This window comes from Lepus europaeus, chromosome 8 (assembly GCF_033115175.1).
Source record: "Lepus europaeus isolate LE1 chromosome 8, mLepTim1.pri, whole genome shotgun sequence".
Classification (NCBI taxonomy): Eukaryota; Metazoa; Chordata; class Mammalia; order Lagomorpha; family Leporidae; genus Lepus; species Lepus europaeus.
In genome coordinates this window covers 102303285-102375373 of record NC_084834.1, presented here as the reverse complement: position 1 = coordinate 102375373, position 72089 = coordinate 102303285, and the positions used below count along the sequence as shown (strand labels likewise).

Below are 72089 nucleotides of genomic sequence, written 5' to 3'. Positions count from 1 at the left end.
GGAAAAATCTTCCATGTTCCTGGATTGGAAGGATCAATATCATCAAAACCTCCATTCTTCCAAAAGCAATTTACAGATTCAATACCAAACCAATCAAAATACCAAAGACATTCTTCTCAATATAGAAAAAAATGATGTTGAAATTAATGTGGAAACACAGGAGACCCCAAATAGCGAAAGCAACCCTATACAACAAAAACAAAGCTGATGGCATCGCAATACCAGATTTCAAAACATACTACAGGGGCCAGCGCTGTGGCACAGCAGTTTAATGCCCTGACCTGAAGTGCCGGCATCCCATATGGGCACCAGTTCGAGACCAGGCTGTTCCACTTCCAATCCAGCTCTCTGCTATGGCCTGGGAAAGCAGTAGAGGATGGCCCAAGTCCTTGGGCCCCTGCACCCACATGGGAGACCTGGAAGAAGCTCCTGGCTCCTGGCTTCAGATCAGCACAGCTCTGGCCATTGCGGCCATCTGGGGAGTGAACCGGCGGATGGAAGACCTCTCTCTCTCTTTGCCTCTCCTCTCTCTATGTAACTCTTTCAAATAAATAAATAAATCTAAAAAAATATATACTACATGGCAATTATATTCAAAACAGCCTTGTACTGGCACAAAAAGAGATGGATAGGCCAATGGAACAGAACAGAAAAGCGAGAAATCATTCCATACATCTACAAACAACTTATATTTGACCAAGGAGCTAAAACCAATCCCTGAAGCAAGGACAGTCTCTTCAACAAATGGTGCTGGGAAAACTGGATTTCCACAAGCAGAAGTAGGAAGTGAGACCCCTATTGTACACCTTACACAAAAACCCACGCAACATGGATTAAAGACCTAAATCTATGACCTGACGCCATCGAATTATTAGAGAAAGTTGGGGAAACCCTGTAAGACATTGGCACAGGCAAAAAATTCTTAGAAAAGACCCCAAGGGCCTAGGTAATCAAAGCCAAAATTAACAAATGGGATTACAGCAAATTGAGAAGCTTTTATACTGCAAAAGAAGCACTCAGGAAAGTCAAGAGGCAATCAACACAATGGAAGAAATTACTTGCAAACTCTGCAACTGATAAAGGATTAATAACCAGAATATATAAAGAGATCAAGAAACTCAACAATGAAACAAACAACCCAGTTAAGAAATGGGCAGGGGCAGGTTATTCCTAGGCCTGTGGTGCCAGCATCCATATGAACGCTGGTTCGAGTCTCGACTGGTCCTCCCCTGATCAAGCATTCTGTGATGGCTTGGGAAAAGCAGTAGAAGACAGCACAAATGCTTGGGTCCCTGCACCCCCATGAGAGAATTGAAAGAAGCTTCTGGCTCCTGGCTTTGGATAGGCCCACCCCCAGCCGTTGCAGCCATTTGGGGAGTGAACCAGCATCTGGAAGACCTCTCTCTACCTCTGCCTCTACCTCTCTATAACTCTGCCTTTCAAAAGGAGAGGGGAGGGGAGGGGAGGGGAGGGGAGGGGAGGGGAGAGGCAAACGACATAATCAGAAATTTTTCAACAGAGAAAATCCAAATAGCCAACAGACACATTAAAAAAATGCTCAGGATCAGTAGCCGTCAGGGAAATGCACATCAAATCCATAATGAGGTTTCACTTCACCCCTGTTAGAATGGCCTTCATACAGAAATTAACAAACAACAAATGCCAGCAAGGATGTGGGGGAAAAGGTACCCTAATCCACTGTTGGTACGAATGTAAACTGTTAAAGATACTATGGAAGACAGTATGGAGATACCTCAGAAATCTGAATAAATGACTCAACCATCCCACTTCTTGGTATTTATCAAAGGGAAATGAAATCAGCAAATGAAAAAGTTATTTGCTCCCCCATATTTACTACAGCTCAATTCACAATAGCTAAGATATGGAATCAACCCAGATGTCTGTCAACTAAAGACTGGATAAATTATCAGATATGTATCAGATATGTACTATATGGAATACTACACAGTGCTTAAATATATATACATATACATATACATACATACATACATATATATATGTGTATGTGTATGTATGTGTATGTGTATATATATATATATATAAATGAAATCCGGGGGCCAGCACTGTGGCGTAGCAGTTAAAGTTACCGCCTGTGGTGCCGTCATCCCATATGGGTGCCAGTTCATGTCCTGGCTGCTCCACTTCCAATCCAGCTCTCTGCTATGGCCTGGGAAAGCTGTGGAAGACGGCCCAAGTCCTTGGGCCCCTGCGCGTGTGTGGAAGACCCGGAGGAAGCTCCTGGCTTCAGGTTGGCACAGCTCCAGCCGTTGTGGCCACCTGGGGAGTGAACCAGCAGATGGAAGACCTCTCTCTCTGTCTCTGTCTAACTCTCCTTCTCTGTGTAACTCTGACTTTCAAGTAAATAAATTTATAAATAATTAAAAAAAATCTGGTCATTAGCAAGAAAATGGATACATCTGGAAAACACCATACTTAAGCATGATGAAATAACCCAGTCCTAAAGGGACAAATACCATATGTTCTCCCTGGTCTGTGATAACAGAGCACCAAAAAAGCAGTCTGTAGAAGTGAAACTGACACTTTTAGGAGCAATGACTTGAATAGCCATTTCTCTTTACTGTTGAGGCACTTTTTTTTTATACTATTTGTTGAACTCTTAACACAGAGTTAATCATATGTGTATAAAGTCAATTGAAAATAGATCTTAATAAGAATAAGAGTAGGAATAAGAGAGGGAGGAAGAAGGGGTTGGGGAATATGGGGAGAGGGTGGACACGGTGGGAAGAATCACCATGTTCCTAAAGTTGTAATTACAAAGTGTATTAAGTTTATAACTGTAAGGCTGCATAGTTCTGCATTAAAAAAAAAAAAATCCCATCAAAGATCAGATAGTTTTAATTAAGAATTAGTCACTAATAATTAACTAATAATCAGTTAAAGAGATAATACCAATTCTTCTCAAAGGTTTTCAAAAAATTGAAGAGGAGAGACTACTTCCAAACTCCTTTTACAATGCCAGCATTACTGTGATACCAAAGCCAGGTAGGGACAATAACAAAAAAGAAAATGAAAGGCCAATAACACTGATAAATTTACAAGGGGTTTCAAAGAAATCCATAGAAAATGAATACTATAAAAAACCTATCCATTGGATAGGTGTGGCACAGCAGGTTAAGCTGCCACTTGGGATGCCTGCATCCCATATCTGAGTGTTGATTCAAGTGGAGAATATTTGTTCAAGTACTTAAGTTCCTGCCCAAGTGGGAGATCCTAGATGGAGTTCTTGGTCCCTGTCTTCAGCTTGTAGCAGGTCTGGCTGCTATAGACATTTGAGAGAGTGGATGAAAGATTTTTTTCCCACAGCTCTCTCTCCCTTTCTTATAAATAATTTTTTTTAATGCATGGATTTCAAAATATCTCACATCAAAATAAACTCAATTGATTTACCACAAGCTTTTAACAATGCCCTAATACATGCAAAAATCCTCAACAAAATACTAGCAAACTGAATTAAACAACACAGTAAACTGATTGTTCATCATGATCAAGTGGAGTCTATCCCTGGAATGCAAGGATGGTTCAACAAATGAAAATGAATAAATATGATACAATACATTAACAGAATGAAGGACAAAAACCATATGATCATCTCAATAGAGACAGAAAAAGCATGGAATGGGGTGGGTTTTTGTCAAAGCAGTTACAATGCTGCTTAGAAAACCCACAACCCAAAATGGAGTGCCTGGGTTCTAGTCCCTGCTCAGCTTCTGATCCACCTTCTTGCTAATGTGCATTCTGCAAAGCAGTAGGTGATGTTTGAGTACTTGCATCTCTGCCACCGACATGGGAGATCTAGATGGAGTTTCAGGCTCCTGGCTTTGTCTTGGCCCAGCTCTAGCTGTTATGGGTATTTGGGGAGTGAACCAATGGATGAGAGAGAATCAATCATTCAGTCAATTTCTCTCCCCCCCACTTCAAATAAATAAGAATAGACATTATAAAACTGAAAGAAAAAAAAAAAGCATTTGACAAAATCAACATCCAATCATGATTTAAAAAAAAAAAAAACTCCACAAATTGGGCATAGAAGGAATGTACCTCATAGATGAACAGCCCACAGTTAACATTATATTCAATGATAAAAAGTTGAAAGCTTTTCCTCAAAGATCAGGAACAAGATAATAATGCCCATTCTCCCCACTTCTATTCAACACAATATAGAAGTTCTAGCCAAAGCAACTAGAGAAGAAACATAAATAAATGGTATCCAAATAGGAATGAAGAAATGCAATTGTCCCTTTATGCTAATGACATATTATAAACTCATATTTAGAAAGCACCAATAGAACTGACAAATGAATTCAGTAAAGTTCCAGGATACAAACTTTACACCAAAAAAAAATCTGTAGCATTTCATTACATTAATAACTATCAGGAAAAAATATTAAATCAATCCCATTCATAACAGCATCAAAAATATATTAGGCGTATAATTAACAAGAGGTGAAAGATTTGTATAATGATGAATGAAACAGTCAACACAAATAGATAGGAAAATATCTCATGTTTATAAATTCTAAGAAAGCTGTTAAAATTTCCATACTACCCAAAGCAATCTACAATTTCAGTGTGGTCCATATTAAATACCAAAAACACAGAACTATAAAAGACAATCCTAAAATTCTTATGGAAATATAAAAGATCCAGAATCATCAACACAACATCGAGAAAAATGAACCAAGCTGGGAGGTACCATACTACATGACCCAAAATCTATTACAAAGCGCTAATACTCAAAACAAAATGGTACTGGCATAAAAACAGACATCTTGATCAATGCAATTGTAAAGTGAGCCATGAGATGATTCCATACACCTGTACTCAATTAATTTACTTTTTAAAGATTTATTTATTGGGGCCGGTGCTGTGGCATAGTGGGTAAAGCCACCACCATCAGTGGCGGCATCCCCTATGGGCGCTGGTCGAGTCCCAGATGCTCCACTTCTGATCCAGCTCTCTCCCTGGCCTGGGAAAGCAGTACAAGATGCCCCGAGTCCTTGGGCCTCTGTACCCATGTGGGAGACCCGGAAGAAGCTCCTGGCTCCTTGCTCCTGATTGGTCCAGCTCTAGCCATTTCAGCCAACTGGGGAGTGAACCAGCAGACGGAAGACCTCTCTCTGCCTCTCCTTCTCTCTGTGTAACTCTTTCAAATAAATAAATCTTTAAAAAAAAAAATTTATTTGAAAGGCAGAACTATATAGAGAGAAAAAAACAGAAAAAAAATCTTCCAATTCCTGGTCCTCTCCTGGTCAATCACCAAATGGTCCCAAAAACCAGGTCTGGACCAGCTGGAAGCCAGGAGCCAGGAACTCCATCCTGGTGTTCCACATGGGTGGCAGGGACCAAAGTACTTGGACCATATTCTGCTGCCTTTTCAGGTGCATTTTCAGACAGCTACATCAGAACTGGTGCTCCAATGTACAATGTTGGGAATGCAAGTGGCAGTTTAACCCAGTGCACAACACCAACCCCAATTTCAAAAAAAAGATTGCCAAGAATACACAATGGGGAAGGAATAGTCTCATCAATAATGCTGTTGAGAAAACTAGATACTCAAATGCAAAAGAATGAAACTGGAGTCTTATCTCAAACCTATATAAAAATCAACGTGGATAGGAAACTTAAACATAAGACTTCAAACTCTAAAACTTCCAGAAGAAAGCACAGGGGAAATGCTCCACCATGTAAGTCTCAGCAGATTTCTTGCATAAGGCAGCTCGTGCGCTGGCAATCAAAAATAAATGAATGGGATCACATCAAACTGCAAAGTTTCTGCACAGCAAAGACAACAATTAAAACTGAAGAGATAAGCCACAGTTGGGAGAAAAAAATATCTGCAAACAATGCACTTCATAAAGGGCTGATATTGAAAATATATAAGGAAAAAATATATATATATAAGAAATTCAAACTCAACAGCAAGAACTGTATTAGAAAATGGGTTAAAGATATAAGCCTTTCTAAATCTAAATCTTTCTCAACAGAGGATAAAGAAATGGCCAAAAGATGTATCAAAAATTGTTCAACGTTATTAATCATCAGGAAAATGCAAATCAAAACGAGATCTTACCTCACACCTGTTAGACACTGGCTATTATCAAAAGATGAAAGATTGGGGCGAGTGTTGTGCCACAGCAAGTTAAGCCACTGCTGCTGACAACCAACATCCCATATGGGAAGCTGGTTCAAGTCATGGCTGCTCCACTTCTGATCCAGCTCCCAGCTGGTGCACCTGGGAAGGCAGCAGCAGATGGGCCAAGTGCTTGGGCCCCTGTCACTTGTGAAAGATGCAGGTGGAGTTCCAGGATCCTGGTTTCAGCCTGCCCCAGCCCTGGCCATTGTGATTATTTGGGGAGTAAACCAGCAGATGGAAGATATATCTCTCTCTCCAACTTTACCTCTCTCTGTAACTCTTTCAAATAAATAAATTAACAAAAAAAAAAAAAAAAGAAAGAAATAAAGAAGAAGAAGAAGAAAAATTAAGTGCTGGCAAGGATGTGGAGAAAAGGGAACGCGTCACTGCAGATGGGATAAGGTAATACCATCATTATGGAAAACAGTATGGAGGTTCTTCAGAAAGCTAAGAATTACCATATAATTCAGCAACCTCACTTCTGGGTATACACCCAATAGAATTAAAATCAGTATTTAAAAAAATAGTTTTAATTCAAAGATAAGAAACTTAAACATGTATACAATATGAAGATAGGTTTTGGTGCAACAATAAACACTGAGCTTGATTTTAAAACCTGTGACACTGCAATTATTTTAGTACTTCAAAAATAAGCCAAAGTTAGTATCAAACTGAGCTCCATGTGCTGGTTAAGAAGACTAAAAGGATTTTTTAAAAATTGAGCAACTTGATATAAACTTCTTTAATGATAAAAGAAGCCAATGAGCTGCTATCCACTAGTAATTCATAAACATATTTGTTCCTGGCTTTTAAAATAATAGAACTACAGATTCAAATACTGCGGCAGGACAACCCGACTTAGCAACCACAATTTTACCCTATTTCAAGAACAGACAAGTCTACTGTACTTAAAATTAGGATAAGTGTTTAATATTCCTTTAAGTTCTTTAAATTTCTATAAACAGGAAAAAAAATAGTGACATTATCAGCTAAACTGTTCATAGTTTTCTCTGGAAAATAGTTTTTGTTTTTGTTTTTTTTAACCTTCTTTCCTAACCTCTTTCCTTTAATAGAGATATTTTTGAAATCAGAAAAAAACCAAGTTTAAGATTATATATCTTAGGGGCCAGTGCTGTGGTATAGCAGATAGAGCCGTTGCCTGCAGTGCTGGCATCCCATATAGACACTGGTTCAAGTCCTAGCTGCTCCACTTCCAGTCCAGCTTTCTGCTATGGCCTGGGAAAGCAATAGAAGATGGCCCAAGTCCTTGGGACCCTGCACCCACATGAGACCCAGAAAAAGATCCTGGCTCATGGCTTAGAGTCACCCCAGCTGCAGCTGTTGCTGCCATTTGGGGAGTGAACCAGCGGATGGAAGACTTTCTCTCTGCCTCTGCCTCTCAACTCTGCCTTTTAAATAAGTAAATATTAAAAAAAAAAAAATTATGGATAGACCAATGGAACAGAATAGAAATACCAGAAATCAATCCAAACATCTATAACCAACTTATATTTGATCAAAGATCCAAAACCAATCCCTGGAATAAGGATAGTCTATTCAATAAATGGTGCTGGGAAAATTGGATTTCCACATGCAGAAGCATGAAGCAAGACCCCTACCTTTCACCTTACACAAAAATTCACTCAACATGGATTAAAGACTTAAATCTACAACCCGAAACCATCAAATTATTAGAGAGCATTGGAGAAACCCTGCAAGATATAGGTACAGGCAAAGACTTCTTGGAAAAGAACCCAGAAGCACAGGCAGTCAAAACCAAAATTAACATTTGGGATTGCATCAAATTGAGAAGTTTCTGTACTTCAAAAGAAACAGTCAAGAAAGTGAATAGGCAACCGACAGAATGGGAAAAAATATCTGCAATCTATGCTACAGATAAAGGGTTGATAACTAGAATCTACAAAGAAATCAAGAAACTCCACAGCAACAAAACAAACAACCCACTTAAGAGATGGGCCAAGGACCTCAATAGACATTTTTCGAAAGAGGAAATCCAAATGGCCAACAGACACATGAAAAAATGTTCAAGATCACTAGCAATCAGAGAAATGCAAATCAAAACCACAATGAGGTTTCACCTCACCTCAGTGAGAATGGCTCACATTCAGAAATCTACCAACAATAGATACTGGAGAGGATGTGGGGAAAAAGGGACACTAACCCACTGTTGGTGGGAATGCAAACTGGTTAAGCCACTATGGAAGTCAGTGTGGAGATTCCTCAGAAACCTGAATATAACCTACCATACAACCCAGCCATCCCACTCCTTGGAATTTACCCAAAGGAAATTAAATTGGCAAACAAAAAAGCCGTCTGCACATTAATGTTTATTGCAGCTCAATTCACAGTAGCTAAGACCTGGAACCAACCCAAATGCCCATCAACAGTAGACTGGATAAAGAAATTATGGGACATTTACTCTATAGAATACTATACAGCAGTCAAAAACAATGAAATCCGGTCATTTGCAACAAGATGGAGGAATCTGGAAAACATCATGCTGAGTGAATTAAGCCAGTCCCAAAGAGACAAATATCATTTGTTTTCCCTGATCGGCGACAACTAACTGAGCACCAAAGGGGAAACCTGTTGAAGTGAAATGGACACTATGAGAAACAGTGACTTGATCAGCTCTTGTCCTGTTGATGTACAATGTAAATCTTTATCCATTTTAGTATTTTTTTTGTTCTAGTAGTAGTGGTTGAACTCTGTAATCAACACACAATTATTCTTAGGTGTTTAAATTTTAACTGAAAAGTGATCCCTGTTAAATATAAGAGTGGGAAAGAGAGAGGGAGGATATGTAAAATTTGGGGCATGCTCAATCGGACTTGCCCCAAATGTTGGAGTTAGAAACGTGCCAGGGGATTCCAATACAATCCCATCAAGGTGGTATGTACCAATGCCATCTCACTAGTCCAAGTGATCATCTTCAGTTCACAACTGATCACACTGATATGTCTAAAAGTCAAAGGGATCACACAAAGAAGACTAGTGTCTGCTAATACTAACTGATAGAACCAAAAAGGGAGAGAACGATCCAACATGGGAAGTGGGAGACACAGCAGACTCATAGAATGGCAGATGTCCTAAATAACACTCTAGCCTCAGAATCAGCCCTTAAGGCATTCAGATCTGGCTGAAGAGCCTATGAGAGTATTTTAGGCATGGAAAGCCAAGACACTCTGGAAAAAAAAGAAGACCTAAATGAAAGATCTCTGCGAGTGAGATCCCAGTGGAAAGAACAGGGCCATCAAAGAAGGAGGTACCTTTCTCTGAAGGGAGGAGAGAACTTCCACTTTGACTATGACCTTGTCTAAATAAGATCAGAGTGGCGAACTCAAAAGGCTTCCACAGCCTTGGCAACTCATGACTAGAGCCTAGGGAGATTACTGATGCCATAAACAAGAGTGTCAAATTGTTAAATCAACAGGAGTCATTGTGTACTTACTTCTCATGTGGGATCTGTCCTTAATGTGCTGTCCAATGTGAAGTAATGCTATAACTAGTACTGAAACAGTATTTTTACCCTTTGTGTCTTTGTGGGTGCAAACTGATGAAATCTTTACTTAGTATATACTGAATCGATCTTCTGTATATAAAGATAATTGAAAACGAAAAAAAAAAACTTGGTGTTAAATTGGAAATTGCATAGAAAATTAATCAATTCTTAAAAAAATATCATGTAGGATCTCTGTCCTTAATGTGCTGTACATTGTGACTTAATGCTATAACTAGTACTCCAACAGTATTTTTCACTTGGTGTTGTTATGTGAGGGCAAACTGTTGAAATCTTTACTTAATATATACTAAACTGATCTTCTGTATATAAAGAGAATTGAAAATTAATCTCGATGTGAATGGAAGGGGAGAGGGAGCGGGAAAGGGGAGGGTTGCAGGTGGAAGGGAAGTTATGGGGGGGGGGGGGAGCCATTATAATCCATAAGCTGTACTTTGGAAATTTATATTCATTAAATAAAAGTTTAAAAAAGATTATATATTTTAAGTACTGCACACAAATAGTAGTGGATTTAGATTTTATTCTGATTGTGAATGAGACCTGCCAAAAGATTTTAAGAACTGACATATAATGGACAATCTTTAAGGCCACCTTGGTACAAAGGCTTATAGACTTTGAGGACATCTGCAAACTGCTTCAAGTACATGAGTGGATATCACAAATCAGTGATTGCATATTTCATTATTTTGCACATATTTGGATCCTGAATTGGAGATATAATTGAATTTTGAAAACAAGACATTTCTAACAACTAGAGTCATCTAAAAATGGGAGATCAAACTCATATGAGTTCCTCAATGACAGATGATTGGTTATCAGGGGGTATTTTAGCAAAATGGCAGTTTGGGTCAAAAGCAATGTGATAAAATGGGCTTGGAGTCCTAGACCTGTATCTGATTCCTAACTCCAACACTGAGCAGTTTTTATTTACTCAAGCATGGCAAGTTAATCTCTAAACTTTCATAATATAATATGAAAACTACACCTACACTGCAGAATTATCACAATGATTACTGCTAATGTATGATTCTGGCACATACTAGATGAAAACACAAGAGCTTTGTTACTGTTTTATACTCCTATGTGAAGATCCTATGGTTCTATGACTAAAAGCAGTAACATGATATAAATAAGTTTAGCAGGGTGAGCTAACAAAAACAAGAAATATTACAATCTAGAGAACTAGTCTTTCCTTACTGTATACTGACTGGTCATAACTGGCAACACATCCCATTTCTACCCCAAATCAAGATCAGCCTTGCTGACATCCACATGCAGAAGAATAAAACTAGACACCTGTCTCTCACCATATGCAAAAATCAAGTCACAGTGGATTAAAGACTTAAATATAAGACCTGAAATTGTGCGGCTACTACAAGAAATCAGGGGAAACACTTTACTACATTGGAACAGGCATGGATTTTTTGGCTAAGATGCTACAAGCACAGAAAACAAAAGCAAAAATCCATAAATGAGATTATATCAATCAAAAAATCTCTCACCCAGCAAAGGAAACAATCAACAGAATGAGGACAAAACCTGAGAGAAAATATCTGAAAACTATACATCTGATAAAGAGTATAAGGAACTCAAAAGCCATAAAACAACCCAATTTAAGAATAGGCAATATACCTAAACAGATATTTCTCAAAAAAAGAAATGTCTACATACAAGTAGATAGCAGACACACAAATAAATTCTCAACAAAATAATCATCAGGGAAATGCAAGTGAAAACCACCGAAGTATCACCTCACTCCCCTTAGAATGGCTATCGTCAAAAAGACAGCAGATAGCAAGTACAGACAAGGATGCGGAGAAAACAGACTCTTACACAGTGTTGGTGGGAATGAAATTAGGATAGCCATTGTGGAAAACAGTATGAGGACTCCTTTAAAAACTAAAAACAGAACTACCATACCATCTAGCAATCTCATTCCTGCACATATATCCAAAGGAAAGGAAATCAGCATGTCAGAGACACCTGCGTCCCCGTGTTTATTTACACATTTGTCACAATAGCCAAGAAATGGAATCAACCTAGGTGTCTATCAACTGATCGATAAAGAAAATGTGCTATGTACACACACTGACAATAGAATACTACTCAGTAATGTAAAAGGATAAAATCCTGTCATTGGCAACGACACAGATGGAACTGGAGGATATTTTGTGAAGTAAAATAAGCCAGGCACAGAAACAAAACACCACATTATCACATTATCTTACTCATAAATGGAATCTACCAAAGTTAATCTCCTTACAGTCGAGAGTTAAATAGTGCTTCCAAGAGGCTAGGGAGGACGAGGGTGCAGGAGGGACAGGGACGGTTGGTAAAAAGGTAGTAAGTAAGAGAAATGTAGGTGTTCTATTGCATAGTAGTGAAGACGATAAACAAAGACTGTAAATATTACTTCAAAACACCTAGAGGAATTTTAAATATTTTCACAAATGACATTTGAGAACAGATATGCTTACTCTGATTTGACTAACATACAGCACAGACATATACTTAAATCACACGGCACCCCATAAATATGTACAATTTTTATATGTCAATTTTTTAATTAAATTTTTTAAATTTTATTTTTTATTTGAGAGACAAAGAACTCCCTTCCCCTGGTTTACTCCCCAAATGACAACAACTGGGGTACAGGGCCAAGCTGAAGCTGAGAGCCAGAAACTCAATCAAGCTCTCCCCTACACAGGTGGCAGGGACTAAACCACTTCATCATCTGCTACCTCTCAGGGTGAGAATTAGCACAAAGCTGAAATTGGGAGTGGAGCCAGGATCTGCATCTTAACCCTAAGATAACTGTCCAAAAATAAATTTTTTAAAATATCAGCACTGCTGCTCTGCCCAGGCCAAGGAAACACTAAAAGGAGAGAACACAGTAACAGAAGACAGACAGGTAAGAGAGAATTAAGATCTGAGTCAATATTGGTACTATTGCTCTGGTAAAGATCTCCAACAAAAGAAGAATTAAATGTATCAGAACTGTTAGGATTTCTAGTTTATATGACTGTCTTCTTTATTCAACTAGCTCAAAGTTGGAAATATAATCACTGCTTAATAAGCACTAGTCAATTAATAAGTAACTTCCTAACCTAATGCTTAGCTGAATGTTGAAATACTACCGTGAAAGTTGGCTGGAACATCAAGCATGTTTGCTAACTTTGTTCCTGAATTAAGAAGAGTATTTAATACTTATTATTAAATTAGAATATTTAATATTTATTTACATGAGCCCAAAATGTACTGTGAAGAAAGAGCTCTTGCCAGGAATAGCCCATACCCCTCCCGCTCATCTATCCCCTACATTCAAGTAGTTAGGAAAGAAACAGTCCATTCATTCACAATGAACACATCACTGCTTACATGAGGAAAAACAAGTAAAACGCTGATCAAACACACAGAACACTGGAATATAGTGCCACAAGGCAGCGACTTTCATCTTTATTGCTCACTGTTATCTCCACACCACCTAGAACTTTGCCTGGCACATAGTAGCTGCTCAAGAAATACTGGCTGCATGAATCATTCCTTAAAGAAATAATTTAGGGCAACTTAAAATCATTTTCAACATTGATATTTTTCTTAAAGCTCTGGAAGAATCCTTTTATACAACATTTTCCCCAACTATTCTTACCAAAGAATACCAAAGAGAGAAAGAATGGAGAAATTCACATTATAAAACTGACTATATTACTCTGAGCCAAAAATAGACAACCTTGGAAAAAAGCTTTCTATAAATGTTTAATATAATTTTATTAGCAGTTATTACATCAAAATTCATTTATAGACTTCAAAGGACTGTCTTAGAAAATTCTAAAACATATATAATTAAGACTTTAATATGGTAGAACTTATTATAACATAGCCTCTAAAGTCAAGAATACTACTGAAAATTAAGTGCGGTTCTAGAAACAACTAGAAATGAACTTTGTGCACATAGTACCACTTAAAATCCCATTAAAATAGAACATATTTCCATGAATGTGATTATCAGTGGCAAACCTCGATTTCCACAACTGACATTAAAAGAATTTCCAATCAAAACACAAGGACAAGGCTTTTATCCAAGACATAGCTATGATAATTCTATAGAGACCCTGAATTCTTAAAAGTACTTGGATATGATTGTATGCTGTGACTCTAGTACAAAGCACATCAACTCTAATGCATAGATTACGACACATGATGACAACAGAATACTAAGGAATGTCGTTTTTGTATCAGAAAATGCTGGGTTTTGCAGTGAAGCGTAAGTGGGTCACTGGTGATCCAGTGAAATTCTACGTCCTCCAGCTTGAGCAGTATTGTAGGAGTCACAAATCTTACACTTCATGCCTAAAATATGGAACTGGACTGTGGATCGTCCATTACAGTCATTGCAGAGAATCTGAAAAGAGATTAATTAAAATTAAGGAGTTTTTTTTTTACTTTTCAAAATTTAAATAAAAGAAACAAATTTTATGTATTTTACATACAGTGTGAAGAACATGATATGTACTACCCTACCCCTCCCTCCCTCGGTCCATCCTCCCTTCTTATTTTTCTTTTAATTTTTATAATGATATACTTTGTTTTCTTTATAATCACAAGTTTAACCCCAAATTAAATATTTTAAACCATATAGACATAGTGGCACTGTCTAATCACACAATCTCTTGAAATTACTTTAAAGATGTCTATATATATATTTATATATAGTCTAAACAGCTCCATAAATAGAAATACATTTTTTCAATAAAAACTCTAAGAAGTTATTAAGGTAGCTCTGAATTTCAAAAATGAAAATAAATATTTGAGCAATGAAAACTTATTTTAAAATTGTTCCCAAATAACATAAATAACACGAGCAAGAAAATTAACCCAGGCATAATCAGATCACCACCAGCTACAACTCAAAATTATTTCATTATTTTTAAGATTTATTTATTTATTTGAAAGGCAGACTTACAGAGAGAGAGAGAAGGAGAGACAGAGAGAAAGAGATGATCTATCCGCTGGTTCACTCCTCAAATGGCCACAACTACTAGGGTTGGGTCTGGCCAAAGCCAGGAGCCAGGAGCCAGGAGCCAGGAGCCAGGAGCTTCATCAAAGTCTCTCACAAAAGTGCAGGGGCTCAAGCACTTGAGCCATCTCCTGATGCTTTCCCAAGCACATTCACAGGAAGCTGGACTGGAAATCGAGCAGCCAGGACTTGAACCAGCACCCAAATGGGACACTGGCACTGTGGGCCAAGGCTTAACCGCTATGCCACAGTGCCAGCCCCAATTTCATTATTTTTCAATGACACTTAAAATTTATCTTAGTTAGTAAAACAAAAGCTTTTACAATTATATAATATTTTTGCTCATTTTTTAGGTTTAGTATATGAAGTTCCTAGTCTCCTATGCCTCAAGAATGAATTAAGGATGAAAAGGAGTAGTTCCTAAAATTGAGGAGACAGAGACAGAGATACTTGGATCATCCTTAAAATGATATTAAGATGCTATTTAGGAATTAATCTCTTCTAGTACTAAGTGAGATCTTGAAAAATGTAAAGCACATTAACCTGAAAACAGATCAATACATTAGCAACTGAACAAAGAATAAGCTTTACAATAGTCATACCAGGATAAGAAAAAAAATGTCCAAATTTGCTCTAAATTATAATTGAGAAAACAAATCTTTTAACAATATAATCTAAATGCAGAAAGTAGACTGGTGGCTGTCTAGGCCTGGGGAACTGGGGGATGATTGCTAATGGGTATGGGATTTTTTTGGGGGGATAATGAAAATATTCTATGAATATATAAAAGGCAATATACTATGAATATATAAGAAGCACTAAATTGTATACTTTAAAGGAATGAGCTAGATGGTATGTGAATCACATCTTAACAAAGCTATAATTTCAAAAAATTATTCACATGGATCTTAGCTCACTTCAGCCTCCAGTGAAAAATCACAAGATTATTGGTTTGTATTCCAAAGTGATCTTTCACTGACCTTACTAACAATTCAGTTATCCACGTGAATTATGAGATACCCAACAATGCAATTACCCACATAAATTATGAGATACTCCAGTGTGACTAAAACAAAAAATATTTTTTAAATAAAGATTTATTTATTTATTTGAATGGCAGAGATACAGAGAGAGAAGAGGGGAGGGGGTGAGAGAGAGAAAGAAAGAGAGGAAGAGAGGGGGAGAAGGAGAGAGGGAAAGAGAGATCTTCCATCCGCTGGTTCATTCCCCAAATGGCTGCAACAGCCGGGACTGGGTCAGGGTGAAGCCAAGAGCCAGGAGCCTCTTCCAGGTCTCCCACATGCAGGAGCCCAAGCACTTGAGCTGTTTTTCTGCTTGTCCCAGGAGCATTAGCAAGGAGCTGGATCTGAAGTGGAACAACTGGGACTCAAACTGGCGTCCATATGGGATGCTGGCACTGAAGGCGGCAGCTTAACCCTCTAATAAGCCACAGCACTGGCTCCATTTCTTTTAATAAAAATGTATTTATTTACTTGAAAGGTAGATGTACAGAGAGAGAAGGAGAGAAGGAAAAGTTTTACTGCCTTTGCTATGTGGTTTCTATCCTTGTGTACAGAAGTAGTTGAGGATCTTCAGAAATTTGTACATTCAAAAATTACTGAAGAATCAGAAAGCTATCTAGCTTTCTCATTCTGATCTATACTTGTTACTACGCTGAAACCACACAGCAGCACATCTCAATTAATGAAAAAAGATGATCATTCTCCAAAAGGCAAAAGACACAGAAACACTTTTTACACTTTAGGTTGTAAGCTAATTAAGACCAAATAAAGTCTAAGATAGAATAAAAATGATAGTAAACATTAAAAACCTAAAAGTAAACTACAATCAGCAAACATGTTCTCCTGAAACAGAATTCAAGATAATAAAAGTAAAGCATCAGACCAGTGATCTACCTCTAGCCAGTGACTAACTGACAAATAATGTGTAAATAATTCAGAATGAAGATTCTGTCTGCCATCTAGTGTTGGGAAAAAAACCGCACTGACTTTCTTTCTGGTCTGAGCGCAGTTAAAATTTAAAGATCCCTGTGTTGTTCCCATTAATCATCACATTGACATCTAGTATTTTTTAGACAAATTTGAGCGAAGGGGCAAAAGTAAACAATGTCAACAAGGAATCCGCCAAGTTTTCGCCATTTACTCCACTCACATCCACAGTCATGTTCTGATACTCAGAGGGCATTGGAGTCTGTGCCACCTCATCATCCAGCTGCCTCCAGTACCTGGTCATATCTAAAGCAGAGTGCATACACAATGGGCATCGGTAGCCTCTAGAAGAGAGAAAGGTTATTTTCCAGACATCAGATGGAGAGTACCTCACCTCAAGATGATGCAAATAAGCCACCCAAAACAAGGCATTATTCTACACTGCAAGATAATCTCTTAGGAACTTTCGCATTATGAGAGCTTTAAATTAAATTCCTTTTCTTGTGGTTTTTTTTTTTTTTTTTTTTTTTTTTGACAGGCAGAGTGGACAGTGAGAGAGAGAGAGACAGAGAGAAAGGTCTTCCTTTGCCGTTGGTTCACTCTCCAATGGCCGCCGCGGCTGGTGCGCTGCAGCCGGCGCACCGCGCTGATCCAATGGCAGGAGCCAGGTGCTTCTCCTGGTCTCCCATGGGGTGCAGGGCCCAAGCACTTGGGCCATCCTCCACTGCACTCCCTGGCCACAGCAGAGAGCTGGCCTGGAAGAGGGGCAACCGGGACAGAATCCGGCGCCCCGAGTGGGACTAGAACCCTAGTGAGCCGTGGCGCCGGCCTCTTGTGGTATTTTTTAAACCTAGTCTTTTTACGCAGGTCTCTAAAATGGAGAGAAATTAGTCCATATTCTTTATAGATCATACCACAAAAAGACTACTCCTTAGCTAAACAACCTCAATTTCTTAATACATTCTTCTAAAGAAGATCCTTAAAAATTATTCAGATATCATATCCTTTCTAAAAATTTTTGAAAAAGCTCCCCTCTATCTTACATTGAAATTTCTGCTCATCAATTTGCAGGCCTAAATTAACTGACACAGTCGCCTCTTTCCTAACTACTAGCCTCAGTTTTAAATAACCTCTTTAGTAACCTTTTCTGCAGTTCATTGTAACAGACCAATATAACGACCTAACAAAATTCTGAGCAACATTCCCCAGCATTTTTCCAATGTCATGACTGGCACAGACTGTGCTCCTTGGTGAGGACTGCCAGAAAACAGGTACCGATCTCAAATTGCAGAATATAAGGTATAATAGAAACACAAGAACAAAGGTATACTCAATACCCCCTAGACAAGATGCTTTGTCGAGTTTAACACTACTTATCTACCCTACCAATCTGAACGCAAACCCAACACAGCATAAGTAACAGCAATGTTTGCCCACCTCTTCACCCCTACCAAAAAAAAGATACACTATTACAATTTTTAAAAATTCCATCAAATACTCACTCTTTCAACATTTCTTCATAACACGTTCTGAAAGAAAATATAACATTATTTTAGTAAGACAAAAACTATATCCACTATTCTCAAATTTTTTTGAGAGGAAAAAAGTTATTTTACCTATGTAAGAGATGTCCACACGGCAAGACGTGAGCCACAACACGGGACGTGTGAATGTCCTGTTGAGGAAAACAATGGTAGTGCTGGTATGAAGACAACCCAGACACCTAGACTTTAAATTCAAGGCGGGAGGCATCCAAAGTCAAAGATGTTTCCTCTTACCTCCAAACATATTGGGCAATTCTGCCGGGAAACATTTTCAATACACTGTTTAAAAAAGAACTCACATTACCGAAAGCTCACCCAGATAAAAAAGCTACATTTTCATATGGCATATCACAGCAGTATTAACAATAACAGTAATATCAACTTATTAACTAACATTAATACACCCTTGGAGTTGCTATTTTTTTATGTTTTTTTTAATTTTATTTAATGAATATAAATTTCCAGTGTACAGCTTATAGATTACAATGGCTTCCCTCTCCCATAACTTCCCTCCCACCCGCAACCCTCCCCTCTCCCGCTTCCTGTCCCCTTCCATTTGCATCAAGATTCCTTTTCAATTCTCTTTATATACAGAATATCAATTTAGTATAAAGATTTCAGCAGTTTGCACCCACATAGAAACACAAAGTGAAACATACTGTTTGAGTACTAGTTATAGCATTAAATCACAATGTACAGCACATTAAGGACAGAGATCCCACATGAGGAGCAACTGCACAGTGGCTCCTGTTGTTGACCCAACAAATTGACACTCTAGTTTATGGCGCCAGTAACTACCCTAGGCTCTCGTCATGAGTTGCCAAGGCTATGGAAGCCTTCCAAGTGTGCCGACTCTGATTATATTTAGACAAGGTCATAAAAGACAGAGTGAGGATAGTAACCAATGATCCTAAGAGTGGCATTTACCAGGTTTGAACAATTATACAGCATTAAGTGGGGAAGAGGACCATCAGTACACACAGGTTGGGAGTAGAGCCATTGGTGGTAGAGGTTATGATTACAAAGGAATGAGGCCCAAGTGCGCTAGACAGGGTCTAGATCAAAGGACAGAGTCATTATTAGAGGAGCTAAGAAAGGTGCTAAGCTACAATTAAGTTTTCTGACTGAGAGGCAAACAGAACCTGACAGAAGGGGCTTGATAATAATCTGGTGGGCTTTAGGCCTTGTAAATTAAGAGGCCCAGACCTATCTATCTCTTCACATGGGGTATATCCTAAGGGAGGTGTGAACCTCCTAGGGGAAGGCTCTCTGTTGACTTTCATTACTTGGCTGGCCTGGGAGGAGAGCTGGCCAGGTAAAGGCAGGGGCATCTCTAACAAGAAATTTACAGTTCTGCCTGCAATGTTGCTGACCCTACTTGACCATACCCTCAGCTGCAGTGGCTGATCTGAGTTGCTATTTTTTTTAACAGTTTTTTTAGTTTCTTTACAATTTCAGGTTTGGCACATTACCTGAAAGAATAAATGTTAATTATTCAGGTTACCTTCATTTTCTCATAAGGAAACTAACTCAGGGGGTCAATATACTTCCCAAAGATCCAAACATAATAAGGTCTGGAGTCTTTCTTTCCTATACAGTGTTTTATTCCAAAGCCATTATCCTAAATTAGTAGGCGGAATTACTTAATAATAGCATGCCATCTGTTAAGTCCAGTTATAACTTAGATGGAATCAGCAAAATTATTACTCCATTTTACAGATGAGGTATTTGAGGCCCAAAGAAGCAAAATAACTTCCAAAGCTACACATTAGTTAAGAGGTAGAATATAGTTGAGAGAAAACCCTTACAAACAGTAAATTTAATGACCTGGATTATAAACCCAGATCTGCTGTTCACAAACCTTTAAAATTTTAGACAAACTACCACTTCTTAGGTCTTATTTATAAAGCAAACCTAATGTATACTTCATTTGATTTTAAACTACACTTCACATAAACACACACACACACTTCAACATCTCCAGGGGACTGGCACTGTGGCATACATGGTTAAGCCAACGCCTGCCATGCAAGCACGCCAGCGAAGCCAGTTCATGTCCCGGCTGCTCCCACTTCCAATCCAGCTTCTTGCTAATGGCCTGGGAAAGCAGCAGTGCTTGGCCCCTTGCTACCTATGTGGGAGATCCAGAAGCTGCTCCTGGCTCCTCGCTCCTGGCTTCAGCTTGGCTCAGCCTTGGCTTTGTGGCCATTTTGGGGAGTACAACCAACAAGCAGAAGATCTCTTCCATCCACCCACCCCCAGTAACTCTGCTTTTCAAATGAATAATTAATCTTTTAAAAAAAAATTATCCCTTTGCTGCATCAAATAAAATTTGTAAAAAAACAAAACAAAACAAAAAAAACCTTTCCACAATCATGACATATCTGATAATCAAAGGCATCTTTTGAGTGAGCATTCAATGACTTCGTTACGTAGGTGCCTGTGCACACACACTACACATTCTAGAAACCAAAAGAACACCACTGAATATAACTGCTAAGAAGTTATTGACTACTGGCTATCTAGGGTAGTATATCTTGTTGTCACCCCCAAATTCTACTTTATAAAACCAAGTGCAATCTTTTATTTCCAATAATTAAAAATCTATTGTTCAAGTACCTGAAGCTGAAATCTTATAGCACCATTCCTCTCTGCTAATACATCATTATATCCTATACATTCATTGTCCACTTCAATTTTCACCACTCTACTATTTAGGGCAGGATTTCTGCAATAGCCCCTTATCCTTCTCTTCTGTTGAACCTGATAACAGTGCTAAGGAAGCAACTGCATATACTCTTCTTTCCAATCAATCTCTCTCTCTGAACACCACACAATGTCGTTACTTACTGTTCTCCCTCATCCAGACTTTCCGACACTTGTAGGATATCATTTCCACCTCACTCTAACTACACTGATCTCCCACTCTCGAAATTCGTATGGTTGCAAACTCAGTACTACACATCTAGTACTTCATTAGATTGCTCGGGGTTTTTTTTTCTGTTTTAAAGGTAGCATACCAATGTTAAGAATCTATAAACCAACATAGAAGTCATCAATACGGCTGGCACTGTGGCATAGCAGGTAAAACTTCCGCCTGCAATGCTGGCATCCCGTGTGGGCACCAGCTTGTAAACCAGCTGCTCAACTTCCAATACAGCTCCCCACTAATGTGCCTGGGAAAGCAGCAGAAGGTGGCCTGAGTTCTTAAGCCCCTACTACCCACGTGGGAAACCTGCTCAGTCCCAATTGTTGCAGTCATTTGAGGAGTGAACCAACAGATGGAAGATCTCTCTTCCCTCTCTTTCTGTAACTGACTTTAAAAAAAAAAAATCATCAACATTCTGCTAATAACATAAGCATTCTTACCCTACAGCGAAGAAAGGAACCATAAGTCAGACTTTCAGAGGCATGTATCTTAGAGCATCTACATCTTAATACTGTCTTTTTAGAAAGCAATAATCATAGCTGCAAGTAGAAATATTCCAAATCATACTAGAATTTAAGTTGCTTTTCCAAAGCACATGAAAACCTTGGACAGCGTACTGGGTTAAGCCCTCTGCCTGTGGCACTGGCAAACCAAATGGTGGCTGATTCGAATCCCAGCTGCTCCTATTCCAATCCAGCTCTCTGCTATGGCCTAGGAAAGCAGTGGAATATGGCCCAAGTACGTGGGCCCCTGCACCCATGTGGTAGATCCAGAAGAAGCTCCTGGCTCCTGGCTTCATATCAGTCCAGCTCCAGCTGTTTCAGTCATTTGGGGAGAGAACCAGAGGATGGAAGACCTTTTTCTATGTCTCTCCCTCTCCCTGTGTGTAACTCTACCTCTCAGATAAACAAAATAAATAAAATCTTTAAAAAAAAAAAAAACCTTAGGGGTTGGCACCATAGCTCACTTGTTAATCCTCTGCCTTGCAGCGCCGGCATCCCACATGGGCACCAGGTTCTAGTCCTGGTTGCTCCTCTTCCAGTCCAGCTCTCTGCTGTGGCTCAGGAGGGTAGTGGAGGATGGCCAAATGCTTGAGCCCCTGCACCCACATGGGAGACCAGGAGGAAGCACCTGGCTCCTGGCTTCGGATTGGCGCAGCGTGCCGGCTATGGCAGCCATTTGGGGAGTGAACCAACGGAAGGAAGACCTTTCTCTGTCTCTCTTCCTCTCACTGTCTATAACTCTACCTGCCAAATAATAATTAAAAAAAAACTTAAAAATTATGCAAACAGAATTAAATACCTTATGCTTTCCTTGAAGATTCATGGCTAGGCATAAATTACATTTCAAACAGTGGAAAAAGTCTTCCTTTGGGCCAATCCTAATAAAAGACATGAAATACAAAAGATTAGTTACTTGTACTACAGTGATAGTCTGTCATTATATAATACATACGTTTAGTTCTCATTATAAACAAAATCCAAACCATACAGGCATATATAAGATAAACCCCCATATCCCCAACATCCATCTCCAAATAGAACCACTGTAAACAGAATGTATCTACTGGGCTGGCGCTGTGGTGTGGTGGGTAAAGCCCCAGTCTGCAGCGTCAGCATCCCATATGGGTGCTAGTTCTAGTCCCCGCTGCTCCACTTCCAATCCAGCTTTGTTATGGCACTGCTCCACTTCCAATCCAGCTTTGTTATGGCCTAAGAGAGCAGAAGATGGCCCAAGTCCTTGGGTGCCTGCAACCATGTAGGAGACCCATAAGAAGCTCCTGGCTCCTGGCTTCAGATGGGCCCAGCTCTGGCCATTGAGGGCATCTGGGGAGTGAATCAGCAGATGGAAGACCCCACCCCATTCTGTTTCTCTCTGCCTAATAAAAAAATTAAAAAAGAAAAAGAATGGTATCCACTAAGGCTTTTTTTTTTTTTTTAACAAAATTACATACCTTAACATACAGAGACACACACTTTGGGTTTTATTTCTTACATGAATGAATTCTTTCTATATAAGCTATTTTGCAGCTTTTTTTCACTTTACAACATGTCTGTCTATACCAAACCACTTAATTCTTCTTAATAGCTACATAGTATTACATGGTATGAAGGTATCAAGATTTTTTAAAACTTCCCTTATTGAGGCCGGCGCCATGGCTCAATAGGCTAATCCTCCACCTGTGGCGCCGGCACACCGGGTTCTAGTCCCAGTTGCCCCTCTTCCAGGCCAGCTCTCTGCTATGGCCCGGGAGTGCAGTGGAGGATGGCCCAAGACCTTGGGCCCTGCACCCGCATGGGAGACCAGGAGAAGAACCTGGCTCCTGGCTTCGGATCAGCACGATGTGCCGGCCGCAGCGCGCCGGCCGTGGCAGCCATTGGAGGGGTGAACCAACAGCGAAAGGAAGACCTTTCTCTCTCTCTCTCTCTCACTGTCCACTCTGTCAAAAAATTAAAAAAAAAAAACTTCCCTTATTGATATAATTTATAATCTTTAGCTGCTACAATGACAAAATAAATATTTTTGTCCAGACATCACTCAGACCACATGTGGATTATTTTCACAATATTCCTGAAAATGAAAGCACTGAGTAAGAGGTACTGCATCATTAATTGTGATTCTGCCAAACCGACTTTCAAACAACGCCAATTTACACTCCCACCAACACTGCATGACAGCAACCATGCTCCCCACACTCCAGCCAACACTGGTCACTGTAATCTGCATTTCTCAAATTATGAAAAGGAATATATTTCAGTGCTTATGGATTTTTTTTTTTCTATGAGTTGTCTGATGATATGCTTTGCCATTTTTTTTTTAATATTTATCTTTCACTGACTTAAAGGTCTTTATAGTTCTCCTACATACACAACTAACAATTACAGATTTTCTCTTCTTCTTTTAAAGTTATTTATTTGAAAGGCAGACTTAAGAGAGGGAGAGAGGAGAGACGGACAGAAATCTTCCATCTGCTGGTCCACTCCCCAAATGACTCCAGGGCGGGGCCTGGCCAAAGCCAAGAACCAGGAGCTTCATCCGGGTCTCTACATGGGTGACAGGGGTCCAAGTACTTGATTAGAAGCAGAGCAGCCAAGACTTAAACTGGCACTGGGATGTTGGCATTGCAGGGCAGCAGTTTAACCTGCTGCACCACATGTCTGTCCCTGGCTTTTCATTCTTAAATCTACTTCAATCCATTAGATATGTGTTACATATGGTAAAAAGGAGATTTACTAGTTGTCCCTAAGTGTCTATTCTCTGCTTCTTCTATAGCATATTTAGCTAGGCACTAAGCAACTGAGAACTGTCTTCAACAAAGACTATTTCCTAGACTCTCTGGAGGTTGTGATCAGAAAAGAAAAATAACAGTCTGTGTTGTTACCTTACAAGGAAAGAGTATAGAGCCAGCATCGTGCACAGTGAGTTAAGCTGTGGTCTGCAATGCCAGCATCCCATATGAGCACCAGTTCCAGTACTGGCTGCTTTGCTTCCAATCCAGCTCCCTGCAAATGTGCCTGGGAAAGCAGCAGCAGATACCCCAATTGCTTGGGCACCAGCCACCCACATGGGTGACCCAGAGTTTCTAGCTCTTGGCTCTGGCCTGGCCCACCCCCAACTGTTGTAGCCATTTGGGGAGTAAACTACCAAATGATAACTCTTTCTGTCACCCTGCCTTTCAAATAAATAAAACAAATCTTAAAAAAAAAAAAAAAAAAAAAAGAAGGAAAAGAAAAGGTATGTTCTCCCTTCATGAATCTGCCTCCTTCCCACTGGCCAGAAGACAGCACTGAAGCAGCTTACACTACATAGACAAAGAAATACCAACAGCCTGGAATCCTGTGTAACTACACTTTTCCATGAGAAATAAACATCTATCTTTCTTAAGTCATAATTAGTTCACTTTCTGCCACAAGATGCTAAAACATATTATAATGAATCCACAGGGTTTTAAGACTCTACTTGTATTTCCCAAATGGAAAATAAATTATCTCAATAATAGCCTTTCCTCAATTTAAAATGCCACTTGTTGTAAATTCATGTGTATAATAAATATGTCTATATATACATATACACTGCATCTTTTCCCACTTACCTATCTGTCTACTCCTGCACAAAGAGCAAACCACTTGACTTACTACGGCTCCACAATGTGTTGATATGTGAAAAGGCAATGCCCTCTGTTGTCCTTCCTTTAAAAAATGTGCTTAGCTACTGTGAATTTTCTCTTACAGGTGAATGTTGCAGCCTGTCACAGGCCACAGGTCAAATCCTGCAGGGAGACTTCCACTACTGCCCAAGATAGACAGAGATCAGATCTACCCTCCCATCTGAACAACAAAATCCATGGAAAAACAGTTCCACTGAACATCAAGCAACAAGGAGCAGTGGTAAATACAGAGACACAAAACAAACTAAGTGAGCCCAACAAGGGCTCCGGTTTAGTGCCTCAAGTTTTCAGGCCAGAACAGGAGAGAGCAACTAATGTGAAGCCAGGTAGACTTCAAGACTGAAATCATGAGCTGAGAGTTTTAGGAACCTGGACAGCTTGAGTTCGTAGGTCACAAACCCAGAGAGTATAGATGCACAAGGAGGAGCCCCTTGAGTATTTAGGGTTGCGCAACACAAGGCTGTGAAAAAACTACTCATGGCCAGGGAAAGAAGCACCTTAAGGAACTAGAAGGAACACTGCCAGTCACTCATGGCCAGACGGAGTAACTCATAATTCAAGAGCACTGGGCAGAATACTCAGGAACGTGAGGACCAGGCACCTGCAGATCCACCTCATAAACTACAAAGGCAAGTCCCAGAGAGCTCAAGCTATTTCAAATCTTACCATATCTGAAAATAAAACTATAAAGATTTACAGAGATACCAAAGTATCCAGCACACAACAAGGTAAAAATCAGGATGTCTGGTATCCAATCAACAATGACCAGAAATACAAAGGGGCAGAAAAACAAGCCCTGGAAAGGGAAGAATAATCAATCAGCACCTATCCAGAACTCTGTTAGAATTACGAGGGAAGGGCATTCAAATAGCCATAGCTACATTCTGCATGTTCAAGGAGTTAAGATAGAAATATAAAACATTTTTTTCCCTTTTGGACTTCTTTTTTTTTTTTTTTTTTTTTTTTTTTTTTTTTTTTTTTTTTTTTTTTTTTTTTCCAATTTATTTGACAGATAGAGTTAGACAGTGAGAGAGAGAGACAGAGAGAAAGGTCTTCCTTCCGTTAGTTCACCCCCCAAATAGCCGCTATGGCCAGAGCTACCCCTATCCAAAGCCAGGAGCCAGGTGTTTCCTCCTGGTCTCCCAAGCGGGCACAGGCGCCCAAGCACTTGGGCCATCCTCCACTGCTTTCCTGGGCCATAGCAGAGAGCTGGACTGGAAGAGGAGCAATCGGGACTAGAACCTGGCGCCCATGTGGGATGCTGGCGCCGCAGGCAGAGGACTAACCAAGAGAGCCATGGCGCCAGCCCCTATATAAGACATTTTTAAAAGTCCCAAATCAAACTTCTGGAGATAAAAACCACAGTCTTAAATGAAAAACTACACTGTTACAATTAATGGTAAGGTAGATACTGCTAAAGCAAAGATCAGCCAACTTGAAGGCATTGTAATAGGAACTATCCAAAGTGAAATGAAGAAAAAAAAATTTTTTAAATGAACTGAAGGGCTGGCACTGCAGCACAACAAGTTAAGCTGGCACCTGAGGTGCCAGCATCCCATATGGCCACTGGTTCAAGTTCTAGGCTGCTCCACTTCCAATTTAGCTCTCTGCTAATGCACCTGGGAAAGCAACAGAAGATGGCCCAAGTCCCTGAGACCTAGCACTCACATGGAAATCCAGATGAAGCTCCTGGCTCCTGGCTTTGGCCTGACCCAGACCTCACCATTGAGGCTATTTGAGGAGTCAAACAGTAGATGGAAGATCTCTCTCTCTCTCTAACTGCCTCTCCATCTCTCTGTAACTCTTTCAAATAAATAAATCTTAAAAAATATAAATAAACGGGCCAGCGCCGTGGCTTAACAGGCTAATCCTCTGCCTTGCGGCGCCGGCACACCGGGTTCTAGTCCTGGTTGGGGCGCCAGATTCTGTCCCAGTTGCTCCTCTTCCAGGCCAGCTCTCTGCTATGGCCCGGGAAGGCAGTGGAGGATGGCCCAAGTGCTTGGGCCCTGCACCCGCATGGGAGACCAGGAGAAGCACCTGGCTCCTGGCTTTGGATCAGCACAATGCGCCGGCCGCAGCGGCCATTGGAGGGTGAACCAACGGCAAAAAGGAAGACCGTTCTCTCTGTCTCTCTCTCTCACTGTCCACTCTGCCTGTCAAAAATATATATACGTATATTTATATATATAAATAAACACAGCATGAGTAAGCTAGTAAACAACTTCAAGCAACTACTATACATGTAACTGAAGATCCCAAGGGCAGAAGGCAGAAAGAGAGGGCAGTCAGAAAACACAGCTGAAGTTGTAAAGTAATGGCCAAAAATTTCAAGTAATTGATGAAAACTGTAACTCCAGATTGAAGAAGCTCAATAAACCCTAAGCACAGTCAACATGAAAAAAAAAAAAAAAAAAAAAAAAAAAACGATACTACAGAACATCATAGTCAAACTATTTGTTCAAAATCAGGGATAAAAGAATAATGTTAAAAGTAGCAAGAGCAAAAGGTATGTATAGAGAAAGAAAGCTAAGGACCACTTCAGATTCCTCACTGGAAACAATATACAGTAGATCAACACCTTTAAAGTACTGAAAGAAAAAAAAGCTGTCAGGCTAGAATTCTACATCCAGAAAAAAATAATTTTCAAACACAAAAGAAAAATAAGGAGGGTTCAAACATATAAAAGTGAAAATGACTTGTTATAGGAGACGAGCACAGGAAAAAACGTGGAAAAATTCCTTAGCGGGACCAGCGCTGTGGCATAGCGGGTAAAGCCGCTGCCTGCAGTGCCAGCATCCTATATGGGCGCCAGTTCGAATCCCTGTTGCTCCACTTCCAATCCAGCTCTCTGCAATGGCCTGGAAAAGCAGTACAAGATGGCCCAAATCCTTGGGCCCCTGCACCCACGTGGGAGACCTAGAAGAAGCTCCTAGCTCCTGGCTTTGAAACAGTGCAGCTCCGGCCATTGCGGCCAACTGGGGAGTGAACCAGAGGATGGGAAGACCTCTCTCTGCCTCTCCTTTTCTCCCTCTGTGTAACTCTGACTTTCAAGTAAATAAATAAATCATTAAAAAAAAAAAAAAATCCTTAGAAATATGGGTTTACGCAAAGAACTAAAGAGCACTAAAATGTTAACTGCATGAGTAAGTAAACATTATTTAAAACTATTTCAAAGATAATTGACTCTTCTTAACAAAAACAGTTGATTTGGTTTTGGTACTGTGGTCAGCTAGCACTGACATACACGCTCTGCAGCAGTGTTTCCCGATCTTAACCTCAACGCACAGGAGCAAATGTCTCTACATTGTGATAGGTACCCTCAGACTTCCTCCCTCCCTATACACATACACACTCACACTCCAAATAAGAGCCCAAACTCCACAGAGAAAGACTTATCCTTACTGTGTATGACACACTCAGACCTCTTTTATTCTATCTTCTTTTGTGGTAGTAATGACACAAAATTCAGTTCAACTTAAAACACAATTCTATAAATACTATTAACTCCTGCCTTCAACCTAAGTCTCTACTTCTCCCTGCAATGCCTCTCCATTCTTTCACTGCCTCCTCTTAGGCTTAGTTATTTATTTACATCCCAGCTCACCTCAACCTATTTTTTTTTTTAAGGGAAAGGGTTTATTGAGGGGAAACCCAATAGACCGGAGGAAGGGGCGAAGAAGGAAAAGAGGGAGAAGGAAAGCATAAGAAAGAGACCAAAAGAGTAAAAGAGATCAAGAGAGTGAGCGAGAGAGAGGGAGAGAGAGATCAAGAGAACCACGTGTTCAGGAACAGGTCCTTTTAAAACTTTTCCAGGGAGTGGGCAGGCAAGTAGGAGCAGCAAATCCCATTAGGATGGGGGTGGAGCTGACACCAGTGGTTGGGCCATGGTGGTGGGGGCTAGAGCCTAGGATATACTTCAACCTATTTAACTTCGACTTACCACCATTATAATTTTACTCAACTCTCCCTACAAAGGACAGCTCCAACCCCTACAATCAAACACCACAGCTGAGACTGCTCCTTAAGTCCATTTTTCCAGGAACAACACAAACTTCAGGACAAGAATTATGCTTTCTGATCAATGCCATGTGACACATAGCACAGAACTGTCTGATGCTTATTTAATAACTTATAGAAATCTGAAAACAGGATCCAACCCTTAGGTTAAAGTATCATTTTATTAATGGTTATTTTATTTCTCCATTCAATTACAAGTTTTTTAACTTTATAAATTTTAAAAGGTGTGTTCATTTAAAACATGCAGAACACAGAGAAGCATGAATAAAGACAACATACAAAACCTTCAATCATGCATGATTCCACCACTAATGTGCCAATTATTGCTAATATTTTGGTATATATGATATATTGGCTGGACTTCTGTCAATCATTTCCCCAATCCCTAAACATTATTCTAGTCATAATTTAATAGGGCTCCCAAATCCAACAATTCTCCAAAACATACTGGTTGCTTCCAACTTTTCACTAAATACTACAATAAATATTCTGCTCATAATTATTGGTACACATCTTTATTCTTGGAGATAATCTAAAAATGGGATTGCTTCTTCAAAATGTTCAAACATTGTTTTTTAAATTAGAACACAAGGGGGCCGGCGCTGTGGCTCGCTAGGCTAATCCTCCGCCTGCGGCGTCGGCATCCCATATGGGCGCCGGGTTCTAGTTCCGGTCATTTGGGGGATGAACCAACAGAAAGAAGACCTTTCTCTCTGTCTCTCTCTCTCTCTGTCTAACTCTGCCTGTCAAAAAAAAAAAAAATTAGAACACAAGAATTACTTCTATATAATACTGCTTTATAACAAACAATTTAATAACAATGGGGAAGTATTTTTTATTTAAGGAATTTATTAATATATTAGATTCTGAGGGTCACTGCAAATGCAAGATAATTACAACACAATTCTCATGTTAATACAAAGAGAACAGGTTAAATATAGTTCTTAGAAACAATTCTAAGACTATAATGATACTTCCTTCTTCCCCCGTTTTTTTTTTTAATTCATTCTAGCACATTCCAATGAGATTATATATAGTCACTACTAAAAAGTTAAGATCAAATATTTGCTCCTGATGAAAAGAAAAATGACTCCTGTCTCTGGGGTACATTGCTCTGAGAAACGTTGCCACAGTTGAAAGATAACCTACAACAATAATGAAGCTATTTTAAAATGTCAAGTAAGGAATAACACAATATTAAACTCTGTGCAAAACACTGACTTGCTCACAGTGACTAACGATGAGCTGCAACTTTTCAAACCTATACCTCCAAATCACAGTCAGGGACAACCCAGGAGAACAGATAAGAACCAAGAGTAGAAGAAATGAAAGTAAGAAAGCCATGCCAAGCAGCCCTGCTCATCCTTGCCTTGCAGACGTTCAGTATTCTAAAACTAATGATGAAGTTCATAATACACTAAAAGCAACTGCAAAATAAGCATTTCAAATATTACTGAACAATGAAAACAGACATAACGCCTCTTAAAATACCTAAAGTGACCATAATCTTTGGTTTAATGCCTGAGTCACATAATTTTATGACAGCCAATAATATGAAAATTTCTTATTCTATACTTTAGATACTTAGAACACGAAATGAGTTCTATGAGCAAAAAATTAGAAAACCAACATTCTAGATTTACATTGCAGTATTAGCAAGTCTGAAGTTCTAATAAAGGATGTAGATTAAATTCAGCATTCACCAAACCTAGATGACTGCAAAAGTCTTTTCATACAACATCCATCCTATGCTAGAGTCCAGTCTCTCTTATACTTCACTGTACTCTAAAGATTAATATTTTACGGCATTTATTCTTTCTTAGAGATCTTCAGAAGAAGAGCTATTTTGTAAAAGAATATACTGATTCTATTTTGCAGTTATCATATGGGTTCCTTGAAGCCTTTTATAAATTTGATACATAATGGGATCTCAAGAATCTCGTTTTTCCTTTATCTTAAGGCATTTTAATATTCAGTATCCTAAGAACTTTCTCATAGTAATTATTAGTTGTTCCCAACTCTCCTGACAAAAAACACTAACACAAGAAGCATGTGGGAAAACCTCAAAAGGTGAACCAACATGGAATAAATCATTATGCATCAGCCTTCAATTTTCTTTCTGTATTGCTCAAACTATTACATCATCTTTCATGAAGGTTATTAAAGTGCCCAGCTATAATCCTCTTTATAACTTTTTAAGTTTTCCTTTCGTAAATTAAGAAGTCAGAACTTTTAATTTCTTTGCTAGCAAACATGATGGCAAACAGAAAAACACTGACAGAAAAATTTAGACACGGCAGGAGATAAATGCAGAGACAGGTAGCAACACTCTAGTCAGGAGTTCTCCACCTAGGCACAACTGACATTTTGGACCAGCTAATTCTCTGTGGCAGGGGGACTGTCTTCTTCACTATAGGGTTCTTGGCAGCATCCTTGGCTTCTATCCAGTCGATGCCATGGTACTGCCCCCATCCCCTGGCTGTGACAAAAGTATCTCCAAGTACTTCCAAGTATCTGCTAGGGGCAAAAACATCCCCAGTTGAGAACCACTGCTCTGGACTCTAAGGCTGAAATGAAATTGATCTTATAAGCAATTTAAAAAATTACAGTTTGTAGAAGACGATATCCTAGTTAAACAGTTCTCATTCAAGAAACGGAATGCCTAGTGGTTAAGATGCCACTTGGGATGCTCAAATTCCAGACTAGCTCATGTTTCAGCTCTGCTTCCAATTCCAGCTTCCTGTTATACACTCCCTGGGAGGCACAAGATGATGGGAAAAAGCTTGCGGCTTAGAATTTATACCCAGGAAAGATGTCATTCAAAAGTCAAGGTAAAATAAGGACACGTTTAAAAAGACAAAAACTCAGAGAATTTGTCACCAGCAGAGTCTCACTGAAAACATTAAAGAGAATTCTTCAAACAAAAGGGAAATAACCTCAAAGATGAAAGTGGAGACTCAGAAAAGAAACAGGGCAACAGATATAGCAAATAAATGACAATAGCATGTAAACCCTGTCGGTGTTTAAGGTCTTTGTTAACCCTCCGCCTTGTGGCACCAGCATCCCATATGGGTGCCCAGTTCTAGTCCCAGTTGCTCCTCTTCCAGTCCAGCTCTCTGCTGTGGCCCAGGAGGAGAGTGGAGGATGGCCCAAGTGCTTGGTCCCTACATCTGCATGGGAGACCAGGAAAAAGCATCTGGCTCCGGGCTTTGGATCGGCGCAGCACCGGCCATAGTGGCCATTTGGGGAGTGAACCATCGGAAGGAAGACCTTTCTCTCTGTCTCTCTCTCACTGTCTATAACTCTGTCAAAAAGTTAAAAAAAAAAAAAGATAGAAAGAAATATTATATAACAACAAATGGATCAATTACCGAGGGAAAATACATAACAGTCTAAGTATATGGGCAACTAACAGCATAGGCTTAAAACAGATAAAAATTGGCTCGCGTTTGGCCTAATAGTTAAGATGCCAATAGGATGCCTGCATCTAACAAGTGCCTGAGTTCAAATCCTAACTCTGGCTCTCAATTTCAGTTTCTTGTTAATGCTGATCCTGGGAGGCAGCAGGTGAGACAGCTCAAGTAGTTGGGTCCCTGCCACCCACAAAAGAAAACTGGATTGAGTTCCTTTTTCCCAGTCCAGCTCTAGCTATTGTAGGAGTTTGGGAAGTAAACACAAGCAGATGGGAGCTTTCTCTGCCTGTCTCTCAAAACAAACAAACAAACAAACAAACAAAAAAACATATAAGACAAGATGTAAATAGAGCATATAATGAATCATTCCATTTGTAAAAAGTTCATAAAGTCAGCACAGTGGTTACATTTAGCGGACTGTATTAACTTAAGAGGGACATAAAGAAGGTGCTGTGAATATTTCTTGGTGGTGGTTACAGAATGTGAATACTTTGTTGGAATTCACAAAATTGTCTACCTTTAATTTATGTATCATTTGGTATGTTTGTTATCTTCCCTACAAACAACAATATATCAAAGAAAAGCAAGAAAGTGATTTAAAATACTCAAGACAATGGCCATCTCCAGTGCAACAAGATGTGGAGGTGGAAGACCGTGATACTGAGGATCCTCATCCTGTGTAGTCTACACTCATGTGTGTGTTTGTGTTGTAGTTTGTAACAAAAAGTTTAAAAAGTAAAAACAGGGGCAGGCATTATGGTGTAGCAGGTTAAGCCTCCACCTGCAATGCCAGTATCCCATATGGGCACCAGTTCCAGACCAGCTGTTACACTTCCAACCAAGCTTCCTGCTAATGTGCCTGGGAAAGCAGCAGGAGATGGCCCAAGTGCTTGGGTCCCCACACCAACTTGGAAGACCAGGAAGAAGCTCTGGATTCCTGGCTTCAGCATGGCCCAGTCCCAACCATTCAGGGAATGAACCAGCAGATGAAGATCTCTCTGTCTCTCCCTCTCTCTATAATTCTGCCTTTCAAAAAAACTAAAAAAAAAAAAAAAACAAACTTAGAAAAAAAGTAAAAACAATTTTTTAAATACAAGAAAACTTATATAACTGGAATATAAAGGAAAAATATTTTTGCACAGCTGTACAATGTGCTTATATTTTATACTACATGTTTATTACAAGTCAAAAAGCTAAAACTTTAAAGATTATACAGTTAAAGTTATAGTAAGCTGATTAATTTACTGTTTTTATATAAACTTAGTGTAGCCTAAGCATATTGTGTTGATAGTCCAATGTTCTAGGCCTCCCCACTCACTGACTCACCCAGAGCAACTAGTCCTGCAAGCTCCATTCATAGTTAAGTGCCCTCTATTTTACATCCTATTTTTATTGTTTCCCATGTTCAGATACACAAATACTTACCATTGTGTTACAACTGCTCACAGTATTCAGTACAGCATCACACTGCACATGTTTGCAGCCTAGGAGTTAACAGGCTGTATCACACAGCCTAGGAGTATAGTAGGCTATACCATGTAAGTACACTCAGCGATGTTTGCACAACAAAATCACCTAACAGAAAGTTTCTGAAAATGTATCCCCATCACTTGTTTAAAATATTTATTTATTTATTTGAAAGGCAGAGATACAGAAAGAGAAGGGGAGAGACAGAGAGGAGAGAGAGAAATAGATCTTCCATTTGCTGGTTCATTCCCCAAATGGCCACAATGGCCAGGCCGAAGCCAGGAGCTGCTTCTGGGTCTCCCATGTGGGTTTTCCACTGCTTTTCCAGATGCATTAGCAGAGAGCTGGATAGGAAGTGGAGCAGCTGAGACTTGAACCTGAACCCATATAGGATACTGGCATCACAGGCAGAGGCTTAACCTTCAGTCTGGCCCATATCCCTGTCATTAATCAACACATGACACCATCCTGTATGGCTCCCATGCCTATGTATATTAATAAACCTTGATGGTTTTTCTCCTGCTAACCTGTATGTCTTCAGTTTATTTTCCAGACTTGACTATGAAACCTTTTAGAGGCAAAGTTTGAACTTCTCAAAGATACAGGTAGTACACTTGTAAATGAGTAGATTGTAGGTTATTTTATCTTTACTCTCTCTATTCTCCTGTTTTCTCACTTTCATAAAACCAATAAGTATATTCTGTTAATTTTTAAAAACTCTTTTTATAAGGAAAAATTTAGCCCAACTTTCTAGCCCAGTTGCCTATAAAACACTTCATAAAAATATCCTAAAGCTAACTTTAAATAAGTTTTGCAGAAAAGAGACATGAAGGGACCAGCGCTGTTTAATGGCAGGTTAAGCCACAGCCTGCAGTGCCAGCATCCCTTATATGGGCTCCACTTCTGATCCAGCTCCCTGCTCGTGTGCTAGAAAAACAGCAGATGGCAGCCCTGGTATTTGGGCCCCTGCAACCACGAGGGAGACCTGGATGAAGCTCCTGGCTCCTAGCTTCAGTCTGGCCCAGTCCTGGCCATTTGGAGAGTGAACCAATGTTCGGAAAACATCTCTCTCTCGCTGCCTCTCCCTCTCTCTTTGTAACCCTTACTTTCAAATAAATAAATAAATCTCTAAATTTTAAAAAAAGAGGCATGAAGACACTTTTTAGAATAATATAACACACATATACATAACTGTCAATATATGATAAACTAGACACTTAATACATTTTATCAGATTTAAGCTATATTCTCATAAAGTTGATTTTAAAAATTGTTATTGCCGGCCGGCGCTGAGGCTCAACAGGCTAATCCTCCGCCTTGCGGCGCCGGCACACCGGGTTCTAGTCCCGGTCGGGGCACCGGATTCTGTCCCGGTTGCCCCTCTTCCAGGCCAGCTCTCTGCTGTGGCCCGGGAAGGCAGTGGAGGATGGCCCAAGTCCTTGGGCCCTGCACCCCATGGGAGACCAGGAGAAGCACCTGGCTCCTGCCTTGGGATAAACGCGGTGCGCCGGCCGCAGAGCACCGGCCGTGGCGGCCATTGGAGGGTGAACCAACGGCAAAAGGAAGACCTTTCTGTCTCTCTCTCTCACTGTCCACTCTGCCTGTCAAAAATAAAAAAAAAATAAAAAATTGTTATTGCCCAGAAACATTAGAGGTAGTTAGAAAAGAACATTTTACACACAGTACCTACAAATTCCACAGTTTTCACAATGATATTGCTTCTTATCTTTGTCAAACAAGTGGCATATATTGCAATAATATTCTCCAAACAATGTACTACACTCTTCACAAGTCTGCTGGGCCTAAAAAAGACACAAGAAATTAAAAACTGGAATAAACTTACTGAGATATTTTTAATGACTATTTGAATGTCCAGGGTTTATGTTGATGTACATGCAGTTTTATTTATTTTACACATTTTAAAACATCTAAATCAAAGATAATTATCCAAGAGTTATAGTATTACTTGCAAAAATTTTGATTAAATTTTCAAAGCACTTCAATAAAAGATTTTACAAAATAGAAATAAGTCATGAAAATCTTACATGTTGAATCTTTTCACAGTTTATACACTGCACTTCCTTTACTTTAAATCGATCTAGTTGATGATCTTCATTGTTATCATGACACAGGCGGCAAGTATAAAGCTTGTCACAGCAAGGTGCCTGACCCCAGGAGAGAAAAAAAAAGAGATATAAGCAGAGAGAGAAAACAAGTTTGCTGTGCCAAAAGAAAATTTCTTTTTCTTCCTCCTCCTGCTGGAAAAAGGTCAAAGGTTACCAGAAATGGAATAGGTGCTAATGTTTCACTGTTTCTTAGCCTATTTTAACTACTTCCTTCAACATACATATATATCCATATGAAGTTAAACATAACCTTAAAACACAAGAATTAAGAAGTTTGGGAATCTCTAGACTTAGAAACAAATCCCAGAAAACACTAATTTCATTCTTAGCTTAAATGGCAAATGGACAACCTCTTCCTAGACATTTCCAGATAAATTTACTTAACATACTCAACCTTATACATAAATAATTATATTATTTCATTAGTGTATATTAATCTGCAACTATAGATCTAACATTGAAGAGGATGCAACAAATGTTAAGGGATAGCTATTGTTTTCAAAAATGCCAGAGACTGCCACCAAAATACATACTCTCCTTCTACAGAGGCACATGATCGCCCACCTCTGTCACAACTGGATCAACATAAAGGGTCGTATGCCCGAAAACATGGCAAGATAACACAACGAAAAAATTTGGCCCTGGAGTGATCACATGGAACAAAGGCTTACTGCCAATCTGGATCCCTCACCTTGGAATTAAGTGAGAAGAAACAAACTGTTTTTTAAACCATGTTACCGTTCTGTCTTTTCATTAGAGCCATGGAACCTTGCCCTAACTAGTATACCAAGAGTCCAAGCCAGTGAGCTAACCCACTACTTTCTAGCACACAAACCTTGCAAAATCACTCATTTCTGAAGGCTTCCTATGCCATGACTTACCGTAATAGCTTATTCTTAAGATTTTAACACCTGACTGGCTTTTCCTCTCTCCACCACTACTCTGGTCCTGAATCTCAGTGATCCAAATCCAAAATGACAATCCTTCAATACCCCAAACCTCAATTCCTTGGCCTTCTCACTTCCAATTGCCTTGTCCTCCAACCCTCCTCATGTGCCTGCTGTCACTCTAACACTGTAAAACAATGGTCTCAAAAAGTCTAGGTCTCAGGACCAATTTACACTCATTTTTAAAAATGACCGAAGATCCAAAAGAGCTTCAGTTTATGTGGATTCTATACTGATGTACACTATAGCACAAATTAAAACAGTAATAGGTAAAGTTTCCACACACAACACCAGCATCCCATACAGGAGACCCTGCTGAAGCTCCTTGCTTCAGCCTGGCCCAGTGCTGACCACTGCAGCCATGTGGGAAGTGAACCAGCAGAAGGAAGAGTCTCTCTCTCTGTCTCTCTAACTCTGACTTAAAAATAAATAAATCTTAAAAAAAAAAAAAAAGCTAATTTGTTAAATATTACTTTTTAAAAAAATTAAATCTATTACATATAATATAAATAAAACTTAATGAATAAGGCTAGCATTGTGGTACAGTAGGTTAAACCACCATCTACAACACCAGCAATCCATATCAAGAGTGCTAGTTGACGGCGCCGCTGCTCACTAGGCTAATCCTCCGCCTGCGGCACCAGCACACGGGTTCTAGTCCCGGTTGGGGCACCAGATTATGTCCCGGTTGCTCCTCTTCCAGGCTAGCTCTCTGCTGTGGCCCGAGAGTGCAGTGGAGGATGGCCCAAGTGCTTGGGCCCTGCACCCGCAAGGGAGACCAGGAGAAGCACCTGGCTTCTGCCTTCGGATCAGCGGCCATTGGAGGGTGAACCAACGGAAAAGGAAGACCTTTCTCTCTGTCTCTGTCTCTCTCTCTCACACTGTCGACTCTGCCTGTCAAAAAAAAAAAAAAAAAGAGTGCTAGTCGAGTCCCAGCTGCTCTGCTTCCAATGGATCTCCCTGCTACTGTACCTGGGAAAGCAACAGAAGATGGCTTAAATGCTTGGGCCCCTACTACTCACACAGGAGACCTAAATGGAGCTCCTGACTCCTGGCTTTGGCCTGGCCCAGCTATTGTGGCCATTTGGAGAGTAAACCAGTAGATGGAAGAGCTAGCTCTTTCTTTCTCTCTTTCTCTACCTTTCAAATAAACTGAATCTTTAAAAAAAAAAAAAAAAAAAAAAAAACCTTAATGAAAAGCAACCACTTTCCCCCAGAATAGCTGGATGTTCATATCTGCTTCTACATTCAGTTGTGGTTGAAGCATATGAAGAATTCTGGCCTCACATAAATACATAACTGGAAAAGGAAAGGAGTATTTTAAAAGCCTGTACACGATCAGCCCTTAAGGCATTATGGTCTGGCTGAAAAGCCTGTGAGAACATTCAGGCATGGAAAGCCAAGACACTGTAGCAAAAAGGGTCCTACATGAAGGACCTCTGTGGGGAGACCCCAGTGGAAAGAAGTGGTCATCAAAGAAGGATGTACTTTTCTCTGAAGGGAGGAGAGAGCTTTTACTTTTCTTATGGCCTTGTCTAAATACTGAAGGAGTCTGTGGATTCAAAAGGCTTCCATAACCTAGGCAGCTCATGTCAAGAGCCTAGGGCAGGGCCAGTGCTGTGGTGTAGCACCTGGGTAAAGAACCTACAGTGCCAGCATCCCATATGGACGCTGGTTCAAGACTCAGCTGTTCCACTTCTGATTCGGCTCTCTGCTATACCCTGGGAAAACAGAAGATGGCTCAAGTCCTTGCACCCCTGCACCTACGTGGGAGACCCAGAAGAAGCTCCTGGCTCCAGATCGGTGCAGCTCCGGCTGTTGTGGCCATCCAGGGAGTGAACCAACAGATGCAAGACCTCTCTCTCTCTCCTCTCTCTCTCTCTCTCTGCCTCTCTGTGTAACTGTGACTTTCAAGCAAAATAAATAAATCTTTTTTTAAACTCTGGCACAGTGGTTAACTCCCTGGCCTGAAGCGCCGGCATCCCATATGGGCACCACTTCTAGTCCCAGCTGCTCCTCTTCCAATCCAGCTCTCTGCTTTGGCCTGGGATCACAGTAGAAGATGACCCAAGTCCTTGGGATCCTGCACCCACGTGGGAGACCTGGAAGAAGCTCCTGGCTCCTGGCTTCAGTTTGGCGCAGCTCTGGCCATTGAGGCCATCTGGGGAGTGAACCAGAAGATGGAAGACCTCTCTCTGCCTCTCCTCTCTCTGTAATTCTGACTTTCAAATAAATAAATAAATTAAAAAAAAAAAAAAAAGAGCTGGGGTGATCACTGACATCACTCATGAAAGTGTTAATTGTTAAATCAACAACAGGTGTCACTGTGCACTAACTTTCCATGCAGAACCTCTGTCCTCAAACAGCTGGACTATGAGAGTTAATGGTAAAACTTGTTCTCAAAGATTTACTTCGTTTTAGCGTATTAAGTATTCTTATGTCTCATAAGCTACAGTTATGTCTAAGTGCTCCCAAAAGATGTACCACTCTTGGGTTCTTCAAAGTTAATTTTCTCAAAAAATGCTTACGGGGGCTGGCGCCATGACTCACTTGGTTAATCCTCCACCTGCAGCGCCGGATCCCATACGAGCACCAGGTTCTAGTCCCAGTTGCTACTCTTCCAGTCCAGCTCTCTGCTGTGGCCCGGGAAGGCAGTGGAGGATGGCACAGGTACTTGGGCCCCTGCACCCGCATGGGAGACCAGGAGGAAGCATCTGGCTCCTGGCTTCAGATCGGCGCAGCACGCCAGCCAAGGCGGCCATTTGGGGAGTGAACCAATGGAAGGAAGACCTTTCTCTCTGTCTCTCTCTCTCTCTCACTAACTGTGCCTGTCAAATAAAAAAAAAAAAATACTTAAAAATATAAAATATAGGGGCCAGCGCTGTGGCACAGTGGGTTAACGCCCTGGCCTGAAGCGCCGGCATCCCATATGGGCACTGGTTCGAGACCAGCTGCTCCACTTCCTGTCCAGCTCTCTGCTACGGCCTGGGAAAGCAGCAGAAGATGGCCCAAGTCCTTGGGCCCCTGCACCCACGTGGGAGACCCAGAAGAAACTCCTGGTTCCTGGCTTCGGATCGTCGCAGCTCCGGCCATTGCAGCCATCTGGAGAGTGAACCATCGGATGGAAGACCTCTCTCTCTCTCTGCCTCTCCTCTCTCTGTGTAACTCTGACTTTCAAATAAATCAATAAATCTTTAAAAAAAATATAAAATATATATATAAATTAAACCTCATAAATGTTTACTTTTATTGAATTAAAAAGTATTTTTTTCTTATTGTAAAAATAATCCTTCTGGTGTTCTATTGCACAGTAGGGTCACAATAGTTAACAATAACATTGTATATTTCTAAATAGCTAGAAGACTTTTGAATGTTCACACTACAAAGAAATCTTGCATATATAAAGTGATGGATGCTAATTATCCTAATTTGATCATTAAAATGTATGCCTGTATTGAAATATTACATTGTACCCCATAAATATGCACAATTATTGTGTACCAATAAAAACAAATATTCTAATTTTTTTTAAAAAAGTCTGTTCCTGGTATCTCATAATATGTAAACTTCTATGTATCTGTTAAAAATAAAGTTAAAAAAAATTTTTTTTTTTTTGGACAGGCAGAGTTGATAGAGAGAGAGAGACAGAGAGAAAGGTCTTCCTTTTGGCCGTTGGTTCACCCTCCAATGGCTGCTGCAGCCGGCGCATCTTGCTGATCCGAAGCCAGGAGCCAGGTGCTTCTCCTGGTCTCCCATGCGGGTGCAGGGCCCAAGCACTTGGGCCATCCTCCACTGCCTTCCCGGGCCACAGCAGAGAGCTGGCCTGGAAGAGGGGCAACCGGGATAGAATCCAGCGCCCCGACCGGGACTAGAACCCGGTGTGCCGGCGCCGCAAGGCGGAGGATTAGCCTGTTAAGCCACGGCGCCGGCCGAAGTTAAAATTTTTTAAAGACTTTCATAGAAGTATGGATTTTCTTTGATATTACATCAAAATTCAACAATTCTTACACACTATTTAGAACATGGAATCTAAAATGCAATCAATGACCCTTTTTTTGTCTGTTACATTAAAACCAACTAATCTATCTCACATTTCAAATACATCTTTTAACCTGCATTTGTCATTTGGAAAATGCCAATACCCTGAATTATGCAGGCCCTCCAAATGTTCATACATTCACATACAATATGAAAAAAATCATTCACTAAAAGTCTTTAGGACTAGGAAGACAATCTCAACCGAAAAGTCTTCTGGTCTTGAGAAATTTCCAAGTTCAGAGAAGCTAATAAAATTTTCCAAAATTTTAATTTTTACAAGAAAGCTTCAACTCGACCACCTGCAATAAACAGTCTTGCTTCCCTCCTTTCCAAGAAAATGTCTGCCAAATATATCCAAGTCTGAATGACTTTCTTAAAGTAAAAAACGCTACTCCTTGAAAAAAACAATCAGTTCCCTTCACAATCCAATTGTACAAGAGCTCTGCCTCAAAACAACCATCTCATTTCAATTTGCAGAAGTACTTGAGGAAAAAGTCCCATTTGGTTCCACAGGGCATTAAAGAGAGTAGATAAAATACTGCCGCTGCTTTACTAACAACATTGTAAGAGAAACTGCCCTTTGTTAAGATTCACGTATTTATTTGAAAGGCAGAGTGACAGAGATCAAGAGATCTTCTATCCACTAGTTCACTGGCCCTTTTTGTTAAAACAACAGGTGTAGTACACTTTAGTGCCACGGATTTGAGTTATACACAGGTGCCAGCAGTTTTAGTCACTGATTTTCACCACCACACTGAAAAGGACAAATAATATATTAGCATTGATAGAAAGCAGTTTTGACCTCCCAGACACCCTGAAGGGGCCTCAGCGATCCGCGGGGACCACTGACCACTTGAACTGCTGCTCCAGTTTCAAGCAGGAAACTTCTCTGCCACCTTCTCTCTTTTCAACCCGCTCCCAGTCCTCCCTTGCATACAGCCCAGTTCCCTCCTGGCTTCCTCTGCATAGCTACTGTACCAAAGTCCTCCGGAACCTAAAGTGAGTTAAACCCAACTCTCTTCAGCCTTTCTCAGGAACAGCTGAATATGGCTAGAGAAAAAGCATCAGCATACTGCCTGGTCAACCTTCACTTCTTTTACAAAGAATGTACAGTCCAGGCTTCTATCTAAGGCCAATTGTTTGTGCACAGGATCTCGGCCTCCCTAGCTACTCAAGGCCCGTGCCCCTAGTTCACCCTCTCCCTCCTCCACTATAAAATGTTCTCACTTCTTCTAAGAAAAAACAAACATGTTGTAACACCTCCATCCTTAAAGGGGGGAGAGGGATCCCATAATCTCACATCTCCCAGCAACCAAAGGCCTCATTGTTTTTTTTCTTGCTCTCCTTTATAGCAAAAGGACTGTCTGTAATTCCAGTTTCACTTCTCACATCATCTCTTGAGCCCACACCAACGAGGCTTACCCCAGTCACTCCACTGCCACTCTTCTTCAATATCACCAGGGACCTCCTTGCCAAATTCAAACTTCAGTTCTCAGCTTTTATCTTACTTAAACAATGCATTTGATCTAGTTCATAACTCTTGTCTTGAAACACTTTATTTGGCCTGCCATGTTTAGAAGGGAGGAGGAAGGCAAAAAGTGACACTAGGGGCCAAGTATCTGAATGCTATGAAACAGATCTAGTTCTGTGGTTTTTTCAGAGGGGACAGACGAGTCCAAGATATCAAATTTGTTTTAGATCTCAAGTTTGAAAGAGTAATAGCACATCTCTGGGGCAGGCGCTGTGGCACAGCGGGTTAAAGCTCTGTCCTGAAGCACCTGCATCCCATATGGGCACTGGTTCTAGTCCGGTCTGCTCCACTTCCAATCCAAATCTCTGGTGTGGCCTGGGATAGCAGAAGATGGCCCAAGTCCTTGGGCCCCTGCACTCACGTGGGAGACCCAAAAAAAGCTCCTGGCTTTGGATCGGCACAGCTCCGGCCATTGTGGCCATCTGAAGAGTGAACCAGCGAATGGAAGACCTCTCTCTCTGTCTCTATCAGTACCTCTATCAGTAACTCTGTCTTTCAAATAAATAAAATAAATCTTTAAAAAAAAAGAGTAGAAGAATATCTCAATAGAAATGGAATAATAAGGATAGCACTGCATTTCCTTACACAACACTTGAATGGCCCCATCCAGCACAGCGGAACGATGTTTCCCAAACCATGGCCTACAGGAAAGAGTTTATGTGGTTCGTCCCAGCCTGAGACTACCACTTGTATCCAATGACTCCAGTCAATGACCATCAGCACGGCTGGCTAGCGAAGTGGAACCACCCAAGAATTCAGGATGGCGACTGGGTGATGACAACAGTGGTGGTGGTGGGTCTACATTTACACTCATCCCAGGCAAAGCACCCTGCCTGCTAAAACACCATATATGCTCTTTATTTATAACCCTCATACTTGTTCATGAAGCGGAACTTCTATCATTCCTGTGCAACATAAGAGGCACTTAAAACAGCAGCTTGCCCAAAATCACAGCGATTAATGGGAACGTCTTCAGATTTGGAGACAGGGCCGCGCAACTCCAACCCTCAACCTTTCTAAGCAAAAGCTACCACTTCTTGCAAGAAAAATCGGGACACTTCAATTGGATGGGTGCCAATTCAAAAACCTCCGGATTATTCAAACAGCAAAAGTCGCAAGATATACACACGACGCACTTTTCCAGACGTAATGTTCCACTTCACAGCGCTCACACTTCCGACCTCACACACATATTATCTGCTTCACCGCTCTGGATATTTGCATGGCCTCTCCAATGAAGCTAGCAGGCTCTGAACTATCACTACAGGAGCTGAACTCGTCTTCCAGCCTCCCGTTTCCCACCCTCCTCTCATTATTTCATCACACGCCGGAAGTGGGTCCTGGGCAAATGGGGAGCACGGGCCCAGGGGCGACCTCAGTCTACTTCCAGCAGCAAGAGACGAATAAACCCATTGGGAAAGGGATTTGCACAAGCCGACCCTTTTCCCAAGCAAAAGCAGTTTCTGCTTGCAAAGGGAACAAATACGGGGCCTATGGCCGCCTTGCCAAAACGTTTCAGGTGGCGAGGTAGCCCGACAAACAGCCTAGCTTCAAACTCCAAACCCAAGCCTCGTCGCCCTGCCCACCCCGCCCCCAGCCCTGCCCGGCGGACGCTCGTCGGAGATGAGCCCATTGAAGCCGTCACCTTCAAGAGACATCCTCTGTCATAGTGCTCGCAGCCCCGCGGCCCTCGCTGCCGGCTGCGGGCGCCATCTTCCCGCGCCGTCGCCGCCATCTCCACCACCTCCCCTCACACACCACAGACCCTTCCCCCAGGATGCAAACCACGCCCAGAGAAGCAGCGCCGCTCGCTCGGGCGCACCCCCTCCAGGCCGCGGCTGCCACCGGGGCCAAGATGGCGGAGGGGCACGTGACCCGGGGCAGGCCGATTTCCGGTTCCCGGGGCGACGGGGCGGAAGCGAGGGGAGACGCAATATCTGTCGTCGATGGGAGTCGCTGTCTTCGCTGCGAACGGTAATGACTCTTATGTCGCTGCTGCTTTGCTCCGCATCGCTGCCCGCCCGGATCCTGGAGCGTGTTTCGGAGCGAGGAGCGCAGGCGCCAGGTGGCCCTCGAGGAAGGGCGCCGGCACCTGTGACAGGGCGGCCCCTCCCTCCCTCGGGCGGCCGGGAGCCTCGAGAAGGGGGCGGAGTGCCGCCAGGCCTGTAGCTCGGGAGCCGGGCAGTGCGCGCGCCGGCGCCGCCACCTGCTTCTTGTTCACGTCCCCTTCGGCTCTGCTCGCTCTCGAGTCAGGCATTCATTCAGCGCATTCACGTTGACTGTGGGCGCGGTCCGGGGCTGAGCCGTGAGGACGGAAAAGTGAAAGCCTGGACGGCCCCACCGCCCCCTCACGCAGCGCCCGGCTGGGTGGGGACGAAAACTTTGGTCAGAGTCGCGGGGGTAAATGTAGAATGACGGCCAAGTGCGAGGGAGAGGCGGGGGGCCTGGGGAGGCCCGAGGGGCCAGGCACCGACCGGATCCGGGTGTCCGGGTAGGCGGCCGAGCGAGCCGCGGTTAGCGCGCCAGGAGGACTTGGGGGGCGCGGGGCTGGCCGTGTGCAAGGCTCCAGCAGTGCAGGCAGACCCCTCGCCTAGTGAAAGCGCCAAGCCCCCGCAGCATTAGATGAGCAGAGCTGCAGGGCTTGGAAGGGAACATTGGCCTTTGGCTTTGTCGCGTTATTACATGTTTCCTGGAACGTACTGGGAGAGGTGAGGAGGCTCCCAGGCTGCTCTGAAGTCACTAACTTTGCGTGTTCCTGTTCTTTCAGTTCCTCGATGAGCTGCTAAAATCATGGTGAAATGTTGCTCTGCCATTGGATGTGCTTCCCGCTGCTTGCCAAATTCCAAGTTGAGGGGACTGACGTTTCACGTGTAAGATTCGGCCGTAGTGTAGCAGAGTGTTGTTGACGGACAGAAAGCCAAAGATCGCTCTGTTGAAGTATTCAGTTTTGAACTTGAGTGCCCAAGTGCTTTTAAAATCACCATTTAAACTTGAAGTGACAGTGACAACCTTACACTTTTGCAATGTAGTTTAAGATACCTGCCAAGGTTTTCAAGAGACTAGTTAACAACATATATATATCCAAATCAATTTGCTAATATTACTTTGCATTTTAACATACCTTCAAGGAAATTCAGTGTGGCTTATATGTAGTTGACAATCTGAAGGAAGCTGCTTTGCTCAAATATATACTGTCTTTTCTATTTAGAAATAGACCAAGGATAGGTTGTAGAGAAAATAAATTACATGTTCGACCGAGGGTTGTTTAGCTGCATTACAGGTAAGTCCAGATGATCCTAATTTAGTGTTTTAGCTATACTCCTCACAACCACAGGAAAGAATGAGCAATAAGATTTCAAAATGATTCATTTCCTGAAGATTTATTTTGCCACTTACGTGTCAGGCACTGTGCTATCTGCTAGAGATTTGCTACCCACATGTACCCTACCATATTCCAAAAAAGATCTGAACTAAATTGGAAAATTTAGAAATTTATTGGCATCCAGATCTCTCAAAATAGCTCTGATCCCCAGAACTCCAAACTCTGCAACTTCTCAGTCACCAGGCATTTGTAGACCTGCTGTGTATTAAATGCTGGACTAAGCAATTTTCTTGTGCCACAGAAAAATGAAAGTACAAGGATCCCTATTCACCAGAGAGAAAAATCTGGAAATCACTTCAGATAGGAAAAGACTAAGAGACATTCTTTATCACTTATGGATTAAGAAAAACCTTTCAACTATGGATCTTAATATAAAGTGCTAAATATCCATTGAAATTTTTCTTCCTTAGGCAAAGAATTGAAATGAGGGCTACAGTCTACAGCATAATTGGCAGAAAATCTGAACATTAAAATTGAGATTTATGAAAACATAAATCATAGTTCCCTGAATATTTCAGTTCCCAAGAGTGGTAACAAACTAGTGAAGGAATTAATTCAGCCTTAGCCAGTTATATAAGACAGATTGAATTCAAGTATATCCGTACTGTTTAATTTTTAATATTCTTTTCTAGATTCCCCACAGATGAAAGCATCAAAAGAAAATGGGTATTGGCAATGAAAAGACTTGATGTGAATGCTGCAGGCATTTGGGAACCTAAAAAAGGAGATGTGTTATGCTCAAGGCACTTTAAGAAGTCAGATTTTGATAGAAGTACTCCAAATATTAAGTTGAAACCTGGAGTCATACCATCTATCTTTGATTCTTCATATCACTTAAAGGTTTGTTTATGAGGTTCTGCTTACCATCATTACTCACTTTTTGGGTGCTGTTAAAGAACCTTCACCACTCTTGCTAACATTTTTATTGTTTACTGTTCATCTGAAATCCATTCTTCCGGTTGTTTAATTTGTAGGTTGTACCTTAAACTTTTTAAATGTCTTAAGTAGAAAGAAGTATTTTATAAGTAGCCACTGAAATATTTGTACATTACTAAAGTTTGATGAAGTTAATGTTGACTATAGGAGTTGGCATAATTCAAGATTTGTGACTAAAAAATGGAGATTATGGGTGGGCATTTGTCCTAGTGGTTAAGATGCTAATTACCAAGCCCATACCATATATCAGAGTTCTTAGGTTTGATTCTTTTTTGTTTTTTGGTTTTTTGTTTTTTTTGACAGGCAGAGTTAGACAGCAAGAGAGAGACAGAGAAAGGTCTTCCTTCCATTGGTTCACCCCCCAAATGGCTGCCATGGCTGGTGCGCTGGGCCCATCCGAAGCCAGGAGCCAGGTGCTTCCTCCTGGTCTCCCATGCGGGTGCAGGGCCCAAACACCTGGGCCATCCTCCACTGCCTTCCCGGGCCACAGCAGAGAGCTAGACTGGAAGAGGAGCAACCGGGACTAGAACCCAGGGTACCAGTGCCACAGGTGGAGGATTAGCCTAGTGAGCCACAGCGCCAGCCCTGCTTTGATTCTTGACTCCAGCTCCTATTTCAGCATCCTGCTAATTCAGACCTTAGAAAGCAGCAGATGGTAGCTAAAATAGTTAGGTCCTTGCCACCCACATGGGAGGCCTGATTGAGTTCCCAGCTTTTGGCTGCAGCCCTACCCCAGCCCCTGCAGGCATTTGGGGAATATACCAGCAGGTGAGAGCTCTACCTGTGTACCGTTCAAATAAAAAAAAAAATTTAATAAAGATTAATATGAGATTGAACTTTCTGAGTTGACAGTCTTCACACTGGTGCGTAAGTCAGAAGCAGAGCCACTAACTTCTTTTTTTTTTTTTTTTTTTTTTTATTTTTTGACAGGCAGAGTGGACAGTGAGAGAGAGACAGAGAGAAAGGTCTTCCTTTTGCCGTTGGTTCACCCTCCAATGGCCGCCGCGGTAGGCACGCAGACGCCGGCACACCGCGCTGATCCGATGGCAGGAGCCAGGTGCTTATCCTGGTCTCCCATGGGGTGCAGGGCCCAAGGACTTTGGGCCATCCTCCACTGCACTCCCTGGCCACAGCAGAGAGCTGGCCTGGAAGAGGGGCAACCGGGACAGGATCAGTGCCCCGACCAGGACTAGAACCCGGTGTGCCTGCGCTGCAAGGCGGAGGATTAGCCTAGTGAGCCGCGGCGCCGGCCAGAGAGCCACTAACTTCTAAGAGCTACATACAAGCAAACTTAAAGCCTAAGTAGGACCAAAAGGGAGAAAATCAAAAGAGATTAATAGGAGAAAGAAAGGAGAGAAAAGGCTAAAAAAGAAAACTTAGTGAGAGAGTTAAATAAGTACAATCTAGTTGAATTATTTGTTTTTTCTCAGTGATAGTTCCATGGGTTGACTACCTCACCCTCAGTATCTCTTGACTTTATATACCTGAAAGTGTACTTGCCTCTAGAAACTATTGACTGATTGATTGATTCCAGTGTGGGAAATGCAGGAAAAGCCTGTGGGTTCCTAATATAGTACTGAGCCTCCATGGAAAGGTCTCTCCTTCCTTATAGCTGGAAGCAAGGGAAGTAGTACAGAATTGTGCTTGGTCCTGTGCAGACTCGGGCACTTCCTGTACTTGGTGCTGTCACAGTGCCTGAGTGACCAAGTAGAGACTGCCTCACTTTCTTCTATTTAATAAATGTATAATTTCATGTGCAATTTGCTCTAAAGATTTTGTTTCCTACTAGCAAGGTGTCCTCTAGCTGTAATGTTTAGAAGATGTTCAGAAAAGCATAGTCAACTAAATCACATTACGAACTTTCAAAAACAACTGTTCATAACAAAGGAATTTTTCATTATAGGAAATAAGGTGATAAAAGCAAAATTCAGAATATCACATAACCAGAGATAACAGTATGAACACTTTCATGAATATCTCTGCAGTCATTTGTAGCTTGTGTATAAATTCACCTATATTTACAAAGATATTTGTTTTTCTGTTTTTGTATTTATACAGTACTTACTAGGTGCCAGTCACTGTTCAAGCACTTTACATATAAACTAACTTTCCTCCTCAAAAACAAGAGGAAAGTACTACTGTTTTCATTTTATCATTTGAGGAAAGCAAAGCCCAGGAAACTAGAATGCATTCCCCAGGATCACACAACTTACTAAATATCAGAGATTTGAATTGAATGCAGGCATTTTGTCTCCAAAGTCCACTCTTTATTACTTTCTGTGACATTAAATATCTTCCCACATGGAGGCTCTCAAGCTTTGGATTCCATAAGAATTATCTGGGGAGTTTATTCAAAGACTCCTGTACTCCACTTGTAGAAAATTTGATTCAGTAATTTTGATTGGTCCTGGAATCTGCCTTTTTTAACAAGTTCTCACAAGATTGTGCTGCAAATCTGTATAGATCACATTTTTTTTTTTTGTTATTACCATTTTTTTTATTTAGTAAATATAAATTTCCAAAGTACAGTTTATGGATTACAATGGCTTCTCCCCCCCATAATTTCCCTCCCACTTGCACCCCTCCCATATAGATCACATTTCAAAAAGAAGCCAGTATGTCTTTCAACTAAACATTATTGAAGTATAACGTGGAAAAGTGGGCACAGCATAAGTGTACAAATAATGAATTTTCACAAAGCATATACACGCAAGTAAATCCTCCCAGACCAAGATACAGAACATTAAGAGCCCCCTAGAGTGCTCTTTCTTAGTCACGACCTCCTGCAAGGATAACCTATGCTGACTTAAGTCACTATTAATTATATAAATGAGTCCTACAATGTATATCCTGGCTTCTTTAGTTTTACATTTTGTGGATTCATCCATGTTAGGTATTCCATTTACTCTCTGATAGTAATCCATTTGCTTTCTTTGCTATGTAGTATTCATTTGTATAAGCTATGATTTCTCCCTCCTACTCTGGAACACTTGAGTTGGTTTCTCTTTGGGGCTATTATAAATGTTACAAGTGTTAACATTTTGTTTGTTGGTTCAGCTTGAGTAGATAGTGCCATGGTTTCCAAAGTAGTCTTGCAAATTCACAGTCCCACCATTAATATAAGGGGCTTCAACAGGTTTATAGAAAATGTATATTTTTTAGAAACTATGCATGGATTTCAAAAATTTCACCAAAATAAACTCAGTAGCTAACTTTTTACAGCATGTATGAGCAGGATCTAGTTTGAAATACAAAAGATAAAACAACAGTTTGAAAAGAGCCCCTATCAGAGCAACATGAATTCTACTCAAATTGAAACAACAAAAATCCAATTTATGGTGAAGCTTGGATGGAACAATGGTGAAATCCTTGATGCTTTATGCAAAGTTTATAGGTACAGTGCCTCGAAACAGTTTTCAAATGGGTAACTCATTTTAGGAAGAGATTAGGTTAAAGCCTGTAGCAGCAAACCATCCACATCAATTGGAAGGAAAAGATTAATCTTGTTCATGCCCTAATGGAAGAGGATCAATAATTAACAGCAGACGTGGGGGCAAACTGTTGAAATCTTTACTTAATATATACTAAACTGATCTTCTGTATATAAAGAGAATTGAAAATGAATCTTGATGTGAATGGAAGGGGAGAGGGAACGGGAAAGGGGAGGGTTGTGGGTGGGAGGGAAGTTGGGGGGGGAGCCATTGTAATCCATAAGCTGTACTTTGGAAATTTATATTCATTAAATAAAAGTTAAAAAAGTAATAATTAACAGCAGAAGCATAGCCAACACCATAGACGTCTCAATTGATTCCACTTCTACAACTGTGACTGGAAAAAATGTAGCAATAAGGGTCGGCTCTGTGGCATAGGGGATAAAGCCTCAATCTGCAGTGCACACATCCAATATGAGTGCCAGTTTGAGAGCTGGCTGCTCCACTTCCAGTCCAGCTTCCTGCTGTGGCCTGGGAAAGCTCCAGAAGAAGCTCCTGGCTTGTAGCTTCAGATTGGCCCAACTCCACCCATTGCAGCCATTTAGGGAATGAACCGGCAGACGGAAGACCTGTCTCTCTCTCTGCGTCTGCCTCTCTGTAAATCCACCTTTCAAATAAATAAATAAATCTTTTTTTTTTTTTAAATGTAGCAATATTTCTGCCCTGGGTACTGAAACTTGCACTGTCCAACTATAGACAAGAATAGAGTTTACAATGGAAATTTTTTTTTTTTTTTAATTTTTGACAGGCAGAGTGGACAGTAGAGGGAGACAGAGAGAAAGGTCTTCCTTTTGCCATTGGTTCACCCTCCAATGGCCGCCGCGGTAGGCACGCTGCGGCCGGCGCACCACACTGATCTGATGGCAGGAGCCAGGTGCTTCTCCTGGTCTCCCATGGGGTGCAGGGCCCAAGCACTTGGGCCATCCTCCACTGCACTCCCTGGCCACAGCAGAGAGCTGGCCTGGAAGAGGGGCAACTGGGACAGGATCGGTGCCCCGACCGGGACTAGAACCCGGTTACAATGGAAATTTAACAAAATAGGATAAAGTTTCTGAAGCATTTCTCTGAAGAACTGGAACAAGATTCAGAATGTGGCGTTACCAGCACAATCTTGACAACAAAACACAAGCAAACCAATGGCAACAGTTTTTTGGGATACTCAGCATTTTGTGTTGACTTTCTGGAGGACCAAAGAATGATAACATCTGCCTTTTAGATAGTTAGCCAAAGTTTTAGCAGAGAAATGCTTCCCCAGTGAGTTCCTGAACCATAACAATGCTTGTGCTTATTGCTGTTAACAATCTAGGACAATTTTGCAGGAGTTTGGTGGGAAATCATTAGGTATACACCTAATGGGATTTGGCTCTTTATGACTCCTGCTTCTTCATCTTAAAAAATCCTTAAAGGGCACGATTTTTCTTCACATCATAATGTAAAAATGGCTGCATTGGCATGGTTAAATTCCCATGATCTTTAGTTCTTTAGGGATGGACTAAATGGCTTGTATTAATACTTAGAAAAGTATCTTGAACTTCATGGAGCCTTTGCTGAGAATGTTTGTACTTTTCATTTTTATCTTCTCAGTCCATTTTCACAAACCATTGAAGTCCTGTCATACATAAAAGTTTCTCTGGGTTCACAACTTCAGCAGGACTTGACAGAGTCAGTTTTATTAAACTTTTTTTTTTCTTGTTTTTTTGTTTTGTTTTTGTTGTTGTTCTGTTTTCCCAGACAGTGAACTCTCTTCTATTGGTTCACTCCCAAAATGCCTGTATTGGCCAGGGCCAAAGCCAGAGCCAAGAGCCAGAAACACAATCTGAGTCTCCCACATGGGTTACAGGAACCCAGTTACTTGAGCCATCACCACTGCCTCCCAGGGTCTGCATCAGTGGGACACAAGAGTCAGGAGCCAGAACCAGGAAGTACATACAGGCACTCTGATGTGGGACATGAGTGGCTTAACTGCTAGGTTAAATGCCCACTCCCAGTTCTAAAGAATATTTTTAATGATTATAGGAGTACAGCAGTTGACCCTGTAAAAGAAAAATGTTCTCAATTTTGCAATCAATGGTAGATTATCACCTTTCAGGATTTTAAACTGCACTAAAATGAACGTCTTTTTAAAAGATTTATTTATTTATTTATTTATGGGAAGGAGAGAGAGCATGTATCTGCTGATAACTCCTCAGATGGCCACAACGACCAGGGCTAGGCCAGGCCAAAGCCAGGAACTAGAACTTTCATTTGGGTCTCCCACATGGATGGCAAGAACCCAAACACTTGGGCCATCCTCCACTGCTTTTCTGAGGCCATTAGCAGGAGCTGGATTAGAAATGCAACAGCTGGGACACAAAAATGGCATGCGTGTGAGATGCTGGCATCATAGGTGGCAACTTTACCCACTGTGCCACAATGCTGATACCAAAAATGAACATTATTATAGCAGATCTTTATACATATCCTTCCACTTTAAATTCCTGGAAATAAAATTCTATCAAAAAGCATGCACATTTCTAAATTGCTTGTAATACAGATCTCCCAAAGACTTACCAGAAAGCTGTATGATCTACTAGCTGTTCATATCAGCCCTAATCCTTGGTATAAGTTGTGTTTTTAATATTTGCTAAACAATGCCACAGTGCCAGCCCCTATTTTTCATTTTTTGAAATTCAGGTTTTAATCAGTTCTAGATTTTCTCTTGTGTTGAAAAGAGTCTTGTGCATGACTATCTTTTCCTGGAATTTTTTTCTATTTAGTGCTAAGAAAGTATTAACCGTTATTACTGTGTAACACATTTTTAATTGCTAGTAGGATATATCCTCATATCCTCCCCTCATTAGGACTCTTCTTTTTTGGAAAATTTGTGTTTCCAGATGAATTTTAATAAGTAATCTGAATGGAATCTACTGTTTTTTAAAAGCAATTTTTATGAAAAGAAACATGATATTTTCACTAAACAAAGTTAAGGAATAAAAATTTAATGATGAACAGTATCTCATTGATTGTTTATTAATTGTTCTTCACAGGAGAAAAGAGAAAATATTCACTGTAGAAAAAATTTCACCCTTAAAACCATTCCAGTCACAAACCACAATCACAAGCTTGTTGGTGCTTCCTCATGTATTGAAGAATTCCACTCCCAGTTCATTTGTGTAAGTAAAATTGCCTACTGAGCTAATGTTGATACTCTTAAGATAAATGTGTCCTGTTCATTAGTATTAGACTTTTCAGAATATTAGACAAAACCTTGTAAGGGTTAGTGTTTGAGATTTTTTTTTTTCAATATATACAATCCACAAGTAATATTGCCTCCCATGATCATTGTAATTTATATGCATGCAATAGTTAATCTTTTGTTTATATACTATTTAGTATGAAAGATGCACTTGCAAGAATATTTCTACCAAGAAAATAATTTCTCCCTTTAAGCACTCTATTTCCTGTGTGAGAATATCTAATAAAAGATAAGGCCAGCACCGCGGCTCAATAGGCTAATCCTCTGCCTGCGTCGCCAGCACACCGGGTTCTAGTCCCAGTCGGGGCACTGGATTCTGTCCCCGGTTGCCCCTCTTCCAGACTAGCTCTCTGCTATGGCCCGGGAAGGCAGTGGAGGATGGCCCAAGTCCTTGGGCCCTGCACCCCATGGGAGACCAGAAGCACCTGGCTCCTGGCTTCGGATCAGCGCGGTGCTGATCAGCCGCGGCAGCCATGGGAGGGTGAACCAACGGCAAAAGGAAGACCTTTCTCTCTCTCTCACTGTCCACTCTGCCTGTCAAAAAAAAAAAAAAAACTGTGTCTTTAGGTTTTCTTAAAGATCATTCATACACATACAGAGTCTTCAAGCTTGCATTTATTTTTCCAGCTCACTTCCTTTTCATGTTAGAGGCAGGCCTGGGATCCAGATCTGTTTCACTATCTTGATTACTGTAGCTTTATAATAATTCTTAAAATCAAGCAGTTTTAGTCCTCCAATTTTTTTTTTCAGAGTTGTTTTGTCTATTAGGTTCTTTGCATTTTTATGTGTTTTTGGAATCACTTTGTAAATTTCTGCCAAAAAGTAATTGTATTTAAACTATGTTCTGTTGAATGTACAGATCCAATTGGGAAGAACTGACATCTTAATAATACTAAGTCTGTCAACTCATGAATTAATTATGAGTATATTTCCATTTACAGAGGCCTTTAATTTCTCTCAGCGGTATTTTTAGTTTTCAGTGTGCACAGATCTTTCACTTCTTCAGCAGGTTTATGTATTTTATGTTTGGAAGCTATTATGATTGGTATTATTTTGTTTATTGTTGACATATGGAAATATAATTGATTTTCGGTATTGCTGTTATATACAAGAAACTTGCTATACACATTTTATAGCAGCTATTTTTGTAGAGGTTATCAGATTTTTTACATAGATAAGCATGTTTTCTATGATTGAAGACAGTTTTAATTCTTCATTTTCTTGCTTTATTGTACTGTTGGAACTTCCAGGACTATGCTAAATAGAATTACTGAGAACCAATCTTAATGACTTTCTCCTGATATTAGGGAAGGCATTCAGTTTTGTGCCACTAAATATAATGTTAGGCTTTTCAGACAGGCCTTTATCAGACTGAGCTAGTGTCCTTCTGTTCCTAGTATGCTGAGTGTTTTAATCAGAAATTACTGTTTTGTCAAGTGCTTTATATATATATGAAGAGAAAGAGCCTATGCTTTGGCTGGCGCCGCGGCTCACTAGGCTAATCCTCTGCCGGCAGCACCGGTACCCCAGGTTCTAGTCCTGGTTGTGGCACCGGTTCTGTCCCAGTTGCTCCTCTTCCAGTGCAGATCTCTGCTGTGGCCCGGGAGTGCAGTGGATGATGGCCCAATTGCTTGGGCCTTGCACCCACATGGGAGACCAGGAGGAAGCACCTGGCTCCTGGCTTCAGATGGGCGCAGCATGCCAGCCATAGCAGCCACTTGGGGGGTGAACCAACGGAAAAGGGAGACCTTTCTCTCTGTCTGTCTGTCTGTCTCTCTCTCTCTCTCTCTCACTCACTGTCTAACTCTGCCTGTCAGAAAAAAAAAAAAAGAGAGAGAGCCTATGATTTCTATGATTTTTCTTTTTTGTTACAGCAATTTTTAGATGTTAAACAAACCTTTTGTTCCTGGAGTAAAACCTATTCCTCATTATGTGTCAACCCTTTTATATAATATTGGAGTAGATTTGTTAAATTGTTGTTTAATCTTTCTTTTTATGTTCAAGAGGGATATTTGCCCTGTAGGTTTTTGGTTTTCCTTTGTAACATCTTTGTCTACTTTCAAATCCAGAATAATGCTGATTGAAATAAAGAGCTGAGGGGTCAGCGCTGTGGCGCAGTGGGTTAAAGCCACAGCCTGCAGCGCCGGCATTCCATATGGGGGCGCCAGTTCGGATCCCAGATGTTCCACTTACTATCCAGCTCTCTGCTATGGCCTGGGAAAGCAGTGGAGGATGGCTCAGGTCCTTTGGCCCCTGCACCCACATGGGAGGCCCAGAACAGGCTTCTGGCTCCTGGCTCCAGATCAGCTCAGCTCTGGCCATTGCGGTAATTTGGGGAGTGGGCCAGCAGATGGAAGACCTCTCTCTCTCTCTCTCTCTCTGGCTCTACCTCGCTCTGTAACTCTGTCTTTCAAATAAATAAAATAAATCTTAACCAAAAAAAAAAAAAAAAAAAAGAAACAATGAGCTGAAAATATTATCAACTTCTTCAACTTTCTGGAAGAATTTATGTAGAATTAGTGTTATTTCTTCTGTATGTATTTGAGAGAAATTTCCATTGAAGCTATCTGAAGCTACAGTTTCTCTGTGAGAAAAAAAAAATTTTTTTTTTTTTTTTTACAGGCATAGTGGACAGTGAGAGAGAGAGAAAGGTCTTCCTTTGCCATTGGTTCACCTTCTAATGGCCGCTGCGGCCGGCATGCTGCGGCCAGCACACCATGCTGATCCGAAGCCAGGAGCCAGGTGGTTCCTCCTGGTCTCCCATGCGGGTGCAGGGCCCAAGGACTTGGGCCATCCTCCACTGCACTCCCAGGCCACAGCAGAGAGCTGGCCTGGAAGAGGGGCAACCAGGACAGAATCTGGCACCCCAACCGGGACTAGAACCCGGTGTGCCAGCGCCTCAAGGCGGAGGATTAGCCTGTTGAGTCACGGCGCCGGTGGGAGAAAAAATTTTGATAGCTTCTATTTTCCAGAGAATTCATTCATTTCATCACAGTTGCCATATTTATTATCTTAAAGTTGTTTATAACATTTCCTTATTCATCCTTTTATTATCAGCAGAATCTGTAGTTATAGCATTCAGTCTGACATTGATAATTTATTTCTGTCCTCTTTTATTGCTAATTATTCGTCAAGATTTATCAATTTTATTGATTTTGTCAAAGAATTAGCTTTCGTTGATTTCCTTTTGTTAAAAAAATATTTATCTATTTATTTTAAAGAGTTACAGAGAGAGGGAGAGAGAGAGAAAGAGAAATCTTCCATCCACTGGTTCACTCCCCCAGATGGCCACAATAGCCAGCACTCCTCCAGCCCAAAGCCAGGAGCCAAGACCCTCCATCTGGGTCTTCCAGTTGGGCGGAGAGGCCCAAGCACTTGGGGCCATTTTCTGCTGCTTTCCTCAGGCTATTGGCAGAGAGCCAGATTGGAAATGGAGCAGCCGGACATGAACTGGCACCCATATGGCTGGCATCACAGGCTGCAGCTTTACACACCACATCACAACACCTGCCCCAGTTTTCATTTTTGTTTGTTTCTTACTTCATCGATTTCCACTCACTATTATTTCTTTTTTTCTGTCTATTTCAATAAAATTAGTTCATGTTTTTCTAGTTACCCAGTAGAGAAGCTGAAGCCATTTTTTGAGGTTTCTTCCTTTCTACTATAAACATTTAGTGTAATTTCTTCCAAAGTTTTCTTTCAATAGCATTCTACTAATTAAGTATATTTTCATTTTCATTCAGTTCAAAATACTTCAAATTCCATTTTAATTTGTTCCTCAACTTATGAGTAGCTTAGAAATATGTTGTGTAGTTTCCAAATATTGGAGGATTTTCTAGATCTCTATTATTAATTTCTAATTTCATTCTTTTGTGGTAACAGGATATACATATTGTAGCTTGAATCCTTTTAAATGTATTGAGACTTACAATGAATAATCTATCTCAGTAAATGTATTCTGTATATCTGCAAAAAATATCCATTTTGCTGATGATACCTAGAATGTTCTATAAATGTCAGTAGATCACGTTGTTTGATAATGTTTTTCAGGTCTTCTTTATTCTAACTGAATTTCTGAGTACTTGTTCATCTTTTTTTTTTTTTTTTAAGATTTATATGTTAATTTGAGAGGGAGAGAGCTCTCCATTGGCTGATTTACTCCCCAATGGCTGCAATGGCCAGGGCTGGACCAGGCCAAATCCTTTGGGGACTCTTAACCATATGTGTTGAGGCTATCTGAAGTTTACCACAGCTTGCTGATGCTTTTGTTCTTTCTGTCCCCCTTTTATCTTTGGTCAGTTCTGGATAGTTCCTATTGGTATTTCTTCACACTCAGTAGTCTTTTCTTCTGAAATGTCTAATCTGCTATTCTCTATATGTTTCACTTCACACATTGTAGTTTTCATCTCTAGTTGTTCTATTTGCATCTTTTACTGTCTTCCACACCTCTACCTTTTTGAATATATAGAATATGGTTTTAATAACAATTCTTTTTGCCTGCTAATTCTAACAGTTGTATCAAGTCCTGACTTTTTTTTTTTTTTTCATTGATTGATTTATCTCTGTTATGGTGGATTTTTCCATGCTTAGCTGCATGCCTGATAAAAATTTTTTAATTAGTTTATTTATTTGAAAGGCGGACTTAGAGGCAGAGAGAGAGAAAGGTCTTCTGTCTGCTGGTTCACTCTCCAAATGGCTGCAACGGCCGTAGCTGGGCTGAGCTTTTTCTGGGTCTCCCACGTGGGTGTGGGGGCCCAAGCACTTGGACCATCTCTTACTGCTTTCCCAGGCCATAGCAGAGAGCAAGGTTGGAAGAGGAGCAGCCAGGACTTGAACCAGCAGCCGTATGGGATTCCAGAACTGCAGACAAAAGCTTAGCCAGCTATACCACAGCATTGGCCCAACCTAATAAATTTTGAAAGCCACACATTGTTTTCAGTTTGCTAGATTCTAGTATATTTCTGTCCTGTTTTCTTGAGAATTGCTCTGGGATAGTTATTTAGAAACAGTTTCCTTTGAGATTTTGCTTTGTTGGGCAGGTCTAGAACGTGCTCAAAGTAGGGCTATTTGCTGTCCACTATTGAAGGAAGACTCTACTCAATGCTCCAAAAATGTAGAAGTTTCCTAATCTAACCAGTGGGAATAATGCCTGTCCTGGTGAGCACAGAACTCTGCTAATCTCTTCTGGTTTTCTTTCTTCAACCTTGAGTAGTTTCCACACATGCATGCACTGATCTTACTCATGGAATACTCGAGGAGCCGTGGAAGATGTCCAGTTTTCTGTTCACCTCTTTCTAGTACTTTGTCTGATGGTTTGTAGGCAGCTTAGTTTCTCTGGAAATTTCGCACTGTTTCTTCAGTTTGGATTCCCAAGCTTTGCCTGGGTCTCCCCGCCTTGCACTGAGGCCTAGAAACTCTCAAGATAGTAGGCTGCAGCAGTCTTAGGCTCACTTCTTTATTTCCCAGTGTTCCACAATAACTGACTTCCTTGCACAGTACCCATTATCTTCAAAACTATTTTTACATCTTCTGGCCATATATTGGTTCTTGGAGGTAGGAGTCCATCCAGTCTGTTACTTCATCTTGGCTGGCAGCAAAAGTCCTCTTCACTGATTTTAACATCAGTAGCTTTACAAAACTATTTTACAGTACCTCTGTAAAATATGCCAGTGTTATCTTCCTGATTTTCAAATAAAGAAAATATACAAGGCAAACTTACATATAATCTTAATAAATGTTGAAAAAATTAAATTATCTCTAAAAATCCAAGACCAGAGTCCTATAAATCTCAGTTTTAGGACCAGGACTAGTGTTCTTTTTCTGTCATCCCTTATAAAGTGAAGTACTCATCAAAATTAAGTAACTCAGTTAAAAGTTAACAATGTAAGTGTGTTTGTTACTTACAGGCCCCTCCCTTAAGGAAAGAAAGCTGTGTAGTCAGTGCCACCATCATGTTCATAGCAGATATCTATCCCAGGATGAAAAGTGATTGCCATCAGTAATGTTCTCTACTCCTCACATGTGCCTAGCCTTAAAAAAAGGAGAGAAGCCCTACACACCATAAATATTGCTTCCACTTTTCCTATGTTCTTTAAACCTCTAAACAGCACCAACTCAAAGATCTCTAAGTATTATAAATAAACATCTAAGACTTAATTACAAGCTTTTATCTAACTTCTTACCTGTGTGATTTAATAACTTAATGTCTATGTTTTTAGGAACATAGCTACAGTGTAATGGACAGTCCAAAGAAACTTAAGCATAAATTAGATCATGTGATCAGCGAGCTGGAAGATACCAAGGAAAGTCTCCGGAATGTTTTAGAACGAGAAAAACATTTCCAAAAATCACTGATGAAGACAATCAGGGAATTAAAGGATGAATGTCTGATAAGCCAAGAAACAGCAAATAGACTGAATGCCTTCTGTTGGGAGTGTTGTCAGGAGAGCATAGAGAGAGATTATATTTCATGAAATAATATTCTGTTCTACCTGAAATTGGCATTGGTACAACTTTTTAGAAAATACTTGTCATTTCCATCACTAAATATATCCATCATTTAAAAGTGCTTCTTTTGCCTCTGAAGCATACTGTGTTATAGTTGTTATCCAAAGACTTTTTTTGAAAATGTGCAAGCATATGTGGTAGTTATCATGGTTTTGTGTGACTTGTGACAATTATGTTTTTATAGGCCTGAACTAGTGCTAGGTCACTGTTGTAAGATGTTAAAATCTGAAGAAAATTGTGCAAGACTAAGATCAGCACATGATCTTAGAAACAGGAACTACCTGTTTCTTCTGCACAAGACTTGTGGCTTCTGAGGAACAGAGTATCATACACTTTATGGCATGGTGAATTTTACTTAGGAAGCACAGTTCATTTATAGCATATATCCATCTTGGATCCAATCCAAGGTGCTTTAGTTGCCAATAACATTAAAGGGTCTTTTTATAAGGCTTCCCATAATACTGAACTGAGAATTACACCTGGTGAAGATCTGTTGGCTTGAAAATCGTTAAGAGCCATGAGTTGTCAGTCTTTCAATACAGGACATCATTCCTCGTTACTAAGAGCACTTTGATGTAAACCAATATAGCTTTTAAAACAAACTGTCTTATTTTACAGTGGCTAGTTACTCTGAAAGGTCTGGGCATTTTGCTTTATGACTGTTATTTCACCATAAAGGTATATCTTCATAAAGGTATTTTTGAATACCAGTATTAGCTGAATAATCTTAATGCTGCTTTGTATTTTATAGAAAGTAATTTTGCTGACATTTTTAAAAAACACAAAACATAGATGAAACCATTAAGATTTTAATAGTTGTGGCTGTTCTAGTTTAAGGAATTTGAGAGATTAAAATGTTTTCTTTATTGAGGAGAGTATAGATTATTGACCAAGGGCTTTTATTTAGAGAAATAAGTGAAACAGCTAGTTTAAAATAGCTTCTTAAAGAATATACAAAAAATTAACTTAGCTATTTTCTGTTTGATCCAAGTATCAGAAATTTAGCTCTTCTCCTAATTTCTTACTAAAAACAACCAAAACTGTCATAAATACTCTGGACTAGAATAAAAACTAGCTAAAGCCACACTCTGTTTTGAAACGCATATATACATAGGTGAGCCTCATTTAGAAGTTCACGCTATCATGGTTAGAGTTTGAGTATCGGTTGTTTCATTGTAGTATGAATCACATTTTGTGCTGATTTGCTCATTGTAATTTTTTTTTGTGTTACATTGATATTGGTAAGGATACAGTCACTTGAACTTTTTTGTACTTAAGAATTTTCTGTTTTATTGTATGTTATGTTTTTATGTGGGATTCTAAACCTTCCCTCTAAATGGGATTTTTACCCACTTACGAGAGAGAAGCATTATGCTTTACATTTTTACTATTTAAAAAAAGAAAACCAAGCCTTTCCTTAGCTACCCATTATTTACTTTAGTTATTTAATTTTGAAACCATAGCAGCCACTCTGGTAACAAGTTTGGGTGTGATCTTAAGTATTATGGAGATACTTTGGAGATGTACTTTTTCCCTCACTCTATTTGTGAGCATATAAATTTTAAAAAGACACTAGAAGACAGAAAGTAGCAGGATGTGTCCCAATACAGTATCTTGATTCTAGCGTTCTGCTGGCTGCTTAGAATAAATCCAGCCTGGAGGGGCTTTCCAAGAGGGAGGTCCTGGATCTGCTTCCATCACCTGCACAAGCTCTTTGGCTGCCTGTGTTCACATCACTGGACTTCCGTCACCGTCCCTAAGATCAGTGAGGATTAGGTAACTGTGAGCAAATGTGGTACCATGAAGGACCTGGAGCTGCCCCTTTGTTCTTTATTCTTGGGAGGAAATGGTTCCAGTAGAAATCTAGCATACAAAACAGGATCCTCGCCACCTACCACCCCAAACACGTACACAATATATACCTCAGCCCTCCGTTCCCAGCGATTCCAGCCCAGCCCAGGGAAGAGCTGTCCTGCACAAAGCAACACCGAGACATCCCCCACCCACAAGTTCTTCAGGCAGCTAAGGCTGCCTAAGGGTTCTAGTTTGCTTTAAAGCTTGGAACAGCCTCTGGATCCTGGAACACACCAGTATACCAGTTCAACCTCAGCACCAAATCAGGTACGAAGGACTTGACGTGGCATTTTTCTCCATGTCAAGTTTAAATTTCTGGAAACAGACTTTGGTTGCTAAAGATAATTACAATTATACCATTGTCTTTAACTTGAGAAAAGATGAGATGTATTATATGTTTAGTTTTAATAAAGATAGAATTATTAGAGAAATAATTGAGGGTTGAAAAATCCATTATTTATTTGAAAAATAAAGTATGTTCTCCAGTGAGATGTCTATGTGGTTTTTATACATTCAGTTTGTCAATAAAATTTGTAGAGAAAAATGAGATTTTGCTGTCATTTCTTTGGCATCTTTTCTGTCCACAAACCACTCTGACATGGTGTCTGCTTGATTGGATGTCCTGAGTGGCGCTGGGCTCCCCCCAATCATGACCTGGCCATGGAGCGCTTTCCTGCTTTGGGCCTCACTCAAAACTGGCACCAGTGTATCGGGGATAGCACTGTTCCTAGGTGTTAAGGACGCTGACTCCAGAACCCAAAGAGGCCAGTCAAGCATTGTACTTCCTTCGTGCTAGAAGTTGCAGCGATTTGTTTTTGACTGTAGAGGGGATGATGTCCTAGCAGATTAGATCAGTGGACTTTCCTGCCCCCAAAATGTAATAATGTTACAGGCTTCTGAATTTATTATAGATTTTTTTTTCTACTCTGGAGCACATGTGCCTTAAAAGGGTCTCCAATTTGCTCATCCCATTGGATTAATGTAATTCCCTGATAAAAGAATTAAGCAATTTTCTGGTTTAGGTCTATTTCAATATAGCAGGAACAAAAGCATTCACATAGCCTGGGGCAAGACTGTACGTGTTCCATGCAGATGTAACTTGCTTCTGATCCTTGTCTCTAATATGAATGGAAAAGCATGCAGGCACCAGATCAATGGCTGCTTAGCAGGTACCCATGGTCATGTTAACCTGCTTTAACAAAAATAGCACATCTGGCAAGGCAACTGTGTCAAGGCTACTGCTTGGTGAGTTTGCATTAGTGAGTGTTATCCTGCAGGATCTGTCTAAATTTTGCAGGTACCAGAATGGTTAACTAAATGACGAAATGATGAGGCCACTACTCCTGCATTCTATAAGTCCATAAAGGTGGCACCTGAAGCCCCACAGAAAACTGAGACAGGTGATGGACACACAACAGTAAGCGGCAGAGGCCTGAGACTGCTTTCCTAGGAAGGCCTGTGGAGTTTGATCTTTTCCGGCATGATGGGAGGCTTCCCAGCATTCCCTAACTGGAAAGAGTGGCTCACTTGCCTGGACTGTATTTTATTCTAAACACCTGCCTCCTGTTTGGGAGTCTGGAATTTGGGAATGTTAGGGAAAAGGTGCCTCTATGACCAGCACCCAGGAAAATGTGGGCATTGAATCTTTTTTGCTTTCTAGTTTTTCCTTCTGGGCTTTTTGTTTTTATTTTTGATACCAAATCTTTAATGAGCTTCCCTGGTAGACAACACTGCATACATACTGTGATGATTGAGTGCTACAGGGATTACGTGTCTCGTGTCACTGCGTTGGAGGAAAAAAAGACTCAGGGTCTTGCATCTGGCTTCCTCCAGATTTTGTACCATGTGCCTTTGGCTGATTTTCCTCATTTTTTTGTAGGGGTGGGGAGTGATGGTACATTTTCTGTCAGTCTAGCCATGAATAAGATTATATTCTAAATTTTATGAGTCCTAGTGAGTCCCCAAACCCGGGGGTGTTTTTGGGGACCTTGACATGGATGGCCCTCTGGAACGGTCCAGAGTTGGGCCTTCATGGCCCTGCATCAATCAGTCACTGGACGTGGCTGCCTGGGTAGGGGGCGTTCACTTCAGCGGAGACAGTTTCTGGGAGGGAGGGCTGGCCATGAGGTTTCTCTGCCAGCAGCTGGAAGAAGAATTTTGTCCCTGAAGCAGGTGCTGGATGGTGCTTCCGAGTGTCCATTCATTCCTTAAACTCTCCCTAGCACACACTCGCTATTCTGCTCCTACCCAGAGGTACCTTGTGATCTAACACTCTCATCACTGAAGAGCAGTGATATGTCAGCCCACTTCAGAGTGAGGCTGCTCGAGCAGCTCCCTCTAGTCATAACCGTGTGCGTTTCCCAAAGACGGTTCTGCATGGTGGGGACTTGGGGGATGCAGTCATGTATCAGTGATGGGGAGACGGTATGGGTTAGTCATTCTGCATGGCCTTCTAATGCCATCGAGAGATGTGGTCAGCACAGGAAGGATGAGGCTGCTGCAGGCAAGCTTATGTGGTGTCCTATTGGAAACCAAAGAGTGGGGCCAACGCTATGGCGTAGCAGGTAAAGCCACCACCTGCAATGCCGACATCCCATGTGCGTGCCGGTTCCAGACCTGGCTGCTCCACTTCCAACCCAGCTCTCTGCTATAGCCTGGGAAAGCAGTAGAAGATAGCTCCTGGCTCCTGGCTTTGGACTGGCCCAGCTCTGGCCATTGCAGCCATCTGGGGTGTGAACCAGCGGATGGAAGACTTCTCTCTCTGCCTCTACCTCTCTGTAACTCTGCCTTTCAAATAAATAAATCTTAAAAAAAAAAAAAAAGGCAAGGAGTGCATTCTAAAAGAATAACAAAAAGTGTAGTAGGAGTGTATAGTAAACACATATCAATACCACTTATTATCATTGTGTTATACACCGTATATAATTTTATGTGCCACAATTTTATACACCCGGGAGCACAAGCACAGATTCCCACCAGGATCACTCTAAGCATGTTGAACTGTATAACATTATGACAACTGTAACTGTAATGTCACTAGGCAATAGGAACTTCTCAGCTCCATCATGATCTACTGGACCACTGTTATACATGTAGCCTGTTACTGGCTGAAATATTGTTATGCAGTGCAGGACAATAATACTTTGTATCAATGTTTAATAGCATTTGCACTAGATTCAACATAGTCTGGGTAAAGATGGAAAATCTGATGAACTGGTATGGTGCTATGCTTGGGGTGCGGTTTGTCCCGTGAGGGTTCCTACAGTGGAGGTTTGGCTCTCAGTGTGGCAGGTAGTGGGACTCGTAGAGGTGGGGCTTAGTGGGAGGCCCTTAGGTGGCTGGAGGCTTACCCTTAGAGGGGATTAAGGTAGTGCTCACGTGACCCTGACTTCTTGAGAGAGTGGGTTGTTAAAAGAGCAAGCCTTTGATCTCTTGCTCCCACACACATTCCCATCACGAAGCCATCTGCTATTGGGCCCTTCCCAGAGGCTTCACACGTGAGGCTACTCAATCTTGGATGTACAGCTTCCAAAACTGTGAGCTAAAAAACTTTGTTAGAAAGTAACCAGCCTCTGGTGTCTCATTATTGTAATGAAAACAGTAATACACAGGCAATTTACAGAACCACCTCAAAACCTAAAACAATGCCGTCTTGGACTCCTGGAATGCTTTTCATCCCATAGTGTCTTTAATGTATCCTCAGCTGTTCTTCTGCCAAGAGAGCTTAGGATCATGCAGTGTCCACCAGATCAGAAACGGGTTCAGAGGTTTAGCTTCATACATACATATATGAATACAGAATGTTTTCCAAGCATTGGAATCCATCCCAGTACCTCCACCATGACTCACAAATCTGTCTGTCCAAACTCCACTTCTGTTGATTGCACACCCTTCACCTCATCCAGGCATAGTCCTTTCCACTCTGTCTCCAGATGGTCCAAGTACATGGGTCCCTGCCACCCACGTGGGAGACCCAGAAGAAGTTCCTGGCTCCTGGCTTCAGCCTGTACCAGACTTTGCTATTGAAGCCTTTTGGGGAGTGAACCAGTGAATGGAAGCTCTTTCTCTCTCTCTCTCTGTCTCTCTCTCTCTCTCTCTCTCTCTCTCTCTCCCTCTCTCTGTAACTCTTCCTTTCAAATAAATAAATAAATCTTTAAAAAAGAAAAAAGTAAGGAAGGGAGAAAGGGAGAAAGAAGTTAACAGCAGATCTGACAGCTGATCAGAATCTCGAGCTTTATAGAACAAAAATGTTTTATTAGATAAGGAACATGAAGTCCACAGGGTGTGCAGGATGCTTCCCGCAAATCCTAGCAATGAGTGCCTCCTGGAGACAGGCATCCGGCCACAGTCTTGCCTGTGACAAGTACTCAATACACACTTTGAATGCAAATAACGGGTACTGCTGCTTATTAAAACAGTAGATTTTAGATTGTACAACTGTTGCAAGGCTACACTCTCCTCTCTCTCTAACTCTACCTTTCTTTCTTTCTTTTTTTTTTTTTTTTAAACAGGCAGAGTTAGTGAAAGAGAGATAGAGAGAAAGGTCTTCCTTTTTCCGTTGGTTCACCCCCCCCCAGAGGCCGCTACGGCCGGCCCATTGCAGCCAGCGTGCTGCGTCGATCCAAAGCCAGGAGCCAGGTGCTTCTCCTGGTCTCCCATGCGGGTGCGGGGCCCAAGGACCTGGGCCATCCTCCACTGCATTCCCGGGCCATAGCAGAGAGCTGGACTGGAAGAGGAGCAACCGGGACAGGACCGGCGCCCCAACCGGGACTAGAACCCAGTGTGCCGGCGCCACAGACGGAGGATTAGCCTAGTGAGCCGCAGCGCCAACCAACTCTGCCTTTTAAAATAAATAAACATTTTTTTTAAAAAAAGCAAAGAGTGTCCTGATCATTGAGATATACACTTCACCCGTCTGTGGCCTTCACCCTTATGTTATAGTTTGTTGAAAACATGGGAAATGGTTTTATTAGAAAGAAAATGTGGGTGTAGTAGGCTAAGCCTCCACCTGCAGCACTAACATCCTGTATGGGCATTGGTTCATCTCCTAGCTGCTCCTTTTCCTATCCAGCTCCCTGCGTATGGCCTGGGAAAGCAGTGGAAGATGCCTCAAGTCTTGGGCCCCTGCACCCTCGTAGGAAGGGGAAGCTCCTGACTCCTGGCTTTGGATCAACCCAGTCCCTGCCGTTACAATCATTTGAGGGGTGAACCAGCAGATGGAAGATCTTTCTCTGTCTCTCCCTATCTATAACTCTACCTCTCAAACAAATAAAATCTTGAAAGAAAGAGAGAGACAGAGAGAAAGAAAGATAAAGAAAAGAAAGAAAGAAAAAGAAAATGTAGCTATCCAAAGGATCACCCTCACCAGGGCAACATAGAGATTGGTAGGTTTTCGGGTGAAATGCAAATGTCTTCTACCAAAGAAGCCATGCTAACAAATTATTTTTAAATGTCCCTCATGGCAAATGGACCTACACATGCCCAAAAAGGGCTATGCAAGGATTGCCTGTAAGAGCAGGAAATGGAAGGCCACCCATATGTCCATCAGGTGGTAAATGAATAAATAAAATATGCCCTTAGAACTGAAACATATGCAGCCATTCAAAAGAAAGAAATCAATCCATTGCTGTGGGAAGAAAAGACCTATTTTAAGAGAAAAAAAAAAAGCAATTCAAGAGACAATACAAAATAGTATTCCATTTACATAAATTGTTTAAAACTTGGCTACAAAAGAATTTCTTTGCTTTAAAATCGTAAAACAATATCTAAGTGTGTAAGTGGTGGGGTTGGGGAAGGGGGAGAGGGGAAGAGAACATGAAAGTATGCAGAAAAGGGGTCGGGAGGATGAATGTTGAACTGTTAAAAAAAATATGATAGAAAACGTTGCTATAGTTGGAATGTGGTTTGTCCCCATCAAAACTCATGTTGAGGGGCTGGCGCTGTGGCGTAGTGAGTAAAGCCGCCACCTGCGGTGCCGGCATCCCATATGGGCGCCGGTTCAAGTCCTGGCTGTTCCACTTCCCATCCACCTCCCTGCTATGGCCTGGGAAAGCAGTGGAAAATGGCCCAAGTCCTTGGGCCCTGCACCCACGTGGGAGACACGGAAGAAGCTCCTGGCTCCTGGCTTCAGATCGGCACAGCTCCGGGCATTGCAGCCAATTGGGGAGTGAACCAGCAGATGGAAGACCTCTCTCTCTGTCTCTCTTTGCCTCTGCCTCTCTGTAACTCTGTCTTTCAAATAATAAATAAATCTTTAAAAAAAAAAAAATTGAGCCTTGGTCTCTCGTGCAGCAGCTGGAGCTGGGGCCTAGCAGGAGGTGTTTGGGTCATGAGGGCGGAGCCCTCGAGGAGGAATTGATGTAGTGCCCTCAGGAGTGGCTCAGTTATCCAGAGAGCAGGTCCTTAGGAGGTGTCTGTCCCCTTTGTCCCGCCTCTCTTGCACACTTGCTGCCTGCTGCCTGCTGCCTGCCCTGGGACCCTCACTGCTTGACCTTGAACTTCCAGCCTTCAGAACCACGAGCTCCATAAGTGTCTGTTCTTTATAAACTACCCCAGTCAGGTATTCTGTTACAGAAACAGAACACAGCCTAAGACAAACATTCTATAAATTTAAGTGAAAATCATTTCATCTCTGAAAAACTAGTGGTAGCTTGTTATTGTTACCTTCGTCATCTGCCTGCAACATTGGCTGACATGGGGTCCAAGCCTTCAAGGACTACTCTCTCCTGGGACACAAATCCTTGCCAGCTTAACTACTAGTATTGCAAGAAACTGTAGTCTGATGAGGTGGAGTTCCATGTTTAGTTACCTTGCCTGTGATTGGTCACCTAACATAACCACCTGTGTGCCCTGTTGAGCCCCTCCCAGTACAGCTCTCCCACCTATTCAATGCCTCAGAAAATAAAAGGACAATGGCTTCCAAGTGCTGGTGTCTGGGACATGTTGTACCTTCTCATAGAGCTGATCACAATCTTCATAAATCCTCCTATTTCTGCCATATTGTTTTGTTTCTGATATCCACGTTTGCTCCAGGAGGAAGATTATTATTTTTCAGTAATAACAACAGACAATATTTATAAATGCCCATCTCTATCCATTTTGCTTACATCTTATTAACTCAGTTTACCAATAGGGTAGGTGTAGCATTGCTATCCTCATTTGACAAATGAGCAAATTAAATAGAGAGATGTTGGGGAACTTCCCCAAGGTCTCACGGCTGGTATTATTATTATCATCCAGAGTCATATTGCTGTCAGCTCTGAGCTGCAACACCAGACCCAGAGATTCCGATGCAGCACATGTTAGATCACTGAACATTTACAACATAATGAAGATCAGGCTTCAGTCCATCAATGCGACAGCTCCAAATGGAGCATTTAGAGGCTAAAGGATCCAGCGTGACCTCATCCTGTGTCTGAAGCTGAGGAAAGCCCATAGTTACTCATTACCGCAATCTGGATCCGTCTGATGCTACTGCCCGGCATAGACAGAGCAGCTAAGCACTCAACGTGAGGTCACGTCACCACACGAATCAGCAAGACACGGCAGTCGCCCGTGGGTCGCAGCAGCCCCGAGTCTGTCTAGTCCCCTGGCTGCTCTCAGCTCTCAGGAAGAATGCTTGGAATGACAAAGGAGCGGTCCTCGCTGCAACTGAGAATTTCCACTCCAAAGCCACATCTGTAATCTCTCATCAAATACAAGAGTATAAGAATTAACAGCTCTGCCACTTTTTAACACTAAGCTTAGTGCAAGATCTTCCTTCCATATGTGATTTGCTATTACAGACTATATTGGTAATATTTCAAAATCGGTTTTAGCAAACTATGCAATCTACTGTGTGGGGCTTCAGGTACAGCTGAAACTAGGAGTTCAAATGTAATTTTTTTTTTTCTGATTTGCCTCTAAATCAGAAAACTTAATTGTAGCTTAGCACCTTTCTTAGCTCCTCTAATAATGACTCTGTCCTTTGATCTAGACCCTGTCTAGCGCACTTGGGCCTCATTCCTTTGTAATCATAACCTCTACCACCAATGGCTCTACTCCCAACCTGTGTGTACTGATGGTCCTCTTCCCCACTTAATGCTGTATAATTGTTCAAACCTGGTAAATGCCACTCTTAGGATCATTGGTTACTATCCTCACTCTGTCTTTTATGACCTTGTCTAAATATGATCAGAGTCGGCAAACTTGGAAGGCTTCCATAGCCTTGGCAACTCATGACGACAGCCTAGGGTGGTTACTGGCGCCATAAACTAGAGTGTCAATTTGTTGGGTCAACAACAGGAGCCACTGTGCACTTGCTCCTCATGTGGGATCTCTGTCCTTAATGTGCTGTACATTGTGATTTAATGCTATAACTAGTACTCAAACAGTATGTTTCACTTTGTGTTTCTATGTGGGTGCAAACTGTTGAAATCTTTATACTAAATTGGTCTTCTGTATATAAAGAGAATTGGAAATGAATCTTGATGCAAATGGAAGGGGAGAGGGAGCGGGAGAGGGGAGGGTTGCGGGTGGGAGGGAAGTTATGGGAGGGGGAAGCCATTGTAATCCATAAGGTGTACACTGGAAATTTATATTCATTAAATAAAAGTAAAAAAAAAACAAATGTAAATTAAGCATCTTCTGTCTCCTCTGTTTATCAAGCAGCCACTCCCTTCGTGTAGGGACCTCTCACACCTTCCAGTCCAAAGCAAAATATGTGCCTTTTTCCCAGTTACTCAAGTCCCAAGGGGAGTTTCAACTGGGCCTGACTGATTTGGCTTGAGTCAAATGCTCGTCCTTAAGTCAACCTCTGGAGCCATAGAAATGCTGGGCCAGGACTGTCAGGCATAGGTTAAAGCCCAATCCTGGGGCCGGGAGAAGAGCGAAATGATGGCTTCCCAGAGGGAACTCAGGGCTAGCTGACGAGAACTGCAGCGGGTGCTGGGCTGGGCAAGCAAAAACAATGGCGGGGAGCTGAGAGCAGAGTGTGGTCTCTGAGAGGTGTCATGTGCAGGCCAAGCTGCAGACTGAAGACTTCTGCTTGTGAAGCTCTCCCTGGACATTTGTCACCAAAAACAAGGGGAGCTGTGCAGAAGGACTCCAAGGTGGACAGAGCGCCTTTAAATGCACAAGTGGGTCCACTGGGAAACTTACGGAATCATCAGATCATTACGTTTGGCCCAGAAAATAAACCATATTCCTGATCTGTGACAGAAGGCTTCTCCAGCTCACTGTGGCCCAGGTTCACACACTCTTGTTCGCTCGTTAGCCACTGTGTGTCTCTCCTGGGTAAAGCTCTGTGGCGCACCCGAAATCAGAAGGTGACTCCGCTGAGTAGCATCCCACCCTGTGGCCTTTCCCTGGACACCGTTCTACCCACTGGCCCTAAAGGTATGGCCATGTTGTTATTTTGACATTTGTCAGGGAGAACAAAACAAAAATGTTTGCAGGGTCATTTTTTAGAAATCTTTTATATTGCAAAGTTCCAAACAAAAAATAGAGACTATCATTCAAACACTCATCAATCAGCTTCAGTGATTATTAGACGTGGACAATCTGTCCCATGTCCACCCTGTCCACCCCATCCACTCCCTAATATTTTGCAGCAAAACCCAAATGGCACAGAATCTGAAAATATCTCAATGTATCTCTCTTCAAGATTCAGGGCTCCCATGTCATTTTTAGGCAAAATCATTTAACATTACTGCACCTAAAGTATTTAACACTAATCTTTTAATATCAAACATCCAATCCATATTCATGTTTTCCCAATTGTCTTAATTTTTTAGCTGTCATTTGTTTGAAGCAGACCCCAAATAAATTCCAAGCATGGCAACT

The 72089-nt window shown here is 41.2% G+C and overlaps 2 protein-coding genes across 6 annotated transcripts; one reads left to right on the top strand and one right to left on the bottom strand.

Moving 5' to 3' along the window:
- Positions 1 to 12992: 12992 nt before the first annotated feature.
- On the bottom strand, positions 12993 to 44712 carry RCHY1 (ring finger and CHY zinc finger domain containing 1). Of its 2 annotated transcripts, XM_062198667.1 has the most exons (9): positions 44508 to 44709; positions 36266 to 36385; positions 35907 to 36022; positions 22458 to 22536; positions 18461 to 18505; positions 18299 to 18357; positions 18185 to 18211; positions 16906 to 17026; positions 12997 to 14118 (listed from the first exon to the last, which is right to left on the bottom strand). In XM_062198667.1, the coding sequence occupies exons 1-9, from the start codon at positions 44595 to 44597 to the stop codon at positions 13990 to 13992; spliced, it is 786 nt and encodes a 261-aa protein (XP_062054651.1). In that variant the 5' UTR covers positions 44598 to 44709; the 3' UTR covers positions 12997 to 13989. The 2 variants fall into 2 exon arrangements, with proteins under 2 accessions (XP_062054652.1, XP_062054651.1); XM_062198668.1 differs by lacking the exon at positions 18461 to 18505 and having other exon boundaries at positions 12993 to 14118; positions 44508 to 44712.
- Positions 44713 to 44763: 51 nt separating this feature from the next.
- Positions 44764 to 62762, top strand: THAP6 (THAP domain containing 6). Of its 4 annotated transcripts, none has more exons than XM_062198670.1 (5): positions 44764 to 44836; positions 45630 to 45732; positions 46877 to 47084; positions 53698 to 53823; positions 60125 to 62762. In XM_062198670.1, the coding sequence occupies exons 2-5, from the start codon at positions 45653 to 45655 to the stop codon at positions 60377 to 60379; spliced, it is 669 nt and encodes a 222-aa protein (XP_062054654.1). In that variant the 5' UTR covers positions 44764 to 44836; positions 45630 to 45652; the 3' UTR covers positions 60380 to 62762. The 4 variants fall into 4 exon arrangements, with proteins under 4 accessions (XP_062054654.1, XP_062054653.1, XP_062054656.1 ...); XM_062198669.1 differs by lacking the exon at positions 44764 to 44836 and adding an exon at positions 45060 to 45247; XM_062198672.1 differs by lacking the exon at positions 44764 to 44836 and adding an exon at positions 45060 to 45262.
- Positions 62763 to 72089: the final 9327 nt, after the last annotated feature.

Coding starts and splice junctions, on each gene's coding strand:
- RCHY1 (XM_062198667.1), bottom strand. CDS start 44,597: ATGGCGGCGACGGCGCGGGAAGATGGCGCCCGCAGCCGGCAGCGAGGG. Junction 18,358..18,460: donor ATTGCCCAATATGTTTGGAG/GTAAGAGGAAAC, acceptor TTTCCTCAACAG/GACATTCACACGTCCCGTGT. Junction 18,212..18,298: donor TGTGGACATCTCTTACATAG/GTAAAATAACTT, acceptor ATTTTCTTTCAG/AACGTGTTATGAAGAAATGT.
- THAP6 (XM_062198670.1), top strand. CDS start 45,653: ATGGTGAAATGTTGCTCTGCCATTGGATGTGCTTCCCGCTGCTTGCCA. Junction 45,733..46,876: donor AGGGGACTGACGTTTCACGT/GTAAGATTCGGC, acceptor ATTCTTTTCTAG/ATTCCCCACAGATGAAAGCA. Junction 47,085..53,697: donor ATTCTTCATATCACTTAAAG/GTTTGTTTATGA, acceptor TGTTCTTCACAG/GAGAAAAGAGAAAATATTCA.